Here is a 71,568-nt window from a genome sequence, read left to right as displayed (position 1 = left end):
TCGCTGGCTGGGGGGGGGGGGTGCCCCGACCTTGCTGCAGCCGCCGCCGCTGAGGAGAGGGAGAGCCCGACCCGAGAGAGAAGAGACCCAGAGGAAGGTCTGTCTGCTTTAACAACTCATTGCTGAGCAAAAATCAGCGTTCTTGGCCGTTCCTGTGGCGTACACCCCTCCCCCCTTTTCTCCAGCTGGACGGCTTGTCTTTGGGGCGTTGAGGCAAAGCACAGCAGAGGGGATCCCCTGTCCCCCCCACCTACTTTGTGGGAGAGCTCGCTTGCAGATAGGGATAGCGCACGGTTGGAGAACCTTTTATTTGTAATTGCTCTGGTTGCTTAGAAGGGTAGTTGGCGGATGAAGTGAATCAAGTCAACTTTAATCGTTTAACCTGCCAGAAAAAGGGCCAGTTTAAAACAGCGGCTGTCTAGTTCACAGAGTTCCTGAACAAGCCTGCATGGAAACACCGGTTTCTATAATAACTGAAACGTGCTTCATTTGCAACTAAGTAGAGCCTCTCTGCTAATGCAGAGCACAATCCACAGCTTCAGGCAAGGCCATTTATATACCCAGAATCCAGAGCAGCCTTTTCTCCTACGCCTCTGAAGTACCACCACTGCAACACCAGCGCTTGCCCTTCTGGCACCTGCAGGCTAGGGAAAGAGCTCTCTAGCACCCTGGGGTGGAGCTCCTTCTCAGCAATAGCACTGTCTGCTCATTCCCAACTTCTTCAACCAGTGCCTCTGTGCCTTCTGTAAATGTCTGGAGTAAATGTCTAGCAGGAAGTGTCTGTCCTCTCCAGGATGTTGAAATACTGAAGAAGGCGCCCAATAGCCCTAAGACGGGGGCGGAAACAGTACTTAAGGATGATCAAGCATTGCGTATGAAGGTCCAGGAGCTTGAAGAAAAACTCCAGGCGTTGCCAAAAATACTCCAAGATCCGCAAGGAAGAGGCATTTTTGAGAATCCTGTCTTCACAAATTCCGGGGACATGGCCCTCCCAGTGTTAAGGTGGGGAGGTGGGGTTGGGAGTTTGCAGATAAGAGTCCAAAGTTAAAAATGTAAAGGCTAATGGAATTCTGTGCTCCGAAGGCTTGCGGATTGCCGCCTGAAGCCTGGAGAGTGAGAGGGGTCTGTGCACACCGATCCCTCTTGCTCTCGAGGCTACGCTTTGCTGGAGAGGCGCTGCACAGTTTTCCCTCTCTGTGCAGCGCCCCTTCAGCGAAGCGGGAGGAGAAATGGAAGGGGCTCCGTTTCTCCTGCCACTTCGCTGAAGGGACGCTTAGCAGAGAAGGGGAGAATTTTTTTCCCCTGTTCTCCGCCTCCTATGGTCCGGTGCGTCTTATAGAGCGAAAAATACGGTATATATAGAATTCATTAATGAGAAATTTAAAAAAACTTTTTTTAAAAAAAAGAAAAAATGAGTAATAATAATGAAAATGAGTAAATGAGTAAGAAGTGAATAGAAATGGATGAATAATGAGTAATAATGTATTAATTAAAAAGGGAGGGTTGTGTGTATAACTAAAGAAGAAGGAGGGGAGAGAGAGAGAAGGGAACAAGAAAAAGGGGCAGTTTTAATTCTCCTGTGGGACCCCCAGGGCTTGGTGTCGGGTCCCTAGATCGGGGCTGAGGCGGCCGTTCCAGGAAATGGGCTCCAATGGTTCAGGCCGCCTACCTGGGTTCATAGGGCTTTAAAATACGGATAAGAAATGGACTGAAAATAAACTAAATAAAATAAAGCATGGGTTTTGCTGTGCCCCCCTGCACTGGCAGGGCAGGGTCCACGCCGCGTTCTTCTAGCCCCCAGCCGGTCCCCGGTGCGCGGTTCCTCTGCTCTTTTGCTCCAGCCGCTGGTGATATTGGCTTGGGGTCGGAGCTGGGCTAGCTGGGGCGTTCCCTCCGGGCTTCCCTGTCTCTCCCGATCCCCTCCTATCCTTTCCAATACAGTCGTACCTTGGATCCCAAACGCCTTGCGTCTCGAATGTTTTGGCTCCCGAACGCCACAAACCCGGAAGTGAGTGTTCCGGTTTGTGAATGTTCTTTGGAGCCCAAATGTCCGACGGGGCTTCCGCGGCTTCGGATTGAGTGCAGGAAGCTCCTGCAGCCAATCGGAAACCGCGCCTTGGTTTCCGAATGTTTTGGAAGTCAAACGGACTTCTGGCATGGATTCCGTTTGACTTCTGAGGTACCACTGTATATCTTCTCGGAGCAGGGGCAATCCCATTGCCGCCTTCAGTTCTGGTAAAGCTAAGAATTGCTTGTGCAGATCTTGATGCCTTCAAGGCCGAGGCTGTCATCTGATGAGACCCAGTACTCCTATCAGAGAAGCAAATCCTCAAATACAGTCATACCTCTTCTTCCGCTCGGCTCAGGTTACGTCTTTTCAGGTTGCGTCCCGTGGCGACCCGGAAGTAACGGAACGGGTTACTTCCAGGTTTCGCTGCTCGCGCATGTGCAGACGCTCAGAATGACGTCACACGCATGCGCAGAAGCGGCAAATCGCGACCCACACACGCGCAGACGCGGGTTGCGTTCTGCTCATGATGCGAACGGGGCTCCGGAACGGAGGCCCTTCGCAACCAGAGGTACCACTGTAGTTGAAATGCCTGGCTTGTTCAATGGCTTGTCCATTTAGGAGCCATTTCTGCTTCCTGGGCTGTGCCCCCAATACTACGGCTTTTGTCTTGGAATAATTTGTATTCAAATCTTTGTTACGACACAGTCTCCCAAAGTTCTTTAGCAATCGCCTCATACCCACTTGCGTTTGTGCTAACAACACCGTATCGTTGGCATGTAGCAAAATGGATACATTATGGGATAAAACTGAAACAGGGAAATATCTGGCCATTTGGGTTCCTTTATTACACCATTTACATAAATGTTAAAAAGCAGAATTTTAGAAAGTATTTCAAAGTGTTTAAAATGATTTAGGAATTACAAGGTTAACTTTTTAAAAAAGATATTAAATAGGTTTTAAAAGCCTGTATGTGTAACTACTGATGATGTTGGGGGGTGGCGGCAGCTGTGGTTGTAAGACTCCCTTAAAACTGATTTACAGTGCTGGCTCTTGGGGACTGAAAGGGCACATAAAAAGGCCTTGCCCAAATTAAAGAAAAACCAACAAACCACCCCAGTCAAACAATTAGAAAAAAAGCCTGTGGAGCTCAGATGAACAAGCCCCACTTTGGTGCAACTTGACCGGAATGACATGCACAGATGCTCCCTTCTTTTTCTCAGTGATTACAGCTCTTTTGGCTGGGGTGTGGCATGCAGCTGAAACAGTATTTAAGGAAGCTCAAGTGTTCCGTGTGAAGCTCCAGGAGCTTGAAGAGAAACTCCAGGCGTGGCCAGCAACACTCCAGGAGCCGCAAGCCAGAGGTATTTTTGAGAATCCTGTCTTCACGTGGCCCTCCCTCCCAATGATGTTGGGTTTCAAGTCCCATCATCCCTGATGAGCGCTGGCCATGTTGGCTGGGGCTTAGGGGAGTCCCACCACAGTCTGGAGCCCAGTTCAGTGCGCCTTTGTGGGCAGCTGGTAGCCATGCCAGGGTCGCCTTCGCTGCGTGGAAGGGGTGGCCTCCCCCCCACCCCCACCCCATGCGCAGGAGACCAGAGGCCAGTAGCAGACTGCGCATGTGCCTCTGAAGGGCACAAAGGTTTGCTGCCTCCTTGTGTGCCCATTTTCTTGCCAAAAAGAATAAAAATACAGCATATGGTTGCACATACCAGGCACCAATTTTAATGGTGGTTCTTTGGCTTTTCCTTCAGGTGAGGAACACGAGGAGGAGGAGGAGGAGCAGCAGCAGGTGGAGAAGGAAAAATAAAGAAAAGGGGGGGATATATATTTCCCTATATATTTCTATTCTTAGTTCTATGTATTGCTCCTTTATTTAATAAAATTTATTTTTAAAAGCCTGCAAAGTGGTTTACCAAAACAAAAAACAAAAAAACCACCACAGCAGTAAAATTAAGAAAAATCAATAATCCTACTTTAAAACATACAAAATCTAAAATATTAAAAGAGATGAAAATTACTTCAACTTCCTAAGCTTCTAGGTATGCTTGCCTCAACAAGAATGCTTTTAGCAGGTGCCTGAAAAGCGTCTAGCAAAGGCACGTGCTTTGTTGCAAGAGGCGGGGAGTTCCAAAGGGCAGGTGCTGCCACACTAAACCATGCAGTACAGATATTCTGCGGAACCTGTGGTAGCGCTTGAAACTGTGAGAATTCCAGCTCCATGATTGCAGTCATGGGATTGTTGTCTATGTTTTGACTCCACAGAGTGGGAAGTGACGGCGACAGGATGTTTGTGTTCCTGTGTTCCGTGAAGTGGGACTATTGTCCTTTGTTCTTTTTCTCTTTGCTGTCTGATGCTCGAGAGAGAGGGAGCCATGTTGCAGTGCTCCGTGTGTATGTTGATATGTAAATAAAGCCGATTAGCCAAAATGCTGAGTTGCTGAGGTCTGTCACGCATGATGCACAAACTCTGCGGATCCCTAAGTGTGCCGGTGTCACTTGGCATCAGTCGCTGTGATGTTCGGGCTGAAGGAAGCTTATGAAGATCCCAAACGATCAAGATTCCTTCTGCATTTGCAGCGCTGTCCCCAAAGTGTCCCTTTCAATCCACTTGGTAGTCCAGCTGTAGGCGCTGGTCTTCCAGGCAGAATGAAAGGCGCACCCACCAATCCCGCTTCCTTCCTCTCCCCTTCCTGCCCCCCTCCGTTCTTTGCTCACCTGCCTCCTTCCCGTCCTCTCCCCTGCCTGCCTCCTCCAGCCGGGAGCGCCCACCCATGACTCCCAGCTTCCCAAGCCACCAGTGAATGCCCCCCCCCCCGCAGGATGACACCCAGTGTGGACCGCCCCCACCCTGCTTCGCCACTGCTCTGGAAGAAGCTGTTCTGCTGAGAGCAGGACATCTCTGAAGACTCGGCTGGGGTTCTGTAATCTCTGGTGATACATCCCACTGGCTGTGGTGTGGTGAGCTGCAGACTGACTCCCACAAGTCACCAGCTGAGAGGTCCATGGTCCAGATGCCACTACACCCCTAGGTGCTGAAAAGTACCAACTTGAATGGCTCTGAAAGGAAATCAGACAAATTCAACCTTGAGATTTCTATGCTGTCCATCGGACTGGGTTGCCCCAGCCATTCTGGGCAGCTGCCTCACTCTGGCTCATCAGAGGTCCGGCCCTGCTTGGGAATATGAGTGGGAGAGGGCCATTGCACTCAGGTCCTGCTTATGGGCTTGTTGTGAGCCTCTGCTGGGCAACTATGGGGAACAAGGTGCTGGACTAGATCATCCATTGGTCTAATCCAGAAGGACTGTTCTTACATCCGGGGTGGACTGGAGGCAACTCCAACTTGCAAAAAGCCCTGGAACACCAAGAATTGCAGACTCCCACACTCGCAAGCAAATGAGCTATTGCTTCGCTTCTTAAACCAAAAGAAAAAAACAAACCCACGTCCAGTAGCAAACAGACCAATGAAAGTTGCATTTTTGCGTGGGTAGGAAGGGTGTCATTTTCCTTTGGCTGATTTAGGTCCTCGGCTTTTAGACTCCAGAACTGGCACAAACAGGGATGGAACTCTGCTTCAGTTCAAAGGGAGGTATGATTGGCAGGCAAGGTGACACAGCCAGTTAGGTGGGAGGGAGGAGGAGGCGGGTGGGGAGGTCACAAGGGAGGAAAGAGCTGTGCACCTCAGCTCGGAAGTATTTTGGAAGAGTGGAGGGGAACAGAGGAAACCTTTCTTCCCTTGCAGTCTTTTCTCTCCCCCTCCTTTTTCCTTTTTTTCCTTTTCTAAGAATATGCTACACGGAATTTCCGAGGGGGGAATTCGCTAGGGATCTCGCCTTCCCCAGAAACCCCTCCACATAGCTAGGGCGCGAGACAATGAGCTCGAGAAAGCCCTTTCCTTCCCCTGTCGCACCAAGCACCGCATCTTTTTTTAAGAAGAAAAGACCCTGCTTCCCTCTTTCTGGTATGAAAGCCTATCAATATGAGCGGGGACTTGGGCATGAACTCTGTATTTACATACTGCTGCGTATAGCCCAATCAAAAGCATCGGATTTGGACAGCTAGCCAATAGCGCTTAGCGGCCTCTAGTGGACAGAATCTTTCTTGGGCCGCTGCCTGTTTCCCTTCTGCGGAGCAGCGGAGCTTCGCCAGCTTGACTGAGCTCCTGAGTGGCCGCCGGCTGAGAGAACAATGGACTCCGTCCATCAAAAGCCCATGAACTGGTTTCTATTGCCCAAAGTGATCCTTTGTTGCAAGAAATCTGTCAAGCCACTTCACCTATGGAATGCTGGCTTAGGAAAAGCCCCTCACTTCAGAAAATCCACCCCCTGCATCAATTTCCTCCATTCCAACGCCATTCTTGCCCTTAAGGAAAGGACTCTTTCCCCCTCTATCTCCCGCCAGAATCCCTCAAGCGTGAGGACACGTGTACACCCAGGGAAGTGCCCAAAGGTGACACTTACTGAGCAGTTAGTTGGCCAAAGAAACCAAGAGCCCATCCCCAGGCTTGCCCCAGGGTATGGATGTGCAGGAGGGACGCGGGTGGCGCTGCGGTCTAAACCTGGCGCTGTGATCTGTTGGTGAAAACAGTACCAGGAGACTCTTTCAGGTGGTTCATAGTCTAACAGAACCACCTTTGCCATCAGGGTCTGATACAGAGTCCAAGATCTCCTGTCATGACTCCTGTCATGAGATAAAAAGAGGTAGACTCCACCAAGGGAGGAGGGTGCCAGAGCTCTTCCTTGCCAGTTCCCGGGGCCACGTGGAGGAGGGGGTAGGAGGGAGGGAAACAGACGGAGTATGCATGCGCATTCGACTGCCCAATGGCATCCACATCACCCAGGGGATCACAGCCACAGAGATGAGAAAAGAAGAGCCACCCCATTGTCTGGAGAGGTCACTTACCTGATCGCATGGACAAGCCGTTGTCATCGGACCCCAGTGATGGAAGCGTGCAGCTGTATTGAGGCAGCACCAGGTGCTGAAATTGTGCACCTCTTACAATTTTGTGCCTGGGGCAACTGCCCCTGTGCCCCGCAGCCCACTACGCCACTGGGTCTAGTCAAGTAAAGTGAAGTTGATCCTCCACTGTGGGTTACTTTTGTTCAAAGCAAGATTCCTCTGGGGGGAGAGGATGTTGCAAAGTAAGTCAGAGGCAAAGCAGCCCCAAGCCAGGTTCTGTGTTTGCACACATGATTTGCAGTGAGCCAAGGGCTGAATTGCTGCTCTTGTTTCATAGCCCAGAACAGCAGCTGTAGGCGAAAGGTCTCAAGTTAGACAACCAGGTCTTGGTCAAGGCATCCGCTGACCAGCAGGCCATAGAGAAGAGGAACGTCAGCATTTCAACTCTGAGCCAAAAGTTTGGCTTTTGCTATTTTTGGACACCCTTGGTCATGAGCCAAGTGTGATTCTCGAACTGTGAATGCTGACTTTGCCAAATCCACACAGGCCCTTTTCATCTCTCATGCTCAGGAAGTCGCAGCCAGAGCTCAGGAGAGGATTTTTCATTTGCTCCTTTTCCATGGGGTGGGGAAAACTCAACACTTTTAATCTTGTCTTATTGTTATGCAAATTGGGTGGTCCAAAAGAAGGAGACTTATAGCTGCACCCTCTCTTTAGCACAGATGGCCTGCAGGAGAATTTCCTGTCCTTAAAAGTAAAACTGAACTTTTTTGGCAGTGCAACTGCAGGGAAGGCATTGTCTGCCACGTTTGCAGTTGAAGGCAGAGCTGGGGGGGGGGGGGCAGGAATGTTCAGCAGAGGGCAACCAAAATTATCAAGGGGCTGGAGCAACTCCCAGATGAGAAGCTAAAACATTTGGGGCTTTCTAGTTTAGGGGGGAAATGAGTAAGGGAGGACACGGTCAGGGGTACACGCCTGGTGTAGAGAAAGTGGAATGCGGTAAGTTTTTCATCCCTCCATAATTCCAGAACCCAATGGGGCCATCCAGTTGTGGGTTACTGGGTGGTTGTTGTTTTTATTTTGATTACAGTCGTACCTTGGAAGTTGAATGGAATCAGTTCCGGGAGCCAAAACGTTCAAGAACTAAGCTGTTTGAAAACGAAGGTACAAGAGCAAAAAAAGAGGACAGCCTGAGGCACTGCCAGCCCGAGCTGGGAAAAGAGGTGTTCGGGGTCGCCACTGCCATGCCCCTTTCCCCAGCTCGGGCTGGCAGGGGCCATGATGGGCAGAGCAGCCCACTCCCGAGCCACCTGAGCCTGAGACCTCAACAACTCCCCCTCAACCTGGACATTTCCTTTAAAATGTAAAAAATCGCCCAGATAGGCATGTTGGTCCCCCAAAAGAGGACATGTCCGTGTTTCCCCAGACATATGGCAACCCTAAATTGTGGTGGAAGATGACCCTGAAAATACTGGCAAAGCCTTGTATGGTACGGCATGGAAAGGGGAACTAGAATAAAGGACTGAAGGGGCTGCATTAGTGAGGTTGTTAGAGCAAGTTTCCTTGGAATGAGGCTCAGCGGAGACTGTGGTGTCTTTATGATATATGGTTTCATCACACACATATACAACCTGAGCCGAAGATGGAGAGGCTCACAGCATTAACGCCCCAGAAGGTCTTGCTTCTTCCAGTTACAGCCTTCGAATCAAGAAGAAATCAGGCATGGCTCTCTCTCTGTGACTTCTGCCAACTTCCAGCCCAGCTCTCTCACACAACTCTGACCTTTTCCTTTCTCATTCCCAGCCAGGCGACGGAGGAGGCCCACCCTCATTTGCCCTCTGGCACAGAGCAACCACAAGGTACATAGTGGCAACTATGACCCTTGCTTGGTTAATTCAACAATGGAATCCTCCATTAGATTTTCACCCTTGCAGACTAGCTCCTAAACTCACAAGGCTGAGGGACTAGGTAAGACCAAGGCTATTTCAAAACCAGTTTTTAGGTGCATTTAGCTTTGTGTTCTATAGCTTTTAGCCCAATATTGATTGATGGGGAATGGAGGCTTATTTGGGGATGGTTTGTGGTGCACAGCCCTGTCTTGTCTTGTCCGTGTGTGTGTGTGTGTGTGTGTGTGTGTGTGTGTGTGTGTTTTCAAGGGCTTTTGGCTTGTTCACGGGGATCCTTCAGAAGGAAGAGACAAAAGAGTAGGGGCATTTTAGGACAACATAACAAAAACTTATGCAGGCATAGCCTATTTCATCAGAAGCATATAGGAGACTGAGGAGGTTGATTGATAGTTTGAGGTATTGGTTGAGGCTAAGGCACCTGAAAAATCATATCACCCCTTAATGGATGGCTCTGCTCTGCAGATGACGGCTTCCTGCAGGTACCATCTTATCGGGGGTCCCTTCTCTGCTATCTTTTCAATGCCTACTTCCTCTTCCTCTTTCAAGAAGCCTTCTAAGGAGAGATTTTTCTTAGTCTGCTTCTGTGTAGGAACCGTTTTTGGATGTTTTGGTTGTTTAACTGTTGTGTCTTTGCTGCCCTGGACTCCTTTGGGAGGAAGGGTGGGATAATATAAGGAGGCCGAGTAGTGCCTCCTGCCCATACCTGAAGGTTTTGTGGAGGCGCCAGAGCCTCAGTGTCTCAGCACCTGCATTGCATGCAGAAGGTCCCAGGTGCAGTCCCTAGCACCTGCAGTTAGAAGCTCAATGTAGGTAGGAGCCTCTCTCTGCCCAAGACCTTGGAGAGCTTCTGCCACTCAGGCCGGAAGTGGGCAATACTGGGCTAAATGGATCAATCAGGTTTAGGATCAGGGACTTCCTTCTCTTAAATGAGCTACCTTCCCAGGTGGATGAGCCCCACTGCTCGTCACTTCCCTCTACAGCACGGGCAGAAACCACCTTCTTGACTGTTGGACCCCCTAGTGGTCTCATCTGCTCAATTGGCCGGAGCCTGGCTGTCAGGGCTGATTCAGCTGCAGTTCAGCATCAAAACTCAGAGATGAGCAGTAAGGTGGACTCTTTCTTCAGAGAGACAAAACCCGACAGAGAAACTCCACAGGCAGGACTAGCCCCAGTTGCCAGAACGGAGGATCTTAGCCTCCTCCTAAGGTAGGGCTATCAGACATCAACAGCTTCTGGGTCTTCCTTTAAGAAGCTCAACAATGTGGGGGTCTTCCTAAAAATAGCTCCACAGCTTTCGGGGTGTCTTGGTTTCTACTATTAGAAATATGGCATCCCTATCCTAAGGCTCCCCCTCAGTCGGCTGACTTCCCAACAGTCGTGGAGGGGCTCTCTGTGCCTTTTGTTCTGCTCCATGTAATGCCTCCCTTGTTCCTGGGGACAGAGGAGGAGGGGAGAAGGGAACAGCGGACATGGCAGGTGCCTGGGGATCTGTTGCAGCCTCAGCCTCCACCTCCTTCTCCTCCTCCTCAGCTGCCTCAGTCTCCCTTAAACCTGTTGCTTGTTTAGCCTCCAAGCCATCTGCTCCCCCTTCTTCTTCTTCTGACCTGTCTCCTGCACCCCACCAGCAGTCTCCTGGCTTGGAGCCTTCCCACTTTGATGCTTCCCACGGGGGTTCCCTGGCTGTAGCCTCCCACCATTCCTCCTCCTCTAGCCAGTACCCGACACTAGCTTTGTCTACAGAGGAAGCCCCTAACTCACTGAGGGTTTGAGACCCATCTACACCCCTCACCTGGTTAGCCCACCAGTTGAAGCCATTCCTGGGGTGTGGCTGCTGCTGCAGGCTGACAGTTTCTAAGAGAAGAGCTGTAGTGACCAAAGGTGGACAAACTACCCCAGAAGGAGCACAACGTGCCCCCCACCAGAGGTACTATCCCTCCCCTCACACCCTTGAGTCATGAAGGACAGAGAGTGGAGAGTTGAATGTGTGTAGAAACCAGCCTTCCTTAGGAAACCAAAGTTTACATTCATCACTCCACCCACTTTCACCTGTGGCCCCTTCCACCACAGGCACACGGCCCCTGGAAGGCTTCCCAGAGGAGAATATGGCCCTTAAGACTGAAAAAGAGTCCCCAGCTCCAAACTAGTGACGAACTGCTATTGATGGCTCCAGCTGGAGGTGGAAATCTCCCTCTAAGCTCCTTCTCAGATCCATGTTCCCTTTCAACAACTGGCTTCCTCCTGCAGGTCAGACAGTCCCCTCAGTTCAAGGACCCATTGTTTCTCCATGTGCATTTTCAGCAGCCTCCCATGTGACTGCCAGTGATGTCATTTTTCCCATCCTCAGATTTTGCCCCACCCCCGGCAGCCTAAAATTCTAATCAGCTTATATCTTCAAAGGAAATAAGACATCTCCATCTGAGCAAGACCTCCATGTGGCTGGGGTATTCTGGGGCTTCTGTACCTTGAACTAATAATTTCTTGTTTGCATGTTCTACCCCAGCTGCTGCTCCCTGTTCAGTTCAGCTGGGGGATTAATTATGCCTTGTCATTTGATTCGTCAGGGTCTGTTCCATACATGTCTAACTGGTTTGAGCGAAAGGCTTCTCAGAAGCTAGGGCATGTCATAAAAGACAGCAATGTACAAAAGCGGGTGGAGGGTGGACATTAAAATCAGTCCAAAGAATTCAAATGTCTGGGTGCTCAGGAAATGTTTAAATGATAGCACAGAGCTGTTGGCATAAAAAAGGTCTTCAAGAGATGCTTGAAAGTCAGCATTTCATTCCAGATCAGCCTTCTCACGGATTCAGTCACTTGTGCAGACAGCTCAACTTCTGCAACCAATGACCTCCTGCAGAGTGTAGCCACAAAAGAGAGTTTTGGGAGGACTGGAGGACAGGCTTGCAGTTCATTCAGGGCGGAAGCAATGGGAGAAGGGCCATAGCTTAGTGGTAAAGCAGCTGCTTACATGCAGAAGCTCTCCGGTTCAATCTGTTGTATCTCCAGCTAGAATGTCCTCTGTCTGAAACCCTGGAGAGTTTTTGCCATCCATTGTGGACAAGACTGAGCTAGATAGAGCCATAGTGGGACTCAGTATAAGGCAGCCTCCTATTGTCCCAGCAAGAAGCCTTTGCCACGCACAGAGGACTCCTTTCAGACATGAAATAAATAAAGCTGCCCTGGAAAGGGATGCTGAAAATTAGAAAGCCCTGGGACAACAAAAGACTCGGACACAGTGCCTTTAAAGCACGGACCTGGGCCTAGGAAGCATGGGGCACCAGGAACCTGTGGCTGAGCCTTGAGAGACTGCTGTCCAAGGTGCTGAAGGGATTGAATACCAAGATGCAACTGTTAGCATGTCAAGGGGCATGATGGTGCTTTGAATGCATAAAGCAGATGCGGCCTAACTTGCACAGTTGCAGAATGAACTGAACTGAGCTGGAAGAAGCAGGACTACATGGGATGTAGAACGCTATACAGCAAATGGCTCGGGGTGGCCCACTGGGAGAGGCACATGATGCAAAAAGCGGCAGTTCCAACCCATTCATGGGAAAGAGAGCTCTGAAATCCTGGAGAGCAGCTGCTGGCTGTGACAGACCATACAGAGCTAGATGGCCCAGTGGTCTCACTGGCTTTTCAAGCCAGAACACAGCTTCAGCGCCCCCAGGACAAACCAATTTTTAATCCCCCAAACTCTTACTAATCAGAGTTTCCTTTTTAAAGCGACAGTAGTTCAAAGCATTGACTAGGGGCTGTTCAATGTTCAAAGGCACTTTGGATGCCTTGACTTGCAATCCCTACAACAACCCTGCAGAGCAGTTCAGTGTTATCTCGAGTTGCAGAATAGCGAGGCGCGATGCCGAGGCGGACGCAGGGTGGCCCACCTAAGGAGTTCATGGTAGGGGGACCTAATGAGGCCAAACTCCGCCTTTTGCAGCCCACTCCTGCATATTGTAATAAGCAAAAACCTGTCCTTATTCCCTTATGGGGAACACAAGAGCCCTTCTAGAGTCCTTTGTAGGCTCTCCATCGGTCGGAGAAAATAACAGAGGCCAAGCAGAGAAGATTGAGAAGCAAAGCAGCTAGTAAGCCTGATCTTTATTGAACTGTTGCAACAGGGTGCTCCCCCCCCCCCCACAGGCAGGAGAAGGAGGAGGACCCACAACAAAGATGTGCCTGCCCTTATAGAGACATTTTAAATTGCCCGCCTTGGAGGCCAAGACCACCCCCAGATACATCGTACCTACATCACAGAAAGGGCGGTCTACAACAGACATCTGAGTGCGTTGTTTACCTCCTCTCTGGCAGGTGACCTGTTAGTGCTCACTTGATTGGGTACCCTGGGGAGCCTGGCCAGTCTTTTGTAATGACAAAGACTTAGTTCCTGAGCCAGGTCACAGGCTCAGCCTATGTAGGAGTGCAAATATCCAGAGATGTAGTGATCAGATGGGATTACTATGAGGAATTATAAAAGACCCTGATGCTGGGAAAGATGGAGGGCACTAGGAGAAGGGGATGACAGAGGACGAGATGGTTGGACAGTGTTCTCGAAGCTACCAGCATGAGTTTGACCAAACTGCGGGAGGCCTGGCGTGCTCTGGTCCAGGGGGTCACACAGAGGCGGGCACGACTAAACAACAACAACAACAAAGCTCTCCATTCCTTTTCTGCACCAAACTTGATTATCGGAGGACAGGAAAATACTAGCAAAAGAAAAGGGGGGGAAAAGCTGACCTTGTCTTGTGTTTCTTTCCTGGAATAAGAAAAAAATGAAGAGACACGAGAATTCTAAGGTGCCAGAACAAGCTTTGCTGGCTACTGGTAGTAAACAAACCAGAAGAGACAGAAGATGACCGACTTTCCATTGAAGAAGCCTTGACCCGTTTGAATAAAGGTAAGAAGAAAGATAGGGCTCAGTGCTTATGCCCCAATCCAGCAAAGAAGAACAAGACATGTAAATCAGCTCCAGTACGTTTGTCTCTTGCTGGGTCACGAACTAGGAATAAAGCTGGTGCATATCTGAGTGTTAGTACTGAACTGCATTGTTTCCAATATGATGTGCTTCTGAATGGGTACTCCTCTTCATCTTTTAGCTCATCAAGCCATACTTTAAAATGGTGTTTCCATGTGACTAGGGTTGGGTAAGGTCCTTACCGTCAGGATGTTAATACTTGGATGCTCAGTTGAGGTTTATCCCCTTCTCTTCAGCTGTTTAAGGACTGCCCCTCTTTCTGATTTACTGCCAATGAACTTTGTGCCATCTGCAGATTTCAACATGCTTCTACTTAACCTGACCCAAACCATTGGTTGGCTTTCATTGAGTTCTGTGGACACAGTAAAACATAGCTGCCATCTGGTTTCTCTCGGGATGTTCGGATTGTGGAACACAGATTTGCTCTCCACCGTAACCATGTCTCTCAGCATACCACTTTATTTCCCCCCAGATAGGTGGCTACTATTCACTTGTAGGAAGATGTGCTCATTTAGATTACAACATTGCAGCTGGGAGGCTGCTCAGAGCCCGTGGGTCCCTGCGGAACAAAGAAGGAGTCCAGCCCCCAACCGGAGCAAATAGCGGAGACCAAAGTTTATCGCACAACAGGTTCAGAGAGGAATTGAACCCCGAGAACGGGGTGACAAGGACTTTTAAATGTTCCTATCTTATCCCAGCAGGCAGTTCGCTAAACATCACCACTCCATCAGAAAAGGGGCCGGGTTATGCATGATTAACATAGGAGGAATGTGTTGGGGTAACATGCAAATACAGGATATGTCTTGGGAAATCCGCTCCACTTCCCAGTGGGGAGGAGTTGCGGTGGACCACGTGGCCACCCACTCCCCACCAGGGGCGGGGGACTCTGTCCCCCATTGCCTATGGGATCCTGCCCACGTCAGAGTCCGGCCAGCCAACCCCCAGAGAACTTCCTCTTTGGCTCGCTTCCTCAATCACCCGCCCTCCCTCCCGATTTTGCAGGTTAGGCAATGGCCTTGCTATGGACTTTGGTTGGTCGCCTTGGTTGTCCGAGGGGCCTGGTAGGAATTTTTCCACTTGGCAAATTGGCACTGGACACTTGGTTTTTGTGGGAATGTTCAGGGGTGCAGGAGAGGATATATTGACTAATTATATCCTTATCCAACTTGTGCTAACAAGTTCCCAAAATATCAGCAGAGTTTATAGACATTCCCCTTTAAGTTCGCAACGGTAACGTCTGCACAGGTTCGCTAGAACCTCTATAATAATTACTCTGGTAATTTCCCCTTTGTTCCCTCTTAAAATACAAGACACAACACAGTCTTTATAAAAGTATAAAAGAGTTTACTCACGTTCTGTTCACAATATGATCCCAGAAGGCACACAGACTTAAAAAGGTAAAATTCATTTAGAATCTATCTTGTAGCAAGATAGTCCTTATCTCCTCTCTTGGCTGGGAGCCAAGAGAGCATCCTTAGATGTTTCCCCATCGAAGGAAGATGGCAGAGAGAGAGAGATGGCTGCCTGCCCTGTGCTTTTATCATTTACCTGCACAGGTGAGGCCACACCCACCTCTGGTCACATGCGGAGGAAGTCCGTACCCAGGAAGTTTACCTGCTTGCTAGACAGACATCCCTCCCCATGTTCTAACATGTACACTCTAGGAATGTTGTCATTGACTGCTCCTGTGTTTACATCCCACACTTTTCGCCTACCTCGTAGCAATCGTCACAACTTTGTTAGGGTTGTGGTTAGGCATTGTTTGACCTTGTGTGGGGGAGGGGAGGTGTGGCCACCACCTGCCCCTCCATGCTTAAGGGTATTCCGTTAAAGGGTGTTGATCTAGTCTGAAGCCCGGCTGGGGGGCTAAGGCCTTGACACGACCCCGACGGGAGCACCAGGCGGAGCTTGAGTTGGTTCGCATCGACAGGGCTCCCCCTACTGGGACTTCCTGCACAATGGGCAGGAGTCAGATATAGTCAGGTCCAATCAGTGCCTTGGCCAATACCGCTCACATTCTTTAATTTCAATAAAGTTGTGGCCAAAATTTGCCCAGTAACATAAACCTAATATCCGTGTCCTTGTGTGAGTCATTTCCAACGAGGGGGTGGCTGCGGGGTCTCGACACCCAAGTACATTCTAAGCACCTACTGGAAGAGGACAATAGAACTTTGGTTTGCATAGTCTGCCGCCTGGGTAAGTCCGGAGGAGAGCTTTTGCCCAGCGATTGTCACCTACGGGTAAAGTACCTTCCTGTGAGTAGGTGACCTCCTGCTTGGGGAATTCTGGCGGGGACCCAGGGGTTCCCAAGTCCTTGGCCAACAACGCAGACTGGCGGTGGAATGAAGAGAATCGGTGAAACCAGTGGTTTTCTATGAATTTCCAAGCGTTTTTAGGCTTTTTTTAATACAGACGGTTCTTTTGGGAAGTGGCCTGGCCTGACATTGCTACTTTGTATCTAGCTGGACCATAAAGAAGGCTGTTCGCCGAAGAATGGATGCTTTTGAATTCTGGTGCTGGAGGAGACTCTTGAGAGTCCCATGGACTGCAAGAAGATCCAACCTCTCCATTCTGAAGGAAATAAGCCCTGAGTGATCACTGGAAGGACAGATCCTGAAGCTGAGGCTCCAATATTTTGGCCACCTCATGAGAAGAGAAGACTCCCTGGAAAAGACCCTGATGTTGGGAAAGATGGAGGGCGCAAGGAGTAGGGGACAACAGAGGACGAGATGGTTGGACAGTGTTCTCGAAGCTACCAGCATGAGTTTGAGCAAAGTGCGGGAGGCAGTGGAAGACAGGAGGGCCTGGCGTGCTCTGGTCCAGGGGGTCACGCAGAGTCGGACACGACTAAACGACTAAACAACATCTAGTTTTGATTGGATTAACAGGGTAACGAGGTTTCGATTGCCTCAGTCCGTTGTTCTCGCAGCTGGAGCTGTCATCACCTTGTCAGCGCTCAGTGGAGTGTGCAAAACAGCTGGAGCTGAGCTGCCTCTGCAGAGCCATGGCATTGCTGCGATTGGCTGAAGGGCTACAATCAACGCCATCTGATTGGCTAGAGCGCATCCTCATGCAAATACATTGTTCATTCATAAAATGCATCAATCGTGTATAGCATCGGGATACGGGGTCAGAAATGGCGCTTTCTTCTCGGGGTTTTGGACTTTTGTGCGGTGCTTGGTGCAACGTTGGGACGGGGCGAGGGGAGCCCTAGTGTGGTAGGGTTCCCTTGAGGTCATCGCCTCGGGCTCTACGTCTCTTACTCGGGAGTAAGACTTTGTTCATATGCCCCCCCTCCATTCCGTAACACTCTTCATATGGACTTCATGGAGTGTGCACTACTGCAGGGTCTGCTTCCAGAAACTCCTATTGCAGATGTAGATATTTTGGCAGAAATGGTTTACAAATATGCACGATGGCAAGCAGGCAGACAGGAACAGTTACAAAGCAACCTTGGTCCTGCCTAGCCTGGAAGCTGTTTCCAACTAGTGAAATGGAAACCTTTACAACCATCTACAAACCCCAAAGTTTGTATTTTCTTGAGCTTTCTCTAGAGAAGGGGCTGTTTTGTATATTGGAGCAGAATAGTGTATTAGCTCTCATGTTTTGTGTAAAGCAAGCCCTTGTTAAGTACCGTCAGCTGAATTGGGCTTGTGCCCAGATCTTAGCACACTAACTGATAAAACAGGTGAGGGTAACCTCTGGCTCTCCAGACGTTGCTGAGCTACAATTCTCACCATCCTGCCCATTGGCAATGCTGGCTGGGGCTGAGGAATTTTAAGGAAGCTTTCGACTTGCCCCGACCTACACCTACCTACCCACTGAACGAAGGAGCAAGAAAGCAAAAGGCAAGTTCAGCATTCCAGAGTTTTCCAAATGCCATGGCATCTCAATGGGGCTCCCTTGCCAATTGATGGTAAAGCAAGCCATTGGAGAGGCCATCATGCATGAGGACGGTTTTTCGAATGGATTTGAATCACACTTGGACTTTTTCCTAATTCAAGATAGTGCCTCACGGAAGCAGGGAGCTTTGCAGAGTCCTTTGGAGACTGTGGAAAAGATTGCGCAAGAGAGAGGCTTGGCACCAGAAGAAATTCAGAACTTGCTGAACTCGCACTCAGTGCCAAGCTTGGTAAAGAAAACATGTTTTGGCTTCTTCTCTTTCCCCTTGGCAGCAAAGTATGTCAACGGAGCTGCATTGCCCTGCCTTCTCCCTTAACAAGAACCGGGGCTGCTTCGAACTTGTGAGAAATTATCAAGAGTGAAGTTGTTCAGCATGTTCAGCAGTGTCTTTCAAGGTCTTGCAGGCACAGTGATAAGCACTAGGCTACTGAAGACTCTGATTCCCATTTCCGTAAGAACAGAGGATTCTCTTCTTTCAGCTGTGTCTTGGCTCTGTGCTCGCAAGTGTTGTAGTGACTTTCAGGTAACTTGGAAAGCATGGTAATGATGTCTTGGTTCTGAAGAATGATATTTCCCCCAGCCTGACTTAGTTATCCTGGTGATGATTCAGCTAGATGTTGTACACGCTGACCATATTCCAGAAGGGGTTGGTTGTCTTGGCCTTGCTTTGGCTTACTGAGATCTGTCTTCTCCCTATAGGTGCTCATTCTCAAATGGATAATTGTAACGTTTGACTTCATTGATCAGAAGGAAAATAGGAATGCTCTCTATGGTTTCTTCTTCCGCTTCTTACAATGTGAGAAATTGGTAAGATAAAAAGGAATGTGTTGTTTTGAAGGAACTCGCTTTTATTCTGACATTAACCCAAATCAAACAATAAAGAGTACTTTCCGACCACACAAGAGGACACCATGGGAAAAGTGGGGCCTTACAAATACCTCTCCCATTTCCTTCCTTTTCCTGTCTTGTTCCTTCCCAATGGGCGCCGGTCACAGCGCCCCCCGGGGGCACGGCATCTTCAGGCAGGCAGGCAGGCATCGGATGTCGATCCCGCCCGTTCCTCCCTCCACCCCCCCAAAGACAGCCGCGCAGGCAGCTATCCGATGGAGGGAGGGGGGAATCCTGTTCTGCATAGCTATCAATTTGGGTGTGATAGTCTTATGTTTGCATACTTATGGGGAAATACAACTAATTTATTTTAGAGCTTGTATTTGTGTGTATTCATGGTATCATTTGTAGACCCAGTAGATGGCAGTGTGGTGTGGAGAGTGTTTTTGGCAGCTCCTGAAAGGATAGAGGGTGGAACGTTGACCGTTCAAAGGCACTATAAGCAAGATATATATATCTCCACATTGTCCTAGCTACGTTTCCCCATAAAGGTATCCACTCGAATACATTTGAATCAAATACATTTGGAACAACTGATTGTTACATTTAAGGAACATCCTCTTTAAAAAAAAAAAAAATTATTCATTTTTCAAACACATAATAAAAAACAAACACAACACAAAACAAAAATATACACAACATTAAACATATACCGACTTCCCCATACCTCCCTTTCGCTGCATCCTTATTCCACAATTCTTTAGCAACCCTTTAGTCAATTTATCTATTAGTTCCCTTTCATTAAATTTCCTTAAACTTATTAGTTACAGCTGTAATTCTCTACTTCTTACCCCTTGACATCTTAACACTCCTCAATTTTACAACAGTTTTTAAGATATGTTTTAAATTTCTTCCAGTCCTCTTCCACTGTCTCTTTCCCCTGGTCTCGGATTCTGCCGGTCATCTCTGCTAGTCCCATGAAGTCTGTCACCTTTGTCTGCCATTCTTCCAGAGTAGGTAGTTCTTGCATCTTCCAATACTTTGCCAGAAGAATTCTTGCTGCTGTAGTAGCATACATGAAAAAAGTCCTATCCTTCTTTGGCACCAGTTGGCCAACCATGCCCAGGAGAAAAGCCTCAGGTTTCTTAGGAAAAGTCCACTTAAGGACCTTCTTAATTTCATTATAGATCATTTCCCAAAAGGCTTTAATCTTTGGGCAGGTCCACCAAAGGTGGTAAAAGGTACCTTCAGTCTCATTACATTTCCAGCATTTATTATTGGGCAAATGGTAAATTTTTGCAAGCTTGACTGGGGTCATGTACCACCTATAAATCATTTTCATTATGTTCTCTTTTAAGGCATTACATGCCGTGAACTTAACACCAGTGGTCCATAACTGTTCCCAGTCAGCAAACATAATGTCATGACCGATATCCTGTGCCCATTTAATCATAGCTGATTTCACCGTTTCATCCTGTGTATTCCATTTCAACAGCAAGTTATACATTCTTGACAAATTCTTAGTATTGGGTTCTAACAGTTCTGTTTCTAACTTTGACCTCTCCTTCTGAAATCCTATTTTCCTGTCCTGCTTAAATGTCTCATTTATCTGATGGTAATGTAACCAGTCTCGAACTTTGAACTTTAGTTTCTCATAACTCTGAAGTTTAAGCTTCTCACCATCTTGTTCTAGGATTTCACAGTATTTTGGCCAATTAGAATCCATATTAAGTTTTTTCACCGCCTTAGCTTCCATTGGTGACAACCACCTGGGAGTTTTACTTTCCAACAAGTCTTTATATCGAATCCAAACATTGTATAATGCTTTCCTGACAATATGGTTTTTGAAACTTTTATACACCTTTACCTTGTCATACCATAAATATGCATGCCAACCAAAATTATTATCATACCCTTCCAAATCCAAAATGTCTGTATCTTCAAGAAGTAGCCAGTGTTTCAACCAGCAAAAAGCTGCTGATTCATAATAAAGTCTTAAGTCCGGCAGGGCAAAGCCCCCTCTATCTTTTGCATCAGTTAAAATCTTAAATTTTATTCTGGGCTTTTTGCCCTGCCAGACAAATTTGGATATGTCTTTCTGCCACTTCTTGAAGCAGTCCATCTTGTCCAAAATCTGTAACGTCTGAAACAAAAATAACATTCTAGGCAATACATTCATCTTAATAACAGCAATTTGACCTAACAAGGAAAGTCTCAGTCTAGACCATATTTCTAAATCTTTCTTTACTTATGTCCAACACTTTTCATAATTGTCTTTAAATAAATTCACATTCTTAGATGTTAAGTTCACCCCCAGGTATTTCACTTTTTTTGTTATTTCCAACCCTGTTTCACTCTGAAATCTCTCTCTTTCTTCCATTGTTAAATTTTTTTCCAGCACTTTCGTTTTCTGTTTGTTCAGTTTAAATCCTGCTACTTGACCAAATGTCACAGCGCCCCCCGGGGGCACGGCATCTTCAGACAGGCAGGCAGCTATCGGATGTCGATCCCGCCCGTTCCTCCCTCCACCCCCCCAAAGACAGCCGCGCAGGCAGCTATCCGATGGAGGGAGGGGGGAATCCTGTTCTGCATAGCTATCAATTTGGGTGTGATAGTCTTATGTTTGCATACTTATGGGGAAATACAACTAATTTATTTTAGAGCTTGTATTTGTGTGTATTCATGGTATCATTTGTAGACCCAGTAGATGGCAGTGTGGTGTGGAGAGTGTTTTTGGCAGCTCCTGAAAGGATAGAGGGTGGAACGTTGACCGTTCAAAGGCACTATAAGCAAGATATATATATCTCCACATTGTCCTAGCTACGTTTCCCCATAAAAGTATACACTCGAATACATTTGAATCAAATACATTTGGAACAAGTGATTGTTACATTTAAGGAACATTCTCTAGGCGATGAGATTGGGGGAAAATACAAAAACCCATTCGGATACATTTGGATACATTTAGAAAAGGACAGCATTTTGAGGAAAAATACATTTGAGTCGAAAAATACATTCAGATCCATTCTTAAAGTCAATGAGAAAGATACAGCGAAAAAGGATCCATTCCCCAAGGCACCGTTGACCTTCTTGTAGGGTGTGAAGGCAGAATACGGTCTATTTGATATTGGTAGGGTCCTTCTCTGTGTGGTTTGGGGCAGATCCAAGAAGCACCAACACCACGAGGTGATTCCTCTGGAAGAGGCTGCCGAGGAATACAAGGTACCTTGAGGGGGAGAAATAGCTGTGTATTCTTCTTGGCAGGTGATCTTCTTAATTCTCAGATCCAGAGTAGGCATGGTGGTTGTTTATTACCTTAGAAGCAGCCAAGGGGAAGCCTGAGGGCTGCTGGGATGGCTGGGAGGAGGGAGTCAAAGTCTTTCTCTCTGCCAGGGGGGCCAAGGGATCTTCCCTTGAAATACAGCAGCTTCAAAGATTTGGGTTGGGACCATGGCAGGGAGAGAAAGGGTTAACCTCATCCACATCCCCCAGCAAGGTTGCTTTGTACACATTTAGAACACTACAAATGTGAATTGCACATGTCTCCTTTGGCTAGCAGGATGCCTCCTCAATACCCTGCCAAGCAGAGAGCAGCAAGGGGTCAGCTGCAAGGGGGTGGGGACTGGGGGCTCCTTTTCCCTTCTGGGGTACCTCAGAGCCCATATAGGGTCCTTTTGTAGCTTCTCTATCGGTAGGAGAAAATAACAGAGGCCAACCAGAGAATACTGAGAAGCAAAGCAGCTAGTAAGCCAGATCTTTATTACCTGTTGCAACAGGGTGCTCACCCCCCCCCCCCACGCAGGAGGGAGCAGGAGACCCCGAACCAAGTCCTTATATAGACATTTGAAATTGCCCACCCTGGAGCCCAAGACCATCCCTCCATACATCATACATACATCATAGAAGGGGCGGCCTACAACAGACTCCTGTCTGGCAGGAAACCTGTTGATGGGTTTACCTGGCTGTTCATGGGTTTACCTGCATATTCTTTTGTGATGAGAACTACTTATGGTATTTATGGATGTGTTCTGTACTTTTCTTTCCTCCAGTAAATTACTTTGCTATTATACTATTGCTGATATTATGGCTAAAAGGTTAAGAAAGATACTGGTAGAAGAAAGCCATAAAGATCAAGCGGGCTTTCTCCCGGGGAGACACTTGTCTGACAATACGAGGAATATAATTAACATTAGAAAAAATTACATTAGAAAAATTACAAGTGAAGATCAACACAAAAGCAGTTTTGATATTTGTGGACGCGGAGAAAGCCTTTGACAATATTTCTTGGAGTTTTATGAAGAAAAAATTACAGGGAATGGGGGTAGGCCAAGGTTTTGAAAACGGTATAGGTGAAATTTATTCAGAACAAAAAGCCAAATTGATTGTGAATAACGTAGTTACAGAAGAGTTTAAGATTGAGAAAGGAACACGGCAGGGGTGCCCAATCTCTCCATTGCTTTTTATATCGGTCCTGGAGGTTTTGCTAAATATGATTAGAAAGGACCAATTAGTTAAAGGCATACAAGTCGGAGCTAAACAGTACAAATTGAAAGCATTTGCGGATGATTTGGTATTGACATTACAGGAGCCAGAATCTAGTACTAAAAGAGTATTGGAATTGATTCAAGAATTTGGTCAGGTAGCAGGTTTCAAGTTGAATAAGTTGAAAACTAAGGTTTTAGAGAAAAATCTAACACCGATTGTGAGAGAGAGGTTTCAGAAAGAGACAGGATTAACATTGGTTAAGAAAGTGAAATACCTTGGGGTTAACATGACTGCTAAGAATGTGAACCTATTTAAAGATAATTATGAAAAATGTTGGACGGAAGTGAAAAAGGACTTAGAAATATGGTCAAATTTGAAGCTTTCATTGCTAGGCCGAATTGCAGCGATAAAAATGAATGTATTGCCAAGGATGTTGTTTTTGTTTCAAACATTGCAAATTTTGGACAAAATGGACTGTTTCAAGAAGTGGCAGAAAGATATTTCTAGATTTGTGTGGCAGGGCAAGAAGCCCTGAATAAAATTTAAAATATTAACTGATGCAAAAGAAAGAGGTGGATTTGCCCTGCCAGACCTCAAACTTTACTATCAATCAGCCGCATTTTGCTGGCTGAAAGAATGGCTGCTTCATGAGAACACAGACATTTTGGACTTAGAAGGTTTCAACAATGTATTTGGGTGGCATGCATATTTGTGGTATGACAAGGTCAAAGCACATAAAGCATTTAAAAACCATATTGTCAAGAAAGCTTTGTTTAACGTTTGGATAAGATACACGGATCTGCTTGAAAATAAAACCCCAAGGTGGTTGTCACCAATGGAAGCTAAGGCCTCAATATGGAGGCCAACTGGCCAAAATATTGGGGGATATTGGAACAGGAAGGAGACAGCTTAAAGCTGCAGAGTTTTGAAAAACTAAAAAACAAAGTAAGGGATTGGCTTCATTATTATCAAATAATGGAGGTTTATAATTTGGATAAGAAAATTGGGTTTCAAGTGGAGAAATCAAAATTGGAAACAGAATTGTTAGATCCTAAAACTAAGAATCTGTCAAGAATGTATAACTTGCTGTTGAAATGGAACACTCAGGATGAAACGGTGAAATCAGCTATGATTAAATGGGCTCAAGATGTTGGACATAACATTATGATGGCTGACTGGGAACAGTTATGGACCACAGGTATTAAGTTTACGGCATGCAATGCCTTAAGAGAGAATATAATGAAAATGATATACAGGTGGTACATAACACCAGTCAAGCTTGCAAAAATCTATCATTTGCCCGATAATAAATGTTGGAAATGTAAAGAGATTGAAGGTACATTCTTTCACCTTTGGTGGACGTGCCCAAGGATTAAGACCTTCTGGGAGATGATCTATAATGAAATGAAAAAGGTACTTAAATATACCTTTCAGAAGAAACCAGAGGCCTTTCTCCTGGGCATGGTCGGCCAATTGGTGCCAAAGAAGGATAGAACTTTATTATGTATGCAACAACAGCAGCAAGAATACTCATCGCAAAATACTGGAAGACACAAGATTTACCCACCCGGGAAGAATGGCAGATGAAAGTGATGGACTATATGGAACTGGCGGAGATGACTGGCAGAATCCGAGACCAAGGTGAAGAGTTGGTGGAAGAAGATTGGAAAAAAATTAAAATTTATTTACAGAAACATTGTAAGATAATATTCATCTCCTCTTTTTGTGTCTCAATCAAAGCTGAGTTTTCCCTTTTCTTGTCAGGGAGAGATCTGTCGCCGCCTGGAGATTCGGAGGAAAGAGAGAGGGGAAATTCTGGCCTATCAAGCAGACCTGGACAAGGAAAGCAAAGACCTCCTTGGAAGTGTCCCTCTTGTTATTAGTGAGGGAACAAGCACTTCAAGAAGCAAGTCCGGACTGACTTCTCATTTCAACTTCTCCCCATTTCTCCTTTTCCCATATCGGTTTGCTATTTATTTATTATTCTGAAAATGAATCAAATGCTAGGGTGGCTACCCGCCTCCGGCAATGGCGGAGCTCCTCCGATCAGGAGGAACTTGCTCCATGGAAAGCAGGGTCTGACCACCACGGCGAAGGCGGAGACCCACTGAAATCACAAGCGGGAGAAGCTTGTGAACCTGGGATTCGGCTGGCACCCTTTGCGCCTCCCCTACTCGCGGGGAAACCCTGTTTTGGGGATCCAGAGTGACGTGGGGTGAGTGGCGCGGTGCTTCGAATTGACTGCTTCTTTCACGGAGTGAAGCCGCATTGCTGTTGCCGGAGAGCGCTGACTTTTTCCTGTGGACAATTGGACTTTAAACAACTACCCGTGAGTAGAACGGAAAATTGGATCTTTAAATACCTTAATTTGGCACCAAAGCGGGAAGGTCTTAAACAGGAAGTCCGCCTTCCGCTTTTGTAAATACATTGAAGCAAAGACGGTACAAGCTAAAGTCTTTGAAAGCTTTTGGCAAAGGATTAAATTTCCATCGGTTAAAATTACAAAACCCCCCTTGGAAGCAGGACAAGAGGGGGGAAATTTTGGACCTAGCGAGCCTGCAGGAGAGAGTGAAAAATCAAATTACCACTGCTCTGAACCTGGAAAGAAAAGAGTTCATTAACTGCGAACAGACCATATTTGACAGCTAGCTAAATAAGAGAAAGATACTGTTTCCATTGCCCTCTTCTGCTCTTAAAAAGGAGGAAAAGTAACTGAAAATGGAAACTATTTTTATGGTTTGAGTTGTGTTTGAAAGGATTGATACAAGTGGAGACTGTTTCCCTCTAGAGGGAGCTTTTGAAACTGTTACAGGAGTGTAACTGGGGAATCGCCAGCTGCAAGATAAGGAATTGTGAGAACCAGAGATTGACCTTGGACCATTTTAAAATGTTGACAGGAGAAGCCATAGTGACTGTATTATGTAAGATAAGCTATTCGCTGGAACAGCTTCATAAGAAGACGGATGACATGACTTTTAAAATTGATAACTTGGAACAGAAAGTGATTAATTTGAGACAAAAAGTGAGCATCAACACAGAAGTAATTCAGGACTTGGTACAGGAATCTACTTGGGCAGGACAAATTGTGGAGGAGAAGGAGAAAGCTGTTGTTGTTGAACCTAAAGTAATACAAGCGGGATCCTTAGTCTTACAGAAGCAAATTGAGGACTACAAATTGAGGCCTTTTATGATTGAATCTAGAAGAAGTCAGATTTTGAGGATCGGATCCCGGCTTGGACTGAAGAAGGAAAGTTGGAAAGATCCCTCTATGCAGGGATTAACTGACATGGACTTGGGTCTGGAGGAGATTGAAGTTCTGGGGGCCTTTGGATTTGGAGGAATCCTGAAACATGTTCTGAAACACTTTATGGATCTTAGCTTCAAATATGGAAATTTGGCTGACCTGTCCAGAAGGAATAAAAGTATTGTTAGGTTGGAGTTTTCCCGAGATTTGCTCTTTAGCATTAAAGAATATGAAGAAGACCTGCAGAAGGGACCTGGAAAAGAGTTAAGAGCCTCGGACATAAGATCTCCAGGTTGATGGACTATATGGAATTGACGGAAAGGACTGGCAGAATCCGAAACCAGGGAGAGGAGATGGTGAAAGAAGATTAGAAATATTGTAAAATTAATGAGTGATAGAAAAATGGTGGAATGATATTTTATGGCCTTAGCAGAAATGTTATAAAGAGTTAAGCATATATAAGTATTTTAGTTTTAATGGAAAATAAGGTTAAAAAATATGTTATTTATAATATGATAGAAAATAGAGAAAGATGGAAAGGATTTGCTGAAACAATTAATAGAAGTGGAATACAAAAAGGGAGGTGAGAGGAGGTCGAGGAAACAAGGGAATGAAAGATAGAGTATGGAAAAGGTGTGGTGTATGTTTTTAAATTGTTTTTGTTTTGTTTTATTTAGGGTTAGGGTTAGGGATTCGGTTTTGTTTAGTTTAGTTTAATGTGTTTAGTTTAACGGGTTTAGGTTGTGTTTTGTATTGTCTATATATTGTATTGTTTTTTTCTCCTTTGTTTTTTTCTCTTTTGTCTTTTTTTCTTTTCTTTTCCTTTTTTGTAATCTTTAAAAGTAATAAATATTTTTTTAAAAAAAAACAAATGCTAGGGTGGCTACCTTCTCGTATAAATATGTTGATACGTGCTTTACCCTCATAAATTCATTTTTTGTGAACATTACCTGGCTGGGTCAACCTTGAGAAATTCAGAGGTGTGAATTTCAAAAGAATGCTGTTTTGGTCTCCATATTTTCCCAAGAATGGTGAATTAGGTAAGTTCACCTTTGAATGCAGCTAAATGGAGTTTATTTCCCATTGTTGTTTATTATGTGAAAAGCAGTCAAGGAGAAGCCTGAGGACTTGTGAGCTGAGAGGGTGGAAGCAGTTCAATTCAAATCCCAATCCTAATTGTGAGTGGAGAGGCTGAAGACTGTGGAGAAGTTGAGACAACTGCGCCAGTTCCTGGAAGAAGAAGAAGAAGAAGAAGAAGAAGAAGAAGAAGAAGAAGAAGAAGAAGAAGAAGAAGAAGAAGAAGAAGAAGAAGAAGAAGAAGAAGAAGAAGAAGAAGAAGAAGAAGAAGAAGAAAAGCGTCTGCTGAATCATGTGGAAGAGGTGAAGAAGGAGATTGCAGGGAGAAGGGATGAGCAGCTGGCCGGACTCTGCAGGAAACTCTCCTCTCTTGAGAGGATCAGGTGCGCAGGACCAGGTGCGCAGCCTGGGAGTCATTTTGGACTCACAGCTGTCCATGGAGGCACAGGTTAATTCTGTGCCCAGGGCAGCTGTCTACCAGCTCCACCTGGTACGCAGGCTAAGACCCTCCCTGCCCGCGGACTGTCTCATCAGAGTGGTGCATGCTCTAGTTATCTCCCGCTTGGACTACTGCAACGCGCTCTACGTGGGGCTACCTTTGAAGGTGACCCGGAAACTGCAATTAATCCAGAATGCGGCAGCTAGACTGGTGACTGGGAGTGGCCGCCGGGACCACATAACACCGGTTCTGTGAGATCTGCATTGGCTCCCAGTATGTTTCTGAGCACAATTCAAAGTGTTGGTGCTGACCTTTAAAGCCCTAAACGGCCTCAGTCCTGTATACCTGAAGGAGCGTCTCCACCCCCATCGTTCAGCCCGGACACTGAGATCCAGCGCCGAGGGTCTTCTGGCGGTTCCCTCATTGTGAGAAGTAAGGTTACAGGGAACCAGGCAGAGGGCCTTCTCGGTAGTGGCACCTGCCCTGTGGAACGCCCTCCCAGCAGATGTCAAACCAATAAACAACTATTTTACTTTTAAAAGACAACTGAAGGCAGCCCTCTTTAGGGATCCCGGGTTCAGCCCCAGATCTCTGGAGCGGAAAGGCTCTTGGGCGTGAATATGAAAGGCAGCACCTGTCAGAATAGGTCATACTGAGCCAGTACAAAACAAAAAAAAATCCTTCCAGTAGCACCTTAAAGACCAACTAAGTTAGTTCTTGGTATGAGCTTTCGTGTGCATGCACACTTCTTCAGATACCTTGCTGAAGAAGTGTGCATGCACACGAAAGCTCATACCAAGAACTAACTTAGTTGGTCTTTAAGGTGCTACTGGAAGGAATTTTTTTGTTTTGACTATGGCAGACCAACACAGCTACCTATCTGTAACTGAGCCAGTACAGATGAACATGACTATTGGTTCGCTTCCTCGGCATCCCAGAACTGTGAAGGTTGCCTCAACTGTTGAGCAACACAGCTAAGGAAGAAGGAGTGGAGTGTCTCTGGGGGGAGCATAGCTCCCATTCCCTTCCAAACACACAGACAGGACAGTGTGGTGGCACCCAGGGAATAGTTGCAGCAGCCGGATGGCTGGCTGAAACACACACCATTGCACTCTTTTTGAATGGGATTCAATCTGAATCAGCCAGTTAGTGAACTTGGTGCTCCTGTGCAACAAACCCACTACAAAACTGCTCTTCCCCGCACACTTCCAGGTCCCTCCAGCTGGGCTTTTGGAGTGTGAAGGGTTTTTCTCACTCCAGAGCAGTTTGTGTTTAAGCTGAAGGTCACCAGGAAAGCAAGGGAGACTTAAAAAATTTGTTAATATAATAAGGTTTTAATAACTCTAATAATGACTAACTGTGGAAATGACTGGAAAAAGAAAAAAAAAACGGAAAATCAAGGCTTTCGACTCTTAGTTTCCTGGAAGAAGATGAAAAGACTCCCCTGGACTAGAAGAGACATCTCATTAACAACTGGAGAAATGCCAAAGAACTTTGGATATCTGCTTGGGAAGTTTCTGATGCAGTATTAATTTAACAAGGAGCCAGGAGTGAAACCGAAAGTAGACTGACCAGCTAGCTGAATCCAATTATATTGCTATGGGGTGGGGGGAAGCCTCTAACATTTTACTTTTTGATACTTGTACTTCCAGGGTGAATTGAATGGTTGGGGGGTGGGGTGGAGGAGAGGCAGAAAGAAGAGCTAACTTGTCCCTGGCTGGGGGCGCAATCTGGACGGTTCTGCCGGGGCGCAAGATCACCTAACTACTGCTCTGCGCCTCTGGAGCAGGGGTGGATGGTGCTCATTGGGACTGGGAGGGTGGAAGGCAAGGAGGCCAACAGTAGGTGGCGCCAGAGCCAAGGAGTGGCAGAGCAAATGTGTTCTGTATCTGAGAAGGAGTGGGAAGGGGCTGGCGGCCACCTCAGCCATCCCCTGTCTGCCCTCATGGAGCGGCCAGAATCCACTGGGCAAATGCTCATCTTGCCAGAGTCTGGGTCTTCTGCTGTTGCTCTCTCAGAAACCGTGCCCAGGTGGGATGCTTCGTTTTTCGTAGCTGCTTCATCCCCGAGGAAGTTGGAGGTGACGCAACTCCTGCATCTCTGACGTGGGAAGTTTGGGAGGTATTTCAAATTCCCCCCTTCTCCCTTGGCTCCCTGGAAAGAAGGCATCTTTACATTTTGAGCGCATCTCACAGGCCAGGAGCCCTTCCCAGCCCAAAGGCGTTCCCCTGAGATTCAGCTTCCGGGCTATGGCTAACCAGGTTAGGAGCAGGAATATTGGGAGCGGGAAGGAACTGATGTCATCTGCCAGAGCAGCTGGCTAATTGAAGGGAATGAGGTGATAACAAGGCTTTCAAATCTGAACTCTTGTTTGCGGCTGATTAGGAAAGAGGGAGGTGGAGAACAAGGGCAATCGGAAGCAGACTCTGGGTAGCTGGTTCCTTCTCTTTGTTCGGGTTCCTACGTCACACCTGCAGTTTAAATGGCAACACTCCTTTGCAAGATTGGCCGCCTTTTTAATTCTTTGTTATGGAAAATCAATAAAATGATAAGTTGCCCCTGCCAAAGGGTTGCATGACATCTGGCTGAAGACTTTTGGTGCTAAACGCTGAAGCTATGCTGGGGTGTGTGGGTGTGGGTGTGTCCATCCGTCCATGTGGCCGCTGTGTATTCAACATTCCACCCCCTCCAAAGCATCCTAAGAACCTTACTTTTCCTTTCACAGTGCTACGATTCCCAGCACCCTTAACAAACCATTGTTCCCAGGACGTTTTGGGTGTGGGTGGGAGGAGATGTGCTTTACGTGTGCGGTGTGCAGGCATCTCCCAGCACATCTGTGTGGGGATTCAAGACTGACTCTTATGCTTTTCTTCCTTAGACCAGCTTGACGTTGAACAAGAGGTTCTCTGGGTTGAGGAACACACGCCATTTCACAGCGAAGCAGAACACGGGCCGAATGGTCACTCTGCCATTGCATTTGGTGAAATCAGACTGGCTTTGCAAAGGAGCTTGCCCCTGAAGCCAGTTGGTTGCCTGCCTCTGGCTGGCTGGCGGCCTGGCATCACCAAAACACAAAGAGACAGCCCCATGCAACCTCACACCCAAAGATTTCTGCCCATGCTTCAGACATGCAGCCCTAAGAGCAGCTCTGACTCCCACTCTAGGCCCCTCTGCCCCAGTCTTCCTCCTGATGTAGGCTACAGGATCTGGGAAGTCTGATCCAGCTTTGAGGTGTGGTTCCATATGGCCGTTAGTACTGTTGTGTTTTTGCCAGAGAGCCACGTGGTAAGGAAGATCTCCAAGCACGCTTCCTAGGGGGTCCTCTTTAATCCTCAGATGGGCCCACAAAGGCATGATCCAGCACCCTCATGCCACAGCTGCCTCTGGAGTGACCCTCCCTCCGGTAAGAGGTGTGCCTCACAGCTGAGTGCCTGGTTGTTTGTGTAGGGCGGGGGCAGGGAATCTTGTGGGCTCCCAGATATTGCCAGATCCAATGGCCTTCTGCCTCAGGCAGCATGGCTGACGGTCAGGGGTGATGGAATCCAACAACATCTAGAGGGCCACACAATTCCCCACCCCTGGTCTAGTGAATTTGAGGTTCTTGGTTTCTCTCCCTCTGCCCCCTTTTGCCTGGAAAAGCACTTTGGCAGATTCCTTTGGAGGATTTGGGTGTGACAAGCTGTAGCAGCGCACTGAATAAAACAACTCTGAGAAGCTGAAACACCGGGCTGTTTTCTTTTCTAATAAAAATATGCACTGTGCAGTTCACAGGCACAAAACACAATGTTGATATTGTCCAGGAAATGGGTTTTCAGTTGGAGGGCATGGGTTGTGTGAGAGCATATTGTGCGGGATAACCAGTCTCATATAACCAACATGCTTCAGTCTAATTAGTGCATGAAGGGGTTAACACCATAGAGTAAGCTGTCCTGCCATCTTAGCCATGTCTCTTCCCCTTACCTTGGGAGTGAGTTCTGATCTATTCTGGTATTCACTTCTTCAGCGTTTAATTTTATGAAATAAATAAATAATTTTGAATAAATAAATAAATAAATAAATAAATAAATAAATAAATAAATAGGAAGATGTAAAACCACAACCTCCGAAATCAAAGCTACTGTCCCGCCAGACGGATGTTTTTGCCTGGAGGGGGGCCGTATTCTGCAATGTGCTATCGATGCAATAATAGTGCAGCTTTCTAATGGACTGTCCACGCAAACATCATTCTGCTTTCTCAGTTGCTCTGCAATGCTTCGCCAGGGTTACCACATCATGGCCCCCTGGGGGTGCGCTCCTGTGTTGTAGCTCAGCAAATGCAGGACAACATTCCTCTAGTATGGCTCACAGTGAGGGCTGCTGAGAGTCGGGAGAGATCTCGGAGGCCAAAGAGTTTGCTTTCCGGCTCAGTACAGGGGATCTTGCCAGCTCTTCAGCCCTGACTGGCCGAAGATGCCCATCTCTCATCCATGCAGCTCCACAGCGTGCCTGGATGATGACTCAGATGGAGCTTGACACACCATTCTTGAAGGATGCAATAATCTTGCAATTGTGGTGGACCAACTACATGCCAACAGGATGTCGGACTGAATGGGCCTTGGCCTGAGCCAGCAAGGCTCTTCAAATGCGCTTATGTTCCCCTGACTTTGGGGACGCCTTGCAGGAGTCTCACCCGTCTCATGGCTATTCTTCTAGTGTGGACCAGTTCGACAAGCTCTCCCCCGAAAGCAGGTGCACCATCCAGAACATGCTGGCGCTGTACCTGAAGAAGAAAGCGAACACAGACCAGGAGGCAGGGACTTCTAGGGGAAGCGAGGCCTTCATGCGGGAAGCCTTGACTCCTCACGTGCTCCCCGGGATCAGCTTCGACCCCACCACCCAGTCTTCTGCTGGTGTCACTCTTCCACCTGGCCCAGAACAGGAGGCTCCTTCCCAACATGCAGAATGCCTTGCACGTGATCGATGGGCCTGTGCTCACTGTGACATAGGCAGGGCCGGATTTATGTATAGGCTAAGTAGGCAGAAGCCATGGGCCTCTAGATCTAGGGGGCCTCGCTAGCCTGCCTGCTCCCCAGCGCCGCAGACAGTCTTCCCTCTCCCCAAATTGCAAACCCAAGACTTCATGCAGGGCATTTCTCCCCCATTTCAATGACATTTTGCTTCAAAAGGAAAGGTGGACTTGGAGAAGGCAAGCAAAATGCGAGGGAGATAGTGAAAGATACAGGAAATTGAATGCAGATTTCCAAAAAATAGCAAGGAGAGACAGGAGGGCCTTCTTAAACGAGCAATGCAAAGAAATAGAGGAAAACAACAGAATGGGAAGAACCAGAGATCTGTTCAAGAAAACTGGAGCTATGAAAGGAACATTTCATACAAAGAGTACCATAATAAAGGACAAAGGTGGAAAGACCCTCACAGAAGCAGAAGACGTCAAGAAGAGGTGGCAAGAATACACAGAGGAATTATACCAGAAAGATATGGATGTCTCATACACCCCAGGTAGTGTGGTTGCTGACCTTGAGCCTGACATCCTGGAGAGCAAAGTCAAATGGGCCTTAGAAAGCACTGCTAATAACAAGGCCAGTGGAAGTGATGGTATTCCAGCTGAACTATTAAATTTTGTTAAAGATGATGCTGTTAAGGTGCTACACGCAATATGCCAGCAAGTTTGGAAAACTCAGCAGTGGCCAGAGGATTGGAGAAGACCAGTCTACCTCCTTTAGAGGAAAAGGCCTTGAGGGGAGGACCTCTTGCCTCCACAATCCTTCCTAAACATGCATAAGCTGAGAGGCAATTGTCCGGCAAATGTGGTGCTGTGGGGAGGCAGGAACATTTTCCTGCAGTTAAGTATTTTCTAAGTTCCTTTCCCGAAACTTCCCCAAACGGTTCTGAAGCCTGTTACAGGAAAGTCCGAGGGCTCTCTTGGACAAATGAAGACACCGACCAGAGCAATTCAGAGCAAAACAGCAGCCAGTAGGCTCGGTCTTTATTCAAGAAAAGACTGTCGCGACAGGACTCCCACCGCCCACGAGGTGAAGCAAGATGGAAGCCCCGAACAAAGGGAGACCCTAACTTTTATTAGTTGCTAATCCCCTATGCTACACCCCCAGAATTACATCACATTTACATCATGATTACATTAATATTAGGAGGAGTCGAGGAGGGGCTACACAGGTAATCTGAGTGACCTGACACCTGGTCGGAGCCTCCTCTCCCCTCCCCATATGAGTTATTTACAAGAACAAAAGAGAAGGGCGAAGTTTCCTGCCCCCTGAGGGGAATCCGGTCAGAGTCCTTTTGTGCGAGTCCGCATGGAATACACTAAAGGGTGCAGTTTATTGTGTCCTTGATAGCCTTCTGTCTGAGCCCATCATGATGGCTATCAAGGTAGTCACGTCCGCTGAGAAGGGCCGCTGACTACGTGACCGCTCGGTCAAGGGATTATGGCTGCCCCACATCAGGTCACCCCCCTTTGATAGTCCTTGTAATATGTAGCAAAATAAAAGTGGTCCGGTGAAAATCCGATGTACGGCTGATTTTTGGTGAATTTATAAAGAATATTGTCCTTGAAGTTCAAAGTACTTTCGCCTTTCGGAAGTTACTTACTACATTTTGATTACATCAGTCACGGTCAATTAAACTCGGAAACATTGTATCGAGAGCTGTCAAAAGGTGAGGAAAAGGCGCTTGCAGCCTGCAGTACCAGCGTGGCCGCCGCAAGGGGCGCTGTTTGGCAATGTTGATTGGCTGAGGCGGCCGCCGTTTGACCTAAAGTTCAGGCGGCCGGTCTACTCACAATAAAGATAGGGCGATGTGGAGCGCTGTAGAGAAGAGCTGTCAGACTAGCGCTTCCTTATTTACGGAAGGCTGTTAAGAGATGGCCCTCTAAAGGGACATCTCTGGGGTCAGGGAGGGGAGATGCGTGCATGTGTGAGTGTGGTGCTTGTGCGTTACACGTGTTAATGGAGGGGGGGGGTGATTTCCGGCGACAAGCCTCTCTAACCTCAGAAGTCTTTTCCTCTCTCGGGAATTCTGGGATTCGAGGATAACTTCATGGAGAAGGAAAGAAACCTGCAGAATCAGCAAATGGGGAGCCTCCACCCCCACCGCTGCCACCAAGCAGGCTGTAAGTTGCCTTAGAGGTGTACTGTGCCCTCCCGCCTCCTTGCTTTGAAGGACTACTTGAGTTGTGTTCTCATCTCCCTGAGGCGTATCCGTGACAAGGAGAGCATGAGCAAGAAGCAACCCCAATGACCCACACTATGCGCCAGCTCTTTGTGCCTTCCACACATCCGCAGTCCGGACAGAGAGAGGGACTCATCCAGCACGTCCTCGCCAAGAGAGAGAAGGAATATGTCAACACCCAGAATTTCAGCTCAGATCATGCCAAAGTGCAAAGACCAGTGGAACCACCACAGCATAAGAGGCCTGAGAGAGGCTTCCGGGACACGGCTGCTGCTGCTGCTGCTTGCGTGAGTGTTGGGAGGACCGCTCCCTCTCCTGCCAACTCCATCCGGCCTAGGGGGCGGGGCCTGCACTACCACTACAGTTTATTTTTTTATATATATATAAATATTTATTAGGGTTTTTAGAAAAAAAAAATACAATAATAATAAACAGTATTGCTTTGTTTTAACAAAATTTCGTGTCATCCTTGAGCTTCCTCACGCCTCCCGCTCCCATTTACATCGTTAATAAATTTTTGTCAAGCAAATTATCATCTTATTTCCAAATTTTGTGACCACTTATTTAGTTACAATAAAATAGTTCTCCTGCAAATTTGTTTCTCTTAATCTCTCTTATCATCAAATCCTGATCTATTTCAGTGATGGCCAATTGTTTATAACCAAGCATCCTTCTTAACATTCCATTAAATCACAATATTTTTGTAGATAAATCTTGAATTTCTTCCAATCTTCTTCCATCCTTTCTTCTCCCAGGTCTCGGATTCTGCCAGTCATCTCCGCCAGTTGCATATAGTCCATCAGTTGCATCTGCCATTCTTCCAGTGTGGGTAGATCTTGAGTTTTCCAATTCTTAGCGAGTAGTATCCTTGCTGCTGTTGTTGCATACATGAAAAATGTTCTATCTTTCTTTAACACCTTCTGGTCGACAATGCCCAGGAGAAAGGCCTCTGGTTTCTTGGTGAAGGTATACTTAAATACCTTTTTCAACTCATTATATATCATTTCCCAGAAGGCCTTCACTTTAGGGCAAGTCCACCAGAGGTGGTAGAATGTTCCTTCATTTTCTTTACATTTCCAGCATTTGTTATCTGACGAATGGTATATTTTGGCCAGTTTAACTGGGGTCATGTACCATCTATATATCATTTTCATTACATTTTCTTTCAAAGCATTACATGCAGTAAAATTCAACCCAGTGGTCCACAACCTTTCCCAGTCCTCAAACATAATGTTATGCCCAATGTCCTGTGCCCATTTTATCATAGCCGACTTAACCATTTCGTCTTGTGTATTCCATTTCAACAGCAAGTTATACATTCTTGAAAGTACCTTAGTCTTAGGTTCTAACAGTTCTGTTTCCAACTTCGATTTCTCCACCTGGAATCCTAACTTTTTGTCACTTTTAAAAATTTCCTTAATCTGAGCGTAGTGTAACCAGTCTCGCACTTTATCCTTCATTTTCTCCATACTCTGCAATTTCCAATTATCTCCGTCTTTTTCTAACAGTTCCCAATATTTTGGCCAGTAGGCTTCCATATTGGGTCTTTTCCAGGCCTTAGCTTCCAAAGGTGAGAGCCACCTTGGAGTTTTATTTTCCAGTAAGTCTTTGTATTTTGTCCAGACATTAAACACTGCTTTTCTGACAATATGGTTCTTAAAGGCCTTATTGATCTTAACTTTATCATACCACAAATATGCATGCCAACCAAAAGCATTGTTATAACCTTCCAGATCTAACACATCAGTGTCTTCAAGAAGTAGCCAATCTTTTAACCAGCAGAAAGCTGCGGCTTCATAATACAACCTTAAGTCTGGCAGGGCAAAGCCCCCTCTTTCCTTTGCGTCTGTTAGTATCTTAAACTTGATTCTGGGCTTTTTGCCCTGCCAGACAAATTTAGAAATATCTCTCTGCCACCTCCGGAAACACTCTGTTTTGTCCACAATTTGCAATGTTTGAAACAAGAACAACATCTTTGGCAGCACATTCATCTTAATTGCAGCAATTCGGCCTAACAAAGAAAGCTTCAGTTTTGCCCAACTTTCCAAGTCTCTCTTAATTTCAGACCAACATTTTTCATAATTATCCTTAAATAGACTCAGATTTTTGGCTGTTATATTAACCCCTAGGTATTTTACCCTTTTCACCAATGATAATTCTGTTTCTCTCTGAAACCGTTCTGACTCTGTGTCTGTCATGTTTTTCCCTAACACCTTCGTTTTTTGCTTATTTAGCTTAAATCCTGCCACCTGACCAAAATCATGTATCAGTTGTAATACTCTTTTCGTACTAGATTCTGGCTCCTGCAATGTCAAAACTAGGTCATCTGCGAAAGCTTTAAGTTTATATTGTTTCGCTCCGACCTGAATCCCCTGCACCAGCCGGTCACCTCTAATCAAGTTCAGGAGCACCTCCAGAACTGAGATAAATAACAGAGGGGAAATCGGGCAGCCTTGTCGTGTTCCTTTTTCAATTTTAAATTCTTCCGTTACCACATTGTTAACTATCAATTTAGCTTTTTGTTCTGAATATATTGCATCAATCCCATTTTCAAAACCCCGCCCCGCTCCCATTTCTTTTAAATTTCCCTTCATAAATTTCCAAGAGATGTTGTCAAAGGCCTTCTCCGCGTCTATAAATATCAGCACTGCTTTAGTGTTTATATCTGTTTGCAAAAGTTCCAAAATGTCAATAATGTTCCTTGTGTTTGCAAACATATGTCTACCTGGGAGAAAGCCAGCCTGGTCCTTATGAATTACTTCATTCAGAACTTTTTTAAGTCTGCCTGCTAAAACATCAGCAAATATTTTGTAATCCACATTTAAAAGGGAGATGGGGCGATAGTTCTTAAGTTGTGTCTTTTCAGTTTCTGATTTTGGTATCAACGTGATAAAAGCTTCCTTCCACGATTCCGGCGCCTTCTTTCCCTCCAGAATTTCATTGCTGACCTCCATCAAAGGTTGAATCAAATAATTACTCATTGTCTTGTAATACTTGGAGGTCAGACCATCTGGTCCTGGAGATTTGCCCAACTTCATGTTCTGAATGGCATGTTCAATTTCTTGTCGTGTTATTTGACTGTTCAGGAGTAGTCTATTTTCTTGTGTAAATTTTTTAAGACTGTTTTTTTTCAAAAATTGTTCAATCTCAACCTCATTTTGCGGCCCTTGAGTATATAGTTTCTTGAAATATTTCTGAAAAGATTTCCTGATTTCCACAGGGTTCTGAATATTTCTTCCTTCAATTTCTAAATTTGTTACTGTATTCAACTTTTGTCTCTTCTTCAACTGCCAGGCCAGCAGTTTCCCACATTTATTTGCCGATTCAAACGTTTTTTGTTTCATTGACTTAATCTTCCATTCTATTTCCTGATTTATCAGTTTAGAATATTGTGCCTGATGGAGTTTAATTTCTCTCAGAATCGGCTGCGACTTCGGGTTTCCTCTTAGCTTCTTTTCTAATTCTTTTATTTTTCCCAAAATCTTATCTTTCTTTTCATTTTGTTTCCTTTTCTTGATAGCATTCTGTTGTATTAAGAACCCTCTCATCACAGCTTTGCTTGCGTCCCAAATTGTTCTTTTTTCCACCGTTGTGTTCAAATTTATTTCAAAATAGTCTTTCAAAACTTTTTGGGCCTTTTTAATAATCTCCTGATCTCTAAATAAATTGTCATTCATCTTCCATCGAAAGGAGCCGGTTGGTAGTAATGTCAAATCCATTTTCAAAGCGTTATGGTCGGAGCAGGTCTTTGGGCAGATTTCCACTTTTCTGACCTTAGGTGCCAGACATCTAGTAATCCATATTTGGTCGATTCTTGTCCAAGTCAGATGGGCTTCAGAGAAGAATGTTCCTTCCTTTTCCAAGGGGTTTCTCGTTCTCCAAATGTCAATCCAGTCCATGTTGTCTGTCATTTCAAAAAAGGTCTTTGGTAGTCTGCCATCTTTGGTAACTTTTTGACTTTGCGACTTATCCATGTTAGTTGATACAATCCCGTTCATATCTCCCATCATGATGATGTTGTCAAAGTCCAGATATTCCAGCATGCTCTCATGCAACTTCTTATAAAATTCCGATTTCCCTTCATTTGGTGCATAAATTCCTAATAACAAGATTTTTTCTCCTTGATGCTGTATTTCGACTGCCAAAATTCTGCCTTGTTCATCTTTAAATAATAATTTGGGTGAAAGGCTCTCCTTTGCATATATCACCACCCCTCTCTTCTTTACTCTGTCTGAAGATATAAATTCCTGGCCGAGTCTTTTATTTACCAGAATTTTTCTGTGGAGCCTAGTCACATGTGTTTCTTGCAAGCAAATAATGTCCAATTGTTCCTTTTTTAATATGTGAAAGATTTTCTTCCTTTTCTCGGGAATGTTGCAGCCATTTATGTTCCAGCTCAGAAGTTGCAGAGACATCCTGTATAAATCTGGTTATTTTTCAGGGGGTGGTACTTTGTCATCCAAGGGTGCCGGTTCCTTTGGTGCTCCAGGCTCCGGCAATGATCCAAGTCCTTTATGAAGGTCTTCTCCGTACTGGTTCAGAAATTTGTCTCTGTCTTCCAATGTTCTGATTTTAATCTTCCTCCCTCTAAAAGTAAACGATAATCCTTGAGGGAAATCCCACCTAAAGATGATTGAGTTGCTCCTCAATAGTTTTGCTAATTCCGAGTATTCGGATCTCAAATCCAACAGCTGTCTAGGAATATCCTTATAAATTTCAATTCTTTTACCCAGAATGTCCAGTGAATTTCTGTAATGTAGGCCCAAAATCTTGTCCCTTTCCTCCTTTGATCTCAATGTTATCAAGCAATCTCTGGGTTTGTCTTTTCTTATCAATCTTCCCAGCCTAAAAGCTGATGTAATTTTAAAGTCTTTTTCCTCAAGTTTCCACTGCACAGAAAATATTTTGGTCAGGAACTCAGCCAGTTTGTCTTCTTCTACTTCAGATACAGATCTTATCCTTAAATTAGTCTCCCTATTCTTCAATTCAATCATCGAAAGATAGGTCTGGTGTTCACCTACTTGTTTGTTGAGTGGTCTTACCTCTTTTTCCAACTGTCCAAGTCTTTGGCTAGTGTCTTCAACCAGTTTCCTGTTTTCCCCTGCAGCCTCCTCCAATTTTGCAATCGATTGAGTGTTCTGTGCCACTTGCCCAGTTATTCTATTTAGACATTCTGTGTTCTGATCTATTTTCGCAGTTTGCTCATCAGCCTTTTTGTCCAAAGATTCCACTCTCTTGTCCAAAGATTCCAATTTTTCATAGATTTTTTCTAGAATGGAAGAGGCTGATCCTGAAGCCATATCCTCCAATTGTAAATCCTCTGTCTCTCCTCCCCCTGCCTGTGGCAAGGAGGCAGCTTCTGTTGTTGATAAGCAGTATCCAGTGCACAGCGGAATGATGAGAGGTATGAGCCAACATGCTCTATACTACTTTATTTACAGTTCAAAGCTGGTAAGTTACAGAAAAACATCTTCCCTCTGCCAGAGCAGAGAAAGCGTCATCTCTCCTCTAAAGCACGGAGAGAATCACAAACTGAAACTGCAAAGAGCAGGGAAAAACAGGAAACCAGTATACGTCACATCCAGTCTCCCGTTCCCGTGGGAAAACCTCCAACAGTACAGACTGTGTGGAATGTAAACAACCTGTCTCGTGACAAGCACTTCGCTGCACAGAGAAGAAAGCAGAAACCAACATCCTCCCCCTTTCTGTGAACATCTCTGGGCAGCGTGTTCGTACAATATCAGTACAAACCCAACTTCTGCACATAGGTACAGTGTTGATCCCTTGATACAATCTTGGACAATACATCAGCAGGAATTTCATTACCTGGCATATAGGACACCGTTACGAGTCCCTTCTGAATACGTTCCCTAGCATGTTGCAACTTCAATTGCAAGTGCTTCGTGCTTTGCTTACAACCTTCAGAATTCAGCAAAGCCAAACATGCTTTGTTGTCCTGGTAAACCTGGATTGGACATTTGACAGGAATTTTCATGTCTTTGCACAATTGTAACAACCATTCACAATCTTTAAGTGAATAAGACAGTGCATTCAGTTCAGCTTCACAAGTACTTAAGCTAACTGTTGTTTGCTTCTTGCATGACCAATCAAATAGACCCTGATTGTACTTATAGCAAACTCCAGACGTACTTTTCCTGTCTGTAGTGTCACTTCCAAAACTTGCATCTGCAAATATCTCAAGACCACCAGACTTCTGATTGTTAAATCTCAGTCTGTAATGCATAGTGCCTTTCAAATACCGCGCTATGCGTTTCAGAGCTTTCCAATCCTTAACAGTAGGATTGTTGACATGTCTGCTTAGCAAATTACAGCTAACAGCAATGTCTGGTCTTGAACATCTGGCAATGAAGTTTAGTTTGCCTAGCACACTTCTGTACAGTGTAGTGTCAGAAAATGCTTCTTCAGTGTCATCTACCTGATAACCTGTTATCATCGGTGTGTCTACAGGGTTAGCATCCATCAGGTTTAGTTTGCTTAACACATCAGCAATTTTCCGTGACTGGTGTACTAGAATGTTACCATCTTGATCTCTCTCTATTTCCAGAGATAGGTAGTTGTTTACCTCACCAAGATCTTTCATGTCAAAGTGCTCTTTCAGTTGAGCTAGGGCGTTATTGTACATTGTGACATCTTTCCAAAAGAATAAAAGATCATCAACATAAAACAAACAATACAGTTTCTTTTGCCCCTCCTCTTTGACAAATACACATGGATCAGCTTTCCCTTGCTTAAAACCTAGAGAAAACAATACTTCAGTGAGTTTTGTGTGCCAACACCGTGCACTTTGTTTGAGACCATAAAGAGACCTTTTCAGAGCACAAACATATCCCTGTTTTACCTGTACTCCATCAGGTGGAAGCATATAAAGTGATTCATTTAGAGATCCGTACAGAAAAGCTGTATTCACATCGTGGTGACTAATGTGTAGATTTTCCTCTGCAGCTAGCTTGAGCATAAGCCTAATGCTCTCATACCTCACTGTGGGTGAGTAGGTCTCGTGATAGTCTTCACCTGGTACCTGAGCAAATCCTCTGGCTACCAATCTGGCTTTGTGTCTAACTATCTTGCCATTTTGATCAGTCTTCGCTTTGAAGACCCATTTGCTTCCAAGCAATTTCATTCCTGGAACTACTGGAACAAGTTCCCATGTTTTGTTCCTTTCCAAGGAATCAAGCTCAGCCTTCATGGCATTTAACCATGGCTCAGCTTCCTTTGAATCCAAATCCTGGATTTCTTGGAAACTTGAAGGTTCAAAAACCTTCTTGGAGCTTTTAACAGCTGTTACTGCTATCTTAGCAAACTCATCAGCAAATCTCTTTGGAGGTCTGCCTTTTGTGGCTCTCTGTGACCTACGAATTAGCCTTAAGTCTTCAACACTCTCCTCTTCCTTCTTAGGAGAAAAGTGACCTATTGTGAACAATGGTTCCTCCAATTCTTGATCAGAGCTTTCAGAGGGTCGCATAGAGGCTTTCGCACTCTTGAAATCCTCTGAATCATCTGATTCAGTTTCAGACTCAGAATCAGAACCTTCATCAGTGGGTGTGGGTTGTTGCGGTTGCTTTTGACTATCCTCAGTCTCATCACTGTCATCAGGATAACATTGGAAAATTCCCACATTCTCCCCCCACTTGGCATTGTACTCAACACTTCTTGTGAGCTTAATTTCCTTAGAGTCAGTCATCATTATTCTGTAAGAGCCTTTCTGATAACCTAGAAAGATACCATGCAATCCACGCTTGTCTAACTTTGAGTGTTGTGGTGAGTGAACCCACATGTCCGAACCAAAAATTTTCATGTGTTTGATGTATGGCTTCTTGCCAAACATCTTCTCATAGGGGGTACAACCAATCGCTGAAGATAACCTGCGATTGTAACTGTAAGTGAAACATGAGAGAGCTTCGGCCCAATAACTCTCTGGAAGATTTGCATCATGCAGCAAGGTTTTTAACCCTTGAAGCAATGTTTGATTTGCTCGTTCTGCAAGTCCATTCTGCCATGGCGAGCGAGGACTAGACAAATCGTGTTGAATTCCTTTCTCAGCCAGAAAAGCTTCAAACTGCTGAGAAGTGAATTCTCCCCCCCGGTCAGTAAAAAGAATCCTTATCTTCTTACCATGCACATTTTCCAACCAAGCACAGAATTCCTTGAACCTAGGAAAAGCCTCTGATTTCTGCTTGAGATTGTACACAAAAATATACCTGGAAAATGCATCAACAAGAACCATGAAGTACCTATTCCCACCCAAAGAGGGCGCTAGTGGTCCAACCAAATCAGCATGAATAATTTGGTATGGTTCTGTAGCTTGCCTACTAGACACCTTACCTTTCGCAGCCATTTTCACCTTGTTTGCTGCGCATGCCTTGCACTTCATGTGGTACCTGCAGGGTTTAATAGTCATACCTTCAACCAAGGCAGGCATTTTAGATACTGCCTCAAAATGCAAATGTCCAAATTTCCTGTGAAAAGCATGAATACAATCTGCATGCAAACTTTTGTTAGAACCTGCAATGCAACAAGTGTCATCCTGCACAACATCATCATAATACAAAAGAAACAAACGATCAACAAATTCAGCATACAATTGATAATCATTTTTCTTGGTGATGATGCATCTTTTGTTTTTAAAGGAAACGTCTATTTTCCGCTCCATCAGCTGTCCAACGCTAAGCAGATTATGTTTCGCGTCCGGCACATAAAGCACGTCCTGTATCGATAAGTCCAAACTGTGAAGAACAACAGTTCCGTAGCCTTTACTGGGGATTGTGTGGTCATCCGCCTGGTGAATCGCACCTTCCTGCGGTGTAAAAGACACGAACAGTCGCTTATCGTTGCACATGTGATGCGTTGCAGCTGAATCAACAACGAAGAAAGATCTAGACTTCTTCTGGACCTCAGCAACCTCTGCAACCTTTGCAACCTTTGGAGCGAAGCGTGAGACCATTGCCTTGTGCTGCGTTGTCCTGGACACCGGACCTTTGCCTTTGCTCTGGCCTTTTCCACGCGATGAGCTTCCGCTGCGCTGCTCTGTCTTGGCCCTGGGATATTTGCATTCCCTCTTCATATGGCCTAGACGTCCACACGAGTAGCATTTCACTGCCTTCAAAGCTTTGGCGCCATCTGGTGGTTCCACTGCACTATGGGATGACGTCTGTGAAGACTCCCCCTTTCCCATGCAGCTATCACCCCGCCGATCTGCTACATTCTGAATCATGGCAGTATCACAAGCTACTGTGAGTTGAGCATTTGGCTGATCAGTGGTATCAAATTCCCCACTTGCCTCATCCAGCCTTCTGCAGCTAGCCATCATGACTCTGGCATTTGCCTCCTGCATCATCTATGCTGCTTTAAATCAAGCTGCTGTATACATGCTGCTTCTGTGTACAGCTGCTTCAATCCAAAGGCAATCTCAAAACAGCCTCTGCCTTGCCTGTGCCTCTCTTCTGTTTATTTGCTTTGCTTATCTGCAGCTGCTTCAAACTGCATTCCAAAAGCAAGCTCAAAAGTGAAAGTCCCCAAGTGCTTTCTCAATGTTGCCCTTTAATTTTTGTGAAAGTTACTTTCACTTTCCCAGCCATCCAAGCCACTACGCTTGTGCCGTGGAAAACGGCATTAAAAGTTCAAAGTCCAGCCTTAAAGCCATTAATTAGAAGCTGGCAGGCTGCCCGGAGCAGTAGCACATACCTTCATCAATCATTTTGACGCGCAGAGCAGATACCTTGCGATCCGTGCCTCTGCCGCTGTTCCGATCCTCTTTGCCGGCACTTCGTCTCTAGCTCCTTTGTTCCTTTGCCAGGAGCCCGACTTCTGGAGTGCATCCTCAAAACACTGCATTTTTCTGGGCCCGAAACCAAATGTTGTTGATAAGCAGTATCCAGTGCACAGCGGAATGATGAGAGGTATGAGCCAACATGCTCTATACTACTTTATTTACAGTTCAAAGCTGGTAAGTTACAGAAAAACATCTTCCCTCTGCCAGAGCAGAGAAAGCGTCATCTCTCCTCTAAAGCACGGAGAGAATCACAAACTGAAACTGCAAAGAGCAGGGAAAAACAGGAAACCAGTATACGTCACATCCAGTCTCCCGTTCCCGTGGGAAAACCTCCAACAGTACAGACTGTGTGGAATGTAAACAACCTGTCTCGTGACAAGCACTTCGCTGCACAGAGAAGAAAGCAGAAACCAACAGCTTCTTCCTCAGAGTGTAAGATAGGCACAGACGATCTACGTTGCTGTAAAGTTGAGGCTAAAGTTGTTTGTCTCGTTCTTGGTCTTTGTTCTTTTTCCTTAGTCTCCTTTTTCTTTGCGCCACTCATTCCAAACTTATCTAATAGTCAAGGTCAAGCTGAGTTGTTCCCATGAGAAAAAGACGGCCCAGGTGCAGCACTCAGCCAGCAGGCCAAGAAATGGAAAGTAAAACAATATCACTGCCGTTAAGTCCAAAAACCTCTAGGGGGAGCCTAAAATGTCTTCTCAGGAAGGATTACCCAGAAATAAAAGTTAAAGTCCAAAAACCTTCCAATGTTAAGTTTTTAGCAGAGTTGGTATTATAAAAACACAATGTCTCAAAACAGTGCTTGCTGGTACTTCAATTGATGTTATAAAGTAACAAAGTCCAAACCTCTCAGGTTTTCCCAGTTTGTGTATCAAAATGCTTGGGTCTGCAAACTGATTGCTACTGTTACCAGGCAGTTCCAGCCCTGGTTTCCTTCTTTAAATTGTAACTTCAGCAGAAAAAGATTTCAAAGTCCATGCTAACACATAATCCAATGCTTAAACTCCTTTTCTGTCTTTAAATACAGCTCAGTAAATGCTCAGATCCAGTCAATAAAAAAATTACTCACAGCCTCCACTCCTCCAGCTCTTTGCGTTCAAGTTCAATGGCGGCGGAAGACGGACTTCCTTTTTCTTTTTCGTCCTCCGCTTTCAGCCAAATTCAATTACTTTGGTCTCAAATTGGTCTCCAATTGATTGAAAGTCTCTATTACTCACGGATTGCTGTCTTTTAAAAGCCAAATCCAGGAAGAAAGGTCGGCGCTCACCGGCAACGGCTTCGCGGCTTCTCTCTGCCGATTGCGGAACGACCCTCAGCACCGCTGCCTCCTCCGCGATCCGGAGCCCCTTACTGGGTTCCTTCAACGTTTCGGGGGCAGCTTCTGGCGCCCGCCGGGTCCCAAGGCTGCAGGCTTCTGCCGCCTGCAGTTTTCCGGTGTGGGTATCCGCTTCGCCGTAGCGGACGACCCGTTCTCGGACAGAGCACCCTTCCCAGTTAGGAAAGGGCAGCCATTACCCTTCGCGCCACCTCCGGAAGTGACTACCACTACAGTTTAGAGCAGCTACCGGCAGCAATGGACACAATGGTTTTAAATGTTTTAATCGCTTTTAATTTGCAGCACTTTAAATGGTGGTTGTTGTTTTTTTTTTTATAATATTATATTATTTCATTACTTTATTTTTGCTTGGGGTGGGATAAGCATTTAGTCAGGGCTATTGTTTCTTGCTTTGTTTTGTTTTGTTCTGTTCTGTTTTGTTTTATTATTATTATTATTCTGTTAAATTATTATATAGTTTGTATTTTGCCTTTTAAGGGGAAGGGTCATGGCTGCCTGGGAGTGGGCCTCAGCCAATAGATTGGGTGGGGCAGGTTCCACAGGGGGAGATGTATTGGGACACCCGATCTCAGTGATCACGGGCAGGAGGAGGAGTTATGCTAAGACCAGACCATGTCATTACCGAGGAGGCAGGTTTAGTCATTGTTTGAGGACTATCCCTGCCTCCAGGTCTGGTCCTGACCGGAAGGATACAGTAATCAGCAAGGGAAACCCACATGACCTGAAAGTGTTGCTGTGCAATGCCAGGTCAATGATGAATAAAACCACTGCCATCCACGACCTGATTGTGGATGGAGGATTTGATCTGGCATGTGTGACAGAGACCTGGTTGGATGAAGCAGATGGGCCTGTCCTTGCCGCTGCTTGCCCACCAGGTTTCTCTTACGCACAGCAACCCAGGTCATGTGGGCGGGGGGGGGGGGGTTGCAGTGATTTTTAGGAAGTCATTAGTCTGCACCAGGCGTCCTATTGGGAAGACCCAGTTTTCTGAGTGCATGTTCTGGAAGTTGGGCAATAGGGGCAGTACAGGATTCCTACTGGTGTACCGACCTCCCCGCTGCACCAAGGATTCCCTGCCCGAGCTGCTTCAGGTCATGGCGGATATGCTCCTGGAGACACCTAGCTTGGTTGTCCTGGGGGATTTTAACATCCATGCCGACACGACCTTACAAGGGGCTGCTCGGGACTTCGTGGAAAGCATGGCCTCCATGGGGCTGTCCCTGAATAAGTCTGGCCCAACTCATAGCCACGGACATGCCTTAGACTTGGTGTTTACCTCTACGGATGTTGGTGATCTGACATTAACTAAAAGCGAAACAAAAGAAGTGCCATGGTCAGATCACTTCCTGGTGCAACTGGACTTCTCCGCAACCCTTCCCCTACGCAGGGAGGTGGGACCGATTCGGATGGTCCGCCCCCGCCACTTAAGGGATCCAATTGGCTTCCAGAGAGTGGTAGGGGATGCTTTATCCCAAGTTGATGGCCTTTCAGCTGATTCCCTGGTGGCACGCTGGAATGCGGAGTTAACCAGGGCTATTGACTGTCTGGCTCCGAAGCGCCCTCTCCGATTGCATGGAGCCCGGACAGCCCCGTGGTTTTCCCCGGAGCTGAGGGTGATGAAACAATCGTTGAGACGGCTAGAGCGCTGGTGGCGGAAAACTCATTCTGAATCAGACCGGACACGGGTTAGAGCTCAACGTCGAGCCTGCCAAGTGGCAATGGCGACGGCGAAGAGGGCCTTCTTCGCCGCCTCCATTGCATCTGCAGAAAACAGCAGCAGGAGACTTTTTCAGGTGGTTCGCAATCTATCAGAACCACCTGTACCACCGGGGCCTGGTAGGGACCCCAAGACCTCCTGCAATGCTTTTGCAAAGTTTTTTGCGAATAAAATCGCTCAGATTCAGAAGGAGCTAGACTCCACCGTGGGAGCAGGGCCAGGGCGGGAGAGTGCTAGAGTTCTGTCTGGTCCTGTTACATGGGATCAATTCCAATCTGTTACCTCCGAGGATGTGGACAGGCTGCTTGGACGAGTGAAACCGACCACCTGTCTCCCTGATCCTTGCCCATCCTGGCTGATAAAAGCGAGCCGGGAAGGGCTGGGTGATGGGCTCTGCGGGGTGGTGAATGGCCAACTATCGCCCAGTCTCAAATCTGCCATTCTTGGGCAAGGTGATTGAGCGGGTGGTTGCTGAACAACTCCAAGCACGCCTGGAGGAAACGGACCATTTGGATCCCTTCCAATCGGGATTCAGGCCTCACCATGGGACTGAAACTGCCTTGGTCGCGCTGGTTGATGATCTCCGGCGGGCTAGGGACAAAGGTGAGAGCTGTTTCCTAGTTCTGCTGGATCTCTCAGCGGCCTTTGACACCATCGACCATAACATCCTTCTGGACCGTCTAGAGGGGCTGGGAGCTGGGGGCACTGTCATACAGTGGTTCCGCTCCTTCCTCCTGGGCCGTGTTCAGAAAGTGGTGGTGGGGGGTGAGTGTTCAGACCCCTGGGCTCTCACTTGTGGGGTGCCTCAGGGTTCTGTCCTCTCCCCCATGCTTTTTAATATCTATATGAAGCCGCTGGGAGAGATCATCAGGGGGTTTGGACTGGGTGTTCATCAGTATGCAGATGACACCCAGCTCTACCTCTCCTTTAAATCAGAACCAGTGAAGGCGGTGAAGGTCCTGTGTGAGTGCCTGGAGGCGGTTGGAGGTTGGATGGCGGCTAACAGATTGAGGTTGAATCCTGACAAGACAGAAGTACTGTTTTTGGGGGACAGGAGGCGGGCAGGTGTGGAGGATTCCCTGGTCCTGAATGGGGTAACTGTGCCCCTGAAGGACCAGGTGCGCAGCCTGGGAGTCATTTTGGACTCACAGCTGTCCATGGAGGCGCAGATTAACTCTGTGTCCAGGGCAGCTGTCTACCAGCTCCAACTGGTACGCAGGCTAAGACCCTACCTCCCCGCGGACTGTCTCGCCAGAGTGGTGCATGCTCTAGTTATCTCACGCTTGGACTACTGCAACGCGCTCTACGTGGGGCTACCTTTGAAGGTGACCCGGAAACTGCAATTAATCCAGAATGCGGCAGCTAGACTGGTGACTGGGAGTGGCCACCGGGACCACATAACACCGGTTCTGAGAGATCTGCATTGGCTCCCAGTACGTTTCCGAGCACGATTCAAAGTGTTGGTGCTGACCTTTAAAGCCCTAAACGGCCTCGGTCCTGTATACCTGAAGGAGCGTCTCCACCCCCATCGTTCAGCCCGGACACTGAGATCCAGCGCCGAGGGCCTTCTGGCGGTTCCCTCATTGCGAGAAGTGAGGCTACAGGGAACCAGACAGAGGGCCTTCTCGGTAGTAGCGCCCGCCCTGTGGAACGCCCTCCCATCAGATGTCAAAGAGATAAAGAATTACCTGACGTTCAGAAGACATCTTAAGGCAGCCCTGTTCAGGGAAGTTTTTAATATGTAATGCTGTACTGTTTTTAACACTGATTGGGAGCCGCCCAGAGTGGCTGGGGAAACTCAGCCAGATGGGCGGGGTATAAATAATAAATTATTATTATTATTATTATTATTATTATTATTATTATTATTATTATAACCTGTATCAGAGTTGGGGCTGGAGAAAGCGACATCTACATGACAGCTTTATTGTTGGGTGCCAGGCAAAGTCTGTCCTGTTCACTCAGGCCACATGGGTGGGTAATTGAAAGTATTAGTTGTGGTGGGCAATTTCCCTTGGTGCCACATACTGAACCGTGGCTTCATATTATGAGCAGGACGGCAGCCTCTCCTCCAGGTTTGCACACCTCTCCCCCACCCCAAGCCTATTGGGAAGCTTCCACTTGGATTTTAAATTAACCACAGTTTGGTGTGTCCAGATCCTAAGGTGGTTCATTTGACCAGCTTTGTAAACCCACGATTGGAAATGGGCTTGTTTCAAGGAGCCATGGTTCAAATGAAGCGGTTTGTGCAGCTTCAGACATTGTGACAAGATGCAGTTAATCCAAAACTGAAGCAAAACCTTTGGAACTCCTCCTAAAAGCTGTGCTGGAGGAAAGGGAGGTGTGACACACCCCCCCAACACTTGGTGTGGGTCATCCTTATAATGCTAAGCTTACTACTTCAAACAAAGTTTTTGAGTTTTTGCTTTGGTTATTTCCTCGTACTGTTAGTAGTAAGGTAAAGTTAAAGGGACCCCTGACCATTAGGTCCAGTCGTGACCGACTCTGGGGTTGCGGCGCTCATCTCGCTTTACTGGCCGAGGGAGCTGGTGTGCAGCTTCCGGGTCATGTGGCCAGCAGGACTAAGCCGCTTCTGGTGAACCAGAGCAGCACACGGAAATGCCGTTTACCTTCCCGCCGGAGCGGCACCTATTGATCTACTTGCACTTGGACGTGCTTTTGAACTGCTAGGTTGGCAGGAGCAGGGACCGAGCAACGGGAGCTCACCCCGTCACGGAGATTCGAACCGCCGGCCTTCTGATCTGCAAGTGCTAGGCTCTGTGGTTTAACCCACAGCGCCACCCGTGTCCCACTGTTAGTAGTACCCAGTGGCCATTTGTTTTTCATGTCTTCTCCTTTTATGATATGTTTATCAGTATGTGGTTAGCAGCTTCAGATGCTACTGTTTTACAGAGGCTGTTTAGCTTGCTCTTTTTACCCCTTTACTAGACAGGCTGTATTTCTGTGCTGTTTTCAGAGTCGGGAATGCCCATTCCTTCATGGCCAGCATGGAAACACAGAAGGCTAGCCTTTTAGGAGGTTTGCAAAGAGGACAAGGGTGTTACGGGGTAATCTTCTAGCAAACAAGCTTGGCACAACAGATCTGAGAGGTGGTTTTCTGCTCCCGGAAAGCCAGCCTGGAAACCAGGTTGCCAGGTGAAGGAAGAATGGAGAGATCAACCAACTCACTTGCCTTCCAAGAATTTCTGGTTGCCTGTGGCTACTGGGATAGTGCTTAGATATCAGGCTGGCTGACACATCTTAAAAAATACAAGGGAAAAGCTTTTTTTCTTTCATTAGCAAAGCTCCTTTGGGGCCCCGAATAGCTAAGCTGAGGAAGAAGTGGCTGGTATTACTTGTTTGTTCTTGGTCCTGATCTTGCCTGCCCTTGCACACTCCTGTTGTCTTTGCATATTTGACCAGCACGTCTGTTCCGATTGGAGTCCTATTCCTGCACTTCCACATCCTTCTCTTTGGCACTTGGGCATTCGGTTCCAGGAGCTGGACCTGAGCACAGAGGCTTTCTTCTACTTGGACTCGACAAAGGAGCAAGAGTGGCTGACAGCTGTGGAAAAGGCTTTGCGTTCCAAATCCAAGTACAAGAAAGTAAGTCCAACCCCACCCATTTCTTCAGCAGCCAGACAGCTGTCAGGAGCTGGAGTGAGGAGGAGGAGGAGGAGGAGGAGGAGGAGGTCAGCAAGAAAAAACACCTGGTGTCAGTGGTGTTTTATTCAAAAGAAGCCAACATTCTTTATTCAAAGAAACCCAAACCGTGCAGGCCTCGTGATCACAGAAACCTTTCCCAACAGGTCTTGCCCCAGTGAGGTAGTTGTGAAGGCTGAAGGTTGCTACCCACCCACCACTCTCTGAAGTCTCCTCCTCCCCCTGGTCCTTCCCAAGCATCCTGAGACTCTGACACCTTGCCTGTCTTTGCTCCCTCCTCTTAATTTCTCTGTGTTCTGGGAGACCAGCAGGGAGGGGAGCTGATCGCAGCAGGATGGGGAGACCCCCTGGCTTCTTCAGCAGCCTGCCTGATCTCTGCCTCTTGACCCCCGCCTCCAGCCTCCACTTCTGCCTCGGATTCTGGGCTGCTGTTTGCCACAGAATCTTCCTGCCCTCCTGCCTCTTCAGTTTCCAACACCTCCTCTTGCTCACAGTCTGCTCCCTCTTCTCCCTCGGACGACCCCCCACCAGTTCCCTGGCTCTGAGCCTTCTTCCCTTGGGGGATCCCCAGTTGGTGCCACCTGCCACTCCTATCTGCATCCAGCCGGCCCAGGACAGCAAGCAATGAACAGAGCTGGTAGACATCCCAGTACCTTGCATCTTCTAGGTGCAGCTGGTGCTCATCTTTGTCAGGAAGGACCAGCTCAGCCGCATCAAGGAAGTGATGAGGGAGACAGTGGCCACAGGCATCATGGGGAAGATGGGGAGTAGACCCTGACAGCGGAATTCCCTACGTCGATCTTTCTGTCTGTCTGTCTGTCTGTCTGTCTGTCTGTCTGTCTGTTTTTCTAATCTCTGCCAACCAGTTCCCCCTCTTTCCTGCTTGCTCACTAACAGCCATCTTTGCTCCGCCCCTGCAGGGTAACAAGGGGTGTGTGGCCGTGAGGCTTGTCTGCAACAATACCAGCTTCTGCATGGTCAATTCCCACCTTGCTGCCCACGTGGAAGACTTCGGGCGCCGAAACCAGGATTACAAGGATATCGGTGCCCAGATGAGCTTCCTGCCCCCTGACCAGGGTCTGCCGCAGCTGACAATCATGAAACACGAGTGCGTTTCGAGGGCTTGGAGGGAGAGAGCCTTGGCTGATGTAACTTGCTGGTCTCCGCTATCTGGAGAAGCAAATTGAGTCACGTTTCTGTAACTTTCCTGCCTGTGTGTCGCTCAGGGTAGGCAGCATTTGTTGTTGTTTAGTCGTTTAGTCGTGTCCGCCTCTTCGTGACCCCCTGGACCAGAGCACGCCAGGCCCTCCTGTCTTCCACTGCCTCCCGCAGTTTGGTCAAACTCATGCTGGTAGCTTCGAGAACACTGTCCCACCATCTCGTCCTCTGTCGTCCCCTTCTCCTTGTGCCCTCCATCTTTCCCAACATCAGAGTCTTTTCTCTTTTTTAAAGAAATAATTATTAAAGTTTTACAAAAACATAAGTACAAAAATACATGAAAAAATAAAAATAAAAATACAACATGTAAAAGACAAAAGACAAAAAGAAAATAAGAAAAAAAATTAAAACAAATCTGTTTTTTTATAACTTTAAACTCATTTGCTTGTTTCCTTGACCTCCTCTCACCTCCCCTTTTTGTATCCCCTTTACATAATCAAATCAGCAAATCCTTACCCTCATTCATTGTCTTATCTCTATATCTTAACATATTATAACTCTTTATTTCCAACCATTATCAATTCATTTTTGCATATTCTTAATAACTTTGTTGCTAATGCCACTTATTTTCAATCCAACATCATTTTAACATTCGTTAATTTTACAGTGTTTCTGCAAATAGTCTTTAAATTTCTTCCAGTCTTCTTCCACCAACTCTTCTCCCAGGTCTCGGATTCTGCCAGTCATTTCCGCCAATTCCATATAGTCCATCACCTTCATCTGCCACTCTTCCAGGGTGGGTAAATCTTGTGTCTTCCAATACTTTGCAATAAGTATTCTTGCTGCTGTTGTTGCATACATGAAAAAAGCTCTATCCTTCTTTGGCACCAATTGGCCGACTATGCCCAGGAGGAAGGCCTCTGGTTTCTTCAGGAAGGTATATTTAAATACCTTTTTCATTTCATTATAGATCATCTCCCAGAAGGCCTTAATCTTTGGGCACGTCCACCAAAGGTGAAAGAATGTACCTTCATTTTCTTTACATTTCCAACATTTATTGTCGGGCAAATGATATATTTTTGCAAGCTTGACTGGTGTCATGTACCACCTGTATATCATTTTCATAATATTCTCTCTCAATGCATTACATGCCATGCCATAAATTTCATACCGGTGGTCCACAATTGTTCCCAGTCAGCAAACATAATGTTATGACCAATGTCTTGTGCCCATTTAATCATAGCAGATTTAACCATTTCATCCTGCGTATTCCATTTTAACAGCAAGTTATACATTCTTGAAAGTATCTTAGTTTTGGGATCTAACAGTTCTGTTTCCAATTTTGATTTTTCCACCTGGAAGCCATTTTTTTTGTCCAAATTATAGGCCTCTCTTATTTGGTAATAATGAAGCCAGTCTCGCACTTTATCTTTTAATTTCTCAAAACTCTGCAATTTCAATTTGTCTCCTTCTTGTTCCAATATTTCCCAATATTGCGGCCATTTGGCCTCCATATTGAGTTTTTTCTGAGCCTTTGCTTCCATTGGTGACAACCACCTTGGGGTTTTATTTTCCAGTAAGTCTTTGTATCTTATCCAGACATTAAACAATGCTTTCCTGACAATATGGTTTTTAAATGCTTTATGTGCTTTAACCTTGTCGTACCACAAATATGCATGCCACCCAAAAACATTGTTGAAACCTTCTAAGTCCAAAATGTCTGTGTTCTCAAGAAGCAGCCAATCTCTCAACCAGCAGAATGCTGCTGATTCATAGTAAAGTTTAAGGTCTGGCAGGGCAAATCCACCTCTTTCCTTTGCGTCAGTTAGTATTTTAAATTTTATTCTGGGCTTCTTGCCCTGCCAGACAAATCTAGAAATGTCTTTCTGCCACTTCTTGAAACAGTCCATCTTGTCCAGAATTTGCAATGACTGAAACAAAAATAACATTTTTGGCAATACATTCATCCATCAGAGTCTTTTCCAGGGAGTCTTCTCTTCTCATAGAATCATAGAGTTGGAAGAGACCACAAGGGCCATCGAGTCCAACCCCCTGCCAAGCAGGAAAGACCATCAGAGCACTCCTGACATATGGTTGTCAAGCCTCTGCTTAAAGACCTCCAAAGAAGGAGACTCCACCACACTCCTTGGCAGCAAATTCCACTGTCGAACAGCTCTTACTGTCAGGAAGTTCTTCCTAATGTTTAGGTGGAATCTTCTTTCTTGTAGTTTGGATCCATTGGCCACTCATGAGGTGGCCAAAGTCTTGGAGCCTCAGCTTCAGGATCTGTCCTTCCAGTGAGCACTCAGGGCTGATTTCCTTCAGAATGGAGAGGTTTGATCTTCTTGCAGTCCTTGGGACTCTCAAGAGTCTCCTCCGGCACCAGAATTCAAAAGCATCAATTCTTCGGTGATCAGCCTTCTTTATGGCAGGCAGCATTGTGCTCTCCAAATGTTGATTGACCAAAATTCCCATAATTGCTAAGAATTGGCCTTGCTGACGGGCTCATGAGAGTTCCACTTCAGCAACACCAGGAGGGTGCAGTGTCGGCGATCCCTGCTGCTGCAGCTGCACCACTAAGGTTTCTACTAGAGCAGCCAGGAGAGAGCAACATAAACCGAGTGGCAGAGATGTATTAGATGAGATTATAGCAAATGTGGGCAACTTCTCCAGTGATCGGGGTGGGAGTTGCAGTTTGTTAAGGGCAGTAACGCGAAAGCAGAGCGGCCATTTTGCATGGAGAAGGTTCCCGGCTCAGTCACCAGTGTGTGCAGCTAGGGCTGGGCATGATCTCTGCCTGAAAGCTGCTGCCAGTCCATGTAGTCCGTCCTGAGCTTGATGGGTCAATGGTCTGCCTCAATATAAGGTCGCTTCCCATGTTCCTGTGTACTACAGCAGGGTTTGGAGGGCCACAAGCGCCCTGCCCATGAATTCAAGAACCAGGGGAAATTCTAAAAGTCTTTGCTGAAAGGACATCAAAGCAGGGGCCAGGTGAACCTCTTTGGGAGATTATTCTGAAAGGTCGGGTGCCATGACTGAAAAGGCCCTGCCATGCTTGAAAGAGCAGGAGTTCCCTGGGAAAGGGATTCTAGTCAGTGGAGAGGCAGTGCAAACATAAGTGGGCCTTCTTCTGGTACCCTTTCCCCAAACCTTGAAACACTTGAAAGGCCAAATGGGATGCTCTGAATTGGGCCTGGAAGCAGTTCAAGAGCCAGTCTAGTTCACAGAGCACTAGCCTAATATGATCATACTGCCCAATCCTAGTTATCAGTCTTACTACATATTGCAGGAAGTGGCAGCAGGCTGCCTCCCGACCCCCGACCCCCGACCCCGTGAGCTAGCCTGTAGCTGTGGTTGCTTTGCTTTTTTCCAGCATTGTCATCTGATCACTAAAAATGAGCTTCAGAGACTTCTGACCTACGACCAGGTGAGAGACATCTTTGTGTTATATGTGGTGGTTTAGGATATTGCCCTGTTTATTTCCTTTGTCTGGGATACCCCAGCCTAGGCTAGAGAAACCACTTTCAGGCAGTTAGGAGCAAAGTGTAGCTATAACATAGGATGACTGCGACTTCTACAAATGCTTTTTAAGGTTGCCGGTTTGTGCAACCTGAATTAGAAGCAAGTCCCAATTAAGTTGGAGGGTTGCCTTGGAATAAGTAGGACTGCTCTGCCGTTTCCCAGTTAGAGGGCTTTCCTAGCTCAGCACACGCTCCAGATGTTGTTGGACTCCCATCAGCCCCAGCATAGCTGCTGTCCAGCAATATCGAAAGGTCTAAGGTTTCCTGCTCTAGGTTTTGCATCTGTCTGGAAAATCTGCGTTGCTCACATGTTCTTATCAGCAGAGACTTCCATTAAGTCCAATTAAATTGCTGGTGCTTTTTGTTTTACATTTTTCTCTCCAAGGTTTGTGTGTTCATCATGTTGACGACCTTTCTCCCACTTGGCATAAGGAGCATTGGTATTTTGTGTTGAAACAGGCCTGATTGCTGCACCTTACGGTGGATTTAAACTCTGTGAGCGTAGTCGTGCCTTAGCCCTTTGAGAAGGATGCTGCAAGGAAGGCAAGGGGGGGACTTCCAACATATGCAAAACCATCATAAAACATTAAAAACTTCCCTAAAGGCTGTATAGTTACTTATCTCCTTGACATCTGACGGGAGGGTGTCCCACAGGGCAGGTGCCACTACTCAGAAGGCCCTCTGCCTGGTTCCCTGTAACTTCGCTTCTCACAGTGAGGAAAAGGCCAGAAGGCCCTCGGTGCTGGACCCTGATGCCTGGGCTGAACAATGGGGATGGAGACACTCTTTCAGGGCTGAGGCCATTTAGGGCTTTAAAGGTTGGCGCCAACACTGAGAATTGTGCTCAGAAACGTCCTGGGAGCCAACGTAGGATGCAAAAGGGTGGTTTTGCAGTTGCTCATAGTGTCGGGGGTGTATTCTGGTGGTTGTTAACAGTTTGTATGGATTATTGGTACATATAAGATTGTCTATTGGAGGTATAGCTAACCTGTGGTCTGCCGGATGTTACTGAGCTGCAGTTCCTGTTGGCTCCAGCCATCATGGCCAGTAATCAGGGATGATGGGAATTGTAGTTCTGCAGCATTGTGAGGGCCACGTGTCTGCTACTCCTGAGTTAGAGGATTTTCCTGTCGTGTGATGCAGCAAAGTAATTTAAGATGACATGGGGCAAAAATGCACAAGCATCCTGTACCTTTAAGAATTGGGTATAAGATAGGATCTCAGCAGGTATACCCCTTTTTTGCACTTGGCTAACCTACTAGTAGGGACGCGGGTGGCGCTGTGGGTTAAACCACAGAGCCTAGGGCTTGCCGATCAGAAGGTCAGCGGTTCGAATCCCCGCGACGGGGTGAGCTCCCCTTGCTCTGTCCCTGCTCCTGCCAACCTAGCAGTTTGAAAGTACGTCCAAGTGCAAGTAGATCAATAGGTACCGCTCTGGCGGGAAGGTAAACGCTGTTTCTGTGTGCTGTTCTGGTTCACCAGAAGCGGCTTAGTCATGCTGGCCACATGACCCGGAAGCTGTACGCCGGCTCCCTCGGCCAATAACGCGAGATGAGCGCCGCAACCCCAGTCGGTCACGACTGGACCTAATGGTCAGGGGTCCTTTTACCTTTACCTTTAACCTACTAGTACTTCACCTTGGTCTTCCAGCACAACAGTGGCTGTTAATAGACTCCATTGTCAGGCAACAGGGGGTCTTCTGCTTCTCTGCTGATAAGCGATTTCTTTTTGGCTTTAGCTAAACATTCAGCGTACCCAAAAGACAGCTTTTGCTGATTTCACAGAGGGAGAGATCAAGTTCATCCCGACGTACAAATTCGACTCTAAAACAGATCCTGCTTGATAGTTGAGCCTTTGTAAGTAAGTCCTCTCAATCATTCTTCTGCAAGGCTTGTTTGTTTTTCCTAGTCTGCTGAGATGCTAGTAGTGTCCTGCCTTTCCATCCTCCTGAGCAGGCTAGTAAAACATATATTTTAAACATGGCTTTCTGCTAAGCAAGCTGTTGGAGGAGGGCTAGAGTTGAGGGCTGGACGGACTTCCTTTCCTCTGCAGCCAGAATGGACACCAAGCCACGGAGGAAGAGAGAGATCCAGCTCTCCTTCACCTGCTCACTTTGCTTGCATGGAATTCCCGGTTGCCAAAGGCTGCTAGGCGAGTTGTGAAATGCAAGGCTGTGATATGTTGTCTTCCTCAAGCCATCCCTGCTCAAAGTCTCTGGAAATGCTTTGGCTCCTTTTCCACAAGCAGCCTTTCCCCCACATTTGTCCTGATAATCAGCATCCTGTTTCATGGCGTGTTTAAGCAGAGAATCCTGTTTGTGTCAAGGAAGTCTGGGAATGAGACTTGGTGCTCTCTCAAGATGAGTCTGCCAGGGCATAAGAGCATGAGAGCAGCCCTGCTGGATCAGGCCATTGGTCCATCTGGCCCAGCATCCTGTTCTCACATTGGCCAATGAGATGCCTCTCGGGGAGCCCACAAACAGGACCTGGGTGCAACAGCACGCTCCCCTCCTCCAAGCCATACTGCTTCTCTTGGTGGAGTATGTTCTCTGGCCATTATGGCTAGTAGCCATTGAGCCTCACCATCCAGGATGTGGCATATTCTTGTGGTTCTTGACAACTGTCAGAAGCCACCTAGGCCTGCTAGTTTCATTGCTCTTGCTGTGGTAATGGGGAAATCAAAAGGACAGGCGGAACATGTAGTGACGAAGCCGGAAAACGGCAGGCTCCTTTGGGCAGCATTTCAGGTGCCAGAAAGGGTCTTTTGGATCACTGAAAAAATAGTGTCTGAACAAGAATAACGGGGCCCCTTGTTTTGGGGAAGGATCATCATTTGGTGGTGTGCCATATGCTTTGTATGCAGAGTCTCAAGTTGAAAGGCACCTCCACCTGAAAAAGGATTGGGCCACAGAGAGCTGCTGCCAGCCAGAGGAGACTTAATTAATGAATTGTGGGGTTGGAAGGGATCACGAGGGTCATCTCGTCCAATCCCTTGCAATGTAGGAATCCAAACTGGGGGAGGTCAGAAAATCATTCTGACCTGGTAGAAGGCAGCTTTTGATTTCCTGACAACTCTCTCCATGAGGCAAAATGCGTGCACACCTGCAAGGTCCGCCCCTTCAGAAGTTGGACTCCCAAGCCCCATCATCTCCAGCTCTTGACCGTGGTCAAGATCACAGGCCGTGTGTGGAGCCAAAGTTTGACTGTGTGAGCCTTGTGTGTTGCCTCAGCCAGTCCAACTGTCTCCTTGCAGTGGGAAGTGCCGTGTGCCAGCATGGTGTGAGCCAATCCTCTGGCGAGGAGGCAGCGTGAATCAGCTCAGCTACCGAAGCCACATGGAATTGAAAAGGAGCGACCACAAGCCCGCCAGCTCCCTCTTCCTCACAGGGTAACACCTGCCCTGGCCAGGGCTATCGTCTATTCAGGCTTTTTAGTTGCCTGCTATGTGGCACCTCCTCGAATCTGGGCAGGCCCTGACCAACAACCAGGCCCCTTTCCACAGAGCTCCTCCTTGGCCAATGACTTCCGGTGCAAGGAGTGGGCAGGTTTTGGCTCTGTTAAATCCCTAGGCTTCCATTCTCCACTGTTCTGAGTACACGCTGCTCCTGCAGGCATGGCAGACCACATGGGCTGAACTGTATACCTTAACCGTTGGCTCCATTCATGCAATGGAGCTTCTGTGGTACTTGGCTTGGAGCATTGGGCTTCAGCCCATTGGCTCTGGAAGTCACAGCCGCTGCCATCCTGGGGAAGCTCTCAGAGTTACAGTACTTGCCTCTTTCAGGGCTGGGAACAGGGGGTGCATCAGGCCTTATTGCTCTTAACTCATGCCCCCCCTTTTTAGTCCATAGCCCCAACAAATGTGCTCTGCCCCCCCCCCCCCGATAGGTGAAGGTTGTGGATGACCGACGGTACCGGAAAGTGATTGAGGATATTGTTCAGTTGATGGACAGGATGGAGAACGAATTCCTTCCCTCCCTCCCTGGAGGGAGGTAAGGACGAATAGGATCCTCTCCAACCCCTTAAAGAGGGTTTGCTGCAAAAAGACCAGGGGGGAAAGAAGGCCTTGGCCCATCTAGCTCAGTCTTGAGCGGTTCCCCAGGATTTCCGGGGGATCTCTCCCAGCCCTACCTGAAGATGCTGGGGATAGAACCTGGGACCTTTGCATGCAAGGCAGATGCCCTTCCACTGAGTGGCAGCCTCTTCCTCTTCCTTGCAGGCAAAGACTCCAGGGGTCGCCAGCGTGGTGCCCTCCAGATGCTGGACTACAACTCCCATCATCCCCAGCCAACATGGCCAGTGGCAAGTGCAGCAATATCTGGAGAGCCCCACGTGGACCTGTTGCATGTGCAGTCCCCTAAATGAGAGGCCGGGGCCAAGGACAAACTTCCCCCTGGAGCATGTTTCCTTGCCTCTGCTGAAGGCAAACACTCTCTTTCCTCCCCCCCCCCCCCCGTTTTGCTCTGCAGTTTCCGTTTGAGAATGTGAAGTTCCGGCAGCTGCAGAAGGAGAGGTTCCAGATCACAAACAACGGGCAGGTCACCCTCCACTTCTCCTTTATCCCCAAGCTCAGTGACAGCCAGTATTGGAAGCCATGGCTTCGCGCTGAGCCCTGCGAGGGATACTTGGAGCCCTGCGCGTCTCTCTCTGGAATCAGAGAACTGTAGAGTTGGAAAGGGACCCCAAGGCTCATCTAGGGAAGGCCTTCCTTTTCCCCTCCTCTTCCCAACCCTCCTCCCTCAAACCTTGGGAGTTTGGTAGAGCAGGGGAGGCTTAACATTTGTGGGCTGCATTGCCCCATGCTCAAGCCTCCAAGGGCCACACGTCAAAGCAGCTGAGCCCAAAGTGTAAAAGTGTGTGTGACCAGCTTTAAACAAAGACACACAGACAAATGAATTGAAGCCAAGCAATGCTGGAGGGTCCCCAAACACCTTTTGGCATCGCAGGGAACCAGTGAGAGCAGTCCGTCCAAAAATTACTTTTTTAAAAAAATAATCGTATTTTTATGTTGTGGAGGCACAAAAATATCTTGGGGAACATATAGAACTAGCCAAACATTTAAAAACTCAATGAAATGTAAACTAAAAAAGAAAGTTACATTGGGGGCGCAAAAATCCTTTCCCTTTTGATATTCTTTTGTTAGGATCACTTTCTCTCACCCCCCAGTATCCTGTCACCATCTTCTGTGCAGCTGCTGCTTTGGAGGACTAGAGAGGAAAGTGGGGTGGGGGTGGGAACTGAGTCGCTTCTTCTCCTAATTCTTGAAGTTAAGGTTTGCCCCATACACCTGTGAGAACAGGATGCTGTACTAGATGGGCCGTTGGCCTGATCCAGCAGCCTCCTATTGTGTCCTTCTGTTCAATTCTTCACCGTCTTCACTTTTAATTTACAGACAAGCCAACTTGGCTGTGCCCAAGAGTGTATCTACCTGACCTCCTCCCGTTTTAGGTGAGACGGTGGACATTTCCCTGGATGTGTACGTCAGCAAGGAAGAGAAGATTGAGGCTATCTTTGTCCTTCACCTTGACCCTGGCAAGGACTATTTCCTCATCATCGGTGGGAGCTACCTACCAAGCTGCTTCGGGACCTCCTTGGAAGCCTTGTGCTGGATGAGGCAGCCGCTTGGCGGAGTTCCCGTCACCAGACTTATTGACCTGGTAGGGAAAGGGGTTGATTTACCTGGCAGGTTCATGTGCTGGATGTCTACCCTTCCCACTCTGCTTGCCTGCTTGGAAAACAGCTGCTCTTCCACTCAGCAATGTGGGGGCTGGGGGTCCTCCGCTGCATTCAGCTTCAGCTTCTGTAGCTGTGCATCCGCTTCCTGTGTGCTGTTCATGCCCTTTGTTTGCCTTGACTGAGTCATCCCAGGTTCTGGTCCTCCCACCTGCCCTTTCGCAGGGCCACTGAACCATGTGCATTTCCCTGCCATCTGCCCAGATTCTGTTCAGCCAACGGGCTGTTTCTTTCTCTTCTCAGGGCCTGTGCCATTAACACCCTTGGTTGTCTGTTGCTCTTGCCTTCCTCCTCTGATCTCAGGGAGAAGACGGCTTCCTAGAAAAGGTAACAGTTGGTTTGCTATCCTCTAGATGTTCTTGTAGCGGGCTCAAAGCAGGTTTACACGGGGGTTGCGTTCCGAGGTGCCGTGCGTTTAAATGAAATTGCGTATATTGGGGGCAGCATTGGAAAAGCCTGCAAACACCCTCTAAACTCCCGGAAGCCCTTTTGAAAGGCCTTTTGAAAACCAGCAGCCTCCCTGCAAAACTCCTTGCTCCAACTCTCCACAGGTCTGAAAGGTCGGTGCCAAAGCTCCTGGGAGGGAGTCGAGATGCTGTTTCCATGCCGCTTTGACGCTTTTGTGCTCTTGGGGGGGGGGGGACGACATTTTTGCCCCTTCCAGTGCCCCTTCCAGCTTTGCGGCAGTGTGCATGTGCCTCGAAGGCACGTAAATGGAGTTGCCCTTGTCAACGATCAGCAGCTGCTCCATGCAGTGGCAGCTGGTCCCTTAGGGCAAACCAGGCACTACCCCACCAACCGGACTTTCCTCTCAGGTACCCACACCTGCCTGCCTTCTGACTCAAATCCAGTCCAGGTGGTGGCTCTAGCTCTCTGCTTTGGTCTCTCCCCTAGTCTCAACGTGGCCCTTGTAGAACTCGGCAGAGGAGAACGGAGACGAAACCAGAATTTGCCATCGCTGCTTGACTCTGGGTCCGCTTGCGATTGGCAGCACGGGAGGCAGAAAGCCCAGTCTCATGATGCAGGTGCCAGCCCCCTCTGGCCCCAAGAGCCAGTTTTCTCCTTGTCTCTGTGCTCAGCAACTGCTGCACAGGCTGTGCCACTCTGGCTTACTCTCACCACCTGAGCACTGGCATTTGGGAAGCGGTAGTGGCTGCTTTGGGGTGGCTCAGGGAAATGTCACTCCTCTCGAAATCAGATCAACTTGGGTGTATTATCCTAGCCACAAGGAGACCGTGGTGACTGTCAATTTGGACAGCTGTAGACATTTAGAATCATGGAGGATATGTTGATCAGTGGCTCCGGTCAGGGCTATTTCTTGCCACTATTATCACAAACCACATGCTTTTGATTACCAGTTTCTGGGGAACATGATGGACAGAGTGCTCTTGTCCCCGTGTCCCTATGGACTCCCAAGGGCATGTGGTTGGCCATTGTGGGAACAGAATGCTGATCTAACCCAGCAAGGCTCCTGTGTTCTTTAGCATGCACCAGCTACTCTTGCACTAAGACTCTGATACAGCATGTGTCATTCCCCACACCAATACTCTCTCTCTCTCTCTCTCTCTCTCTCTCTCTCTCTCTCTCTCTCTCAACAGGGGCGGGGAGTATTGGCGGGGGGGGGGAGGGGGGATGAACTGGGTCCTAATCAACAGCTGCCCTGGGGATGAGGGGATCAAATTCTCCATCCTTGCCAACTCCTTTCAGTGATGGGCTGCTTGCCACTGCTGTGCTCCTAAAGCTCTCTTGCTCCCCCCTCCTCTCTTTCTCTTTCTCTTGAATGTGGTAGCTTGAGATAGAAATAACCACCCTGAACATTCCTGGAGAGGAAGATGGGAAGGAGGCCGGAGGCATTGTTCACCAGCTGCTGTGTGCTGCATTGCCCAGACAAAGTCGTGGGCTGGGGCTCCAGCTGTTGCTCAGTTTCTACCCCTGCCTCTGCAACGTGCTCTAGACAAGGGGTGGTGAACATGTGACCCCCTCATCTCATCATGCTGGCTGGGGCTGCAGCCCATCAACCTATGAAGGCCCATCCATGTTCTGTTGCTGTTTTTGTTACTTATTTCCTGCCCTTCACCCTAAGGTCCCAGGGCAGGTTCCAACAATTTAAATAAAATGTTAGCCAAACCTCATGTCCACAGCTGCATATTCAGTAAGCTTTTGGGTGAACTGCACATCCGGAGTGGGAGGATTACTAGCTGCATATTAATAGGGGGAGGGGGAGCTTGGATTTGGGGTGCGAGCAATTAGTTTTTTGTTTCCCCACTTGAGATGCTTGCTGTGGCTAGGGCCGGGCGATATATTTTCAAATCAGCTTGAAGTCTAGATAGTGAGACTGGTTTCATAATTTCTGACCTGGCAATATATTGCGAATCATGATGTGTGTGTGTGTACTATGCAAAAAACACCATGTGGGGGGAAACTGTGAAGCCAGACAATGCTTCTTTAGATTCCTGCAGCCCCTGTGGACTCTGCCGGTTCAGCTTTCCCCTGCCCTCCTGCAGGGGGCAGCCGAAATCACAATGCGGGGGAAACCGTGAAGCCAGCCAATGCCTCTACATAGCTCCATCTTATTTCAGACATCGTGATATATTGGTGTATTGCAATGTTTAGCTAGTGATATATCACCGTGTTGAAAGCCAGCTATCGCCCAGCCCTAGTTCTGGCCTCAGAGGGCAAGACTTGTCCACCCAGCTGGAGCAAGGAAAGAATGCATACAGGCACACATTCTGTCAGGCTCTCATGCCAGTCCCCCTTGTCATTGGACCTCCAGGAGAAGCAGTTTCTGGATATCGTACCCCAGGATGGTGATGACTCCACTGAGCGGCCAAGGAGATCTGGCTTTTGGTGGACCACCTCTTCAAGAATGCCTGCCACCAGGTGAGCTGAGGGGGAGGGTACCATTGAAAGGATGGGTGTGGGCTGGAATCCAGTACCAGTTTTGGGGTGTGCAGGTTCCAAACGTCCCAATTGATTTATATCTTAGCTACCGACTCGCTCTTACGAGCTCCTGCTGTGAGTATAGTGGCACCTTGGTGGAGCGCAGCGGGTGGGACATCCAGCATACGGTCTTCCTTAGAGCGGCTCAGAAGAACCCAAGTGTTCCCAACCATTGTCTGTCTATCCCTAGCAAAGCGGCTCTCTGAGACTCGCCACTAGAAGACGCGGGGAATGATTTGACTCTCCCATTGCCCCAAATCAGGAGAAGGGTAGTAGGAATGCTACTGTGGAAAGCAGGCGGGATACAATTCTCAGCCCTTGTGCCAGCTCTCTTGGTGAGGGGCTTTTCTCCATTGTGGCATTCCTCGACCTCACGTTATGCACCCCAGGGCTGGATTGTTCTTCATGCTATCCAGGATGTACCTCATCCCATTTGGAATGGCCCTTGAGAAAGGATGGTCTGCCTATAGTCAGCAGCTTACCATCTTGTTGTTTGTTAAACACTTGAATAAAAAGCATGCTTAAAATAAAACAGGAAAGATGAAATTTTGCTGGCTTCTTGAGAAAAGAATAATGCCTCATTATTTGTATCTGCTTTTAAATGTTGTTTCTCTTCTCTTTGTAATGAGTTTTACTGGGTCTGGGGTCATTTTAAGTTGCTTACCTTCACTAAAATATATAAATCTACTCGACTGGAAACTTTTATTATCCAAATTCAAACCCACTTTTCTTTCTTGGAATGTCCTCCATGGAAATGAGATGAGCAACTGGATAGCAAAATTCCTGGAGTGGGGAGGAGGGTTCAGTGTTCTAATAGATTAGATATGGACAGTCCTTCAGTACAGCAAAACTTGACACTTTGAAACCTTTGAGTCCTTTCCAAAAGGACTTCACCCACTATTTAGGGGGGAAGTATGTCAGAACTGACCTTCTGCAGTACTGATTCCACATTCTTGGACTCCTAATCTTACACGTAAATTAGAGCTGGAACCATCTCAGGCCCTATGGCTCTTGAAATGACCATGACCTATTGAGCAAAACCACAGACTCCACCTCTTTGGTGACTAAACCCCACTTGCTTTTACAAAATAAATTAACAAGAGAGGAAAATCATGGAAGAAATAAAATGGCTTTTGAAATTAACAAAGGCGATTCCTTTTATCCACATGTATTACGGGACATGTTCAAAGCGCCCCTCAGGAGAAATTCTGTAAGCAAAGGTAGCAGGCTTTGAAAAGCTTGTGCAGATACACAAGGGCACATTGCTAAAAGAAACAAAGGGATTTGGAGGGACCATGAGTGAACAGGTAGTACCAGAATGTACAGAATTGTACCTAGAAAAGGGTTACAACTGGACTACCTTTTTGTAAACAAAAACAACAACAACCCCCAAAATAAAACTCGGAAGCAGCAGGACTCCTTAGCAACTCTTCAAAAAACAAAACACAAAACTGCATATCCCTACCTAGTCACCAAATGTGAGGGGAAACGTAAACCAGCGTCTTACACTGCTTTAAATGATAGCCAGATTCTGCCATTTTTTACCACACCAGAAGTAAAAGCACGGGGCATTAATAAGTTTTTGAAAAATCATGCACTTCATTTGTAGGCAAGGGGAAGCTTTCTGAAATGTACACACAATCTGTTGAAATGACCAAGCAGCGGACGAGATTCGGGGACAGTGGTGTGCCGCCTGGGGAAATGTTCCTTTCCATTCACCTTAAGCAAAGATGTGGTGACCTTGTGCATCCATAAATAACTTTCAGAAATGTATTTCATTACTTCCCAAAGCTTCTCACTGGGCCACCAAATGGCATTTCTTTCTATTTTGGATGAAACTGGGGAAGCAGCTTGAGAAGAAGGGGTTGCTGACATTCACTGGCCTGGAGAACACCTGATGCCAATATGATGGCAAATTGTGGGTGGTGCATTGATGGAGAAACTAAGGCAACAAATGGGGACATGACGCCACCGGTGTTCTAAAGATACATTTCATGTAAAGATTATGATGGGCTTCTTCAAATGCCCATAGCCTCTTACAAGCAGAGGGTTTAGATCAATTTTCTGTAAACCTCTGTCATAAATAGTTGTCACTGGAAATACGACCCAACAATGCAATGCTGGACTCATCCCTCCCGTCAGCGTGCCTGGAAAGCACGGGTCCCAGTAGGTTCCGCCTTACTCTGCTCCTTTCTCTGTGAAAGCCTGCTCTTTCGCTTTCACATGGGAGCAAACCTCAACCCACCCCCTCCCAAAGAAACCTTTTTTATGAGCTCCCCTACTCTGCGTGTGCTTTCTTTGGCTCCTGTCTCAATGAGCAGAAATTGAGCACATGAATTTTCCAGCATCAGGAGTTTCCCCCAAGACAGTGTCGAGATCAGGCGTGTTTGTGTGGCTCCACGCTTGCAATTCTTGGGGCTTTGGCTAAGAGGAGTGCATGCTAGCTAGACAGTTTACCTCCCTTTGCTACAGTTTAAATTTCTGCATGCCATCTGCTGTTGTGGAACAAGTCATCCCCATGATCCCTCTAGCCCAGTGGTCTCTAGGGCGGCCCACAGAAGCTCTCAAGGGTTTCAGACAAAACATTTGTTCACTTCAGCATATAGCAGTCCAAAGAAATGTATGCTCTAGAAGGTCACAGGCTCCCCCGTCTTTGGGGTAGAGCTTTGACGTCTGAGACTAGATCTGCAGGACTCATAAACATTTCACTCTGTAGAGATGAGTAGTCGGCACCGTCCGAGTATAGGAGGAGGGGGGTGGGGGTGGAATACAGGGCTGAGAACTAGAAGAATGCGTTCAATCTCCTACACGAAGCCAGAGCCAATTATGAAGATTGACCAGTTGCTTATAGATCAAATGCATGGATCATGCAGCTGCAAAGAGGTCTACCCAGCCGCTCCCACAGGCAACATGGAATTCTTCTGTGCAATTTACTGTGTTGTTGTTGTTGTTGTTAAAGATGTAAGACAAGCCTATATTGCACTTCATTAAAAATGCCAGGTCACTTCACAACAATCTACTGATGGACTCAGTAGAATCAGCAAGGGCCAGAGGTCAGGAACCTTTTTCAGCCGTGGGCTGGTCCACCGTCCCTCACAGCATGTGGGGGGCTGGACTATATTTTGGAGAGAGAAAATGAACGAATTCCTATGCCCCACCAAGAACCCAGAGATGCATTTTAAATGAAAGGACACATTCTGCTCATGGAAAAACACATTGATTCCCGGACTGTCCGGCCCCCGGGCCTTCGCTTGCCTACCCCTGCTCAAGGCAATCACTTCCTGCACTTCACGTTAACGCAGAAGACGGCCCAGTTGTGCTCAGATGCTCAAAATTCCCTTTTCACCTTTGGAGGGTCTGTTTCAGTTGGCATCGGGACAGCTCACCTAGCAGTGCAGCTGCCTTTATTGCAGAGGCAGGAAGTTTCCTTCCTTTCATATTCAGGATTTCTGTACTCACATAGAAATAATAAAATGGTTTCTGCTGTTTGTTAAAAGTCATGAATGAACTCTCACAACTCGTTGATAAGGTAGCTTGCTTGTGTCTCGAGAAATCGTATAAGAGGAGCATTCATAGGAAGTTGCACTTGACAGAGTCAATCTAGCCTAGCACTGCCTACACTGACTGGCAGCAGCGCTGCAGGGTTTTCAGACGGGGGCAGTCCCAGCCCTGTCTAGTGGAGATCCTGGACTGAACCTGGGATCTCCTGCATGCAAAGCAAGGCCTCCCTCAACTCGGGAGGCGTGAGTTCTCTACTGTATTTCAGCAAATGCTTTCACTTTATCATTTCATTTTCCTCTGTATATTTTGTGCACCTATTTTCCTGTATACTTTAGACAGAGAGGAGTAGCAATAGGGTTGGAGGCAAGGTTCACAGTTAGTGTTGTGTGAGCATTTTAAAGCAGTTGAGTTTAAACAGGAGGGGATTTCAGCTGAAGAGATGGCCAGCATCGTGAATCTGTAAGTAGGATGTCTTCTGCTTCTTTCTTTTAATCTTCTGGGGCGAGGGCTTGGGGTCCCCCACACGGCCAGCATCCCCATGGAATTTAACCCCTTCCTGAACAGCTTAACTTCTCTTCCCACCCGCCTTCCCATTCTCCCTCCAATCTCATTGCAGCTCAGCTGGTTAGAGGGAGCTGCAGATAGCACCAAGGTTGCAGGCCCGATTCCCAGAAGGTACAGCTGCAGATTCCTGCATTGCAGGGGGTTGGACTAGACCTTCCATGATCATTATTTGGGGATGCTTTTTATTACATTCGTAGCCCACTTTTCATCCAAGCAGTTCAAGGTGGCATTGATGGCTTGCCTTTCCCCCTGTTTCTCCCCTCACAACAAACCTGTTAGGCAGGCTAGGATGAGAGTGACTGGACCCAACATCAAACAGTGCACTTCATGACTGAGTGGGGATTTGCGCTCGGATCTCCCAGGTCCTCCTAGTCCAGAATTCTAGCCACTATACCCCCCCCCCTCTCTCTACCCCTTCTCCGTTTCTCAACTCTTCAGCCATCAACTGCAACAGACAGGGGTTCTGTCAGTCTTCCTGTCAGTCACTCTGACTCCAAGAGAGTTTTCATTGCATTCTTTGGCTCATCTATGCCTTGATGCTTTGACGACCTTCCTAGCAGCCCCCTTCGCTCTCCAGGCAGGGCTGCTGTCCTAACAGCATTGTGCTGAGGGCTCTTTTAAATGCTGGAAATGCTTCCCTTTCCTTTGCTGGGGATGGGGGTGGGGGGAGTGTTGGAATCCCCCCCACATACATGAGATGCACCACTGTGTTCCTGTGGAGAGCCGTTTGGGGTCTGTGGGTGCATAAAAAAACAAAAAGAGCCCTATTGCGTGGCGAGTTCCCGCCCCCCCCCCAGGGGAAATAAAGACACACGACACAATTATTTCAGGTTAATGGGCTAAATATGGCCACAACTTTATTGGTTACAGGTGATGAGTGGCATTGGCTTAGGCATTGGTCCTAACCGACTATCCGGCTTCAGCCCGTCCGCTTGAGGTCCGGGAAGGGTTAACCACCAGTAGGGGGAGTCCTGCTGATGCACGTCAACTCGCACCCCCCTCCCCGGGGTCACCACTCAGGGGCGTGCCTTAGGCCCTCACCTCCATAGGCTTCGGACAGGGCCACGCCCCCGGAATCCTTTATCGGACTACCCTTCAATATGTGGGGCAGGTGATGGCGCTTCCTCCCCTCTTCCATCTACAGAACAATACCAATACCAATGCCTAACCGCCAATACCCAGAAAGTTGTGACGATTTGCTACGAGGTAGGCGGCGATAAATAGGGCTGGTCACGCCCCCTGAGCCAGCCGATTGGCTGTCCAGGGGCTGACGCGGCCGGGGATTCCCTCAGTCGCCCGCAACTCCACCTCCTTTGTAGGCGGAAGTGGCTTTGCTGGATCAGAGGAAAAGCCCATCTAGTCCAAACTCACAAGCAGTAGCCCACTCCTGCTGCTTCTCCTCTAGCTGTTGGCTTCAGAGGTAGAGCGCCTCTGTTCCTGGAAGCTCTATATTGCTATGTTGAGTGATAATAAGAGATGCTGTTGTTCTCCTCCAACGGAATCGTGGGTGACCCCAAGGCTCCACAGGCAGCAGTACCGCCTCAGGCAGAGTCCTTGGAGTTGAGGCTTTCGGGGTTCCGGGGTCATAAGGAGGCACTGGAACCCGAAGATCAAGTTCTTGGAGGGGTGGTTTGAGTCCGTGTACACATTTGTGGCCCCTCCTACCTCGATCTCGGTCCAATTCGGGCTCCTTGAGACTTTGCCGTTGCCATAAAGAAGGTAGGTCCCATTATAGCACTTCAGCCAGTAGTAGGGGTGATCAAGGGTGAGGGCAGCTGACCCAATGCGTTGCAGGTTCTTGTCTCGAATAAAAAGTTCCCAGTATTCGTTATCGGTGAGCCGGGGTACTAGCGAGTGGCGCAGCAGGGTTCAGGACTCTGGAAGGCAGAAGTCAAAGTCTCCCATTCGGTCGGGGTTGGACTTTCCGCCGGTCTCGATCCTGTGGTAATCCAAGAAGTGGTAGTCTGTTTGTAGTCCTGTACAATGGTCCGACGGAAAAGCGGAGATCTCAGTCAGGGTGGTGAGGATAGGAAAGGTGGGGATCAGGTTCATGGTCGGCGGTTGTGAGAGGCTGAAGGAAGGGAAGAAGAGGCGAGCTGTCAAATGTGGAAACGGAGTGGTGAGCATAGAAGTCAATGGAGCTGTCAAAGGAACTGTCAAACTAGCTGTCAAACACGCTGTCAGGGAAGCGGGGAGGAAGGCAGTCTATGGAGCTGTCAAACGAGCTGTCAAACGAGCTGTCAAACCCGTTTAAAGCGTAATTTGATGGCGTTGGTGTCTGGGATGATTTCGGAGGTCCAGTTGGGTGATGTGGTTTCTGGTCTGGTCTGTTGAGCCCGATTCTGGCCCTGATCTGGTCCGGTCTGTTGAGCCCGATTCTGGCCCCGATCTGGTCCGGTCTGTTCCTCGTCCTCGTCGATGTAGGAGGTCCCCGAAAGAGGTGGGGTTTCGAAGGTGTAATCCTCTCCGAGGCTCTCCTGCGTCTCCTGGGGTGGTGGTGCCGCCTTGCACCTCGTGTGATGTATCCACGTGGTTTTCTCCCCCACTTTCACAGCAGTTGGTGAGGTCAGAAGTACTTGGTAGGGACCTTCCCAGGCAGGCTGGAGGGTTAGCTTCTGATAGACCTTGACCAGGACCCAGTCACCTGGATGGAAGGAGTGGGCTTGGACGTCAATGGGCAGGTTCTGTCCCTCGATAGCCGC

The 71,568-nt window shown here is 47.3% G+C and overlaps 1 pseudogene across 1 annotated transcript; it reads left to right on the top strand.

The window, feature by feature from the left end:
• The first annotated feature begins 32,251 nt into the window (after positions 1 to 32,251).
• LOC309361277 (inositol polyphosphate 5-phosphatase OCRL-like) lies at positions 32,252 to 64,750 on the top strand (annotated as a pseudogene). Its single transcript has 14 exons — positions 32,252 to 32,290; positions 34,765 to 34,882; positions 34,965 to 35,159; positions 51,211 to 51,393; positions 52,118 to 52,217; positions 52,348 to 52,598; positions 55,982 to 56,035; positions 57,868 to 57,971; positions 59,382 to 59,516; positions 60,017 to 60,120; positions 60,598 to 60,763; positions 61,577 to 61,785; positions 62,165 to 62,188; positions 64,635 to 64,750. The product of its transcript is annotated as an inositol polyphosphate 5-phosphatase OCRL-like (transcript).
• Positions 64,751 to 71,568: the final 6,818 nt, after the last annotated feature.

The sequence above is a fragment of the Podarcis melisellensis genome, assembly GCF_964234715.1.
Source record: "Podarcis melisellensis genome assembly, chromosome: W".
NCBI classification, from domain to species: domain Eukaryota; kingdom Metazoa; phylum Chordata; class Lepidosauria; order Squamata; family Lacertidae; genus Podarcis; species Podarcis melisellensis.
This window is presented reverse-complemented; position numbering and strand designations above follow the sequence as displayed.